This window comes from Muscardinus avellanarius (assembly GCF_963383645.1).
Source record: "Muscardinus avellanarius genome assembly, chromosome: 5".
Taxonomy (NCBI): Eukaryota; Metazoa; Chordata; class Mammalia; order Rodentia; family Gliridae; genus Muscardinus; species Muscardinus avellanarius.
Genome location: NC_137790.1, coordinates 9,246,131 through 9,318,219, shown reverse-complemented (window position 1 = coordinate 9,318,219; position 72,089 = coordinate 9,246,131). Strand labels below are relative to the sequence as shown.

The 72,089-nt window shown below is 44.7% G+C and overlaps 2 protein-coding genes across 2 annotated transcripts; one reads left to right on the top strand and one right to left on the bottom strand.

The window, feature by feature from the left end:
* Window positions 1–32,495: 32,495 nt before the first annotated feature.
* Window positions 32,496–50,611, bottom strand: SETD4 (SET domain containing 4; the record flags this gene model as incomplete). Its single annotated transcript, XM_080696453.1, has 10 exons — window positions 50,515–50,611; window positions 47,902–47,997; window positions 45,819–45,856; window positions 42,932–43,020; window positions 40,849–41,278; window positions 39,166–39,340; window positions 38,222–38,303; window positions 37,314–37,394; window positions 34,081–34,204; window positions 32,496–32,639 (listed from the first exon to the last, which is right to left on the bottom strand). The coding sequence occupies exons 1-10, from the start codon at window positions 50,585–50,587 to the stop codon at window positions 32,496–32,498; spliced, it is 1,332 nt and encodes a 443-aa protein (XP_080552579.1). The 5' UTR covers window positions 50,588–50,611.
* A 7,442-nt stretch (window positions 50,612–58,053) lies between these two features.
* On the top strand, window positions 58,054–60,861 carry LOC308263306 (carbonyl reductase [NADPH] 1; the record flags this gene model as incomplete). The annotated part of the gene is made up of 3 exons (XM_080696260.1): window positions 58,054–58,342; window positions 59,096–59,207; window positions 60,429–60,861. 3 exons carry the CDS (start codon window positions 58,054–58,056, stop codon window positions 60,859–60,861), a joined length of 834 nt encoding a protein of 277 aa, XP_080552386.1.
* Between the last annotated feature and the right edge of the window lie 11,228 nt (window positions 60,862–72,089).

Below are 72,089 nucleotides of genomic sequence, written 5' to 3'. Positions count from 1 at the left end.
CCAGCCTCAGCAATGTAATGAGATGCTCAGCAACTCAGTGAGACCCTGTTTCAAAACAAAAATAAAATAGAGCTGGAGGTGTAGCTCAGAGGTAGAATTCCCCTGGCTTCAATCCCCAGAATGACAAAAAAAAATCCCTTTATAAAAATAGTTTAATAATATATAGAGAAGACATGATCTTAGTGCCACACCTAACAGCTACGAATTCCGTCCAAACTGGTTATAAGACAGGTAGATCTACCTGAAAACTGGATCTGCCTGAACACTTTTTTACTGAGTATTGAGGTTTCAAGAAATAGCTGTAGGACTTCCGGGAAGATGGCGACCGAGAAAAGCGGGGCTTAAGAGCCCCGCTAACAACAAATCTCCATTACCACAAAATCAGCGCCTTTCATAGCCAGAAAACACCATCACCAGTGAAACAAAAAATCACCAGGCTCCAGAGAGAAAGTGGACTGAGAACAGAGCCACAGAGGAGATACACCGGCCTCACGCCCGAGGATGCGGCAGACGCGGCAGCAGCAGCGCCATACTGCCGGCGGCACCAGCGAATTTACAGGATGGCTACAGCAAGCCGAGGTGAGCCACTGCTGAACAGCCAGGCGGGATTTCTCCACTCTGAGAGCATCTAAAGCTCCCAGTGGCCGAACTCAGCACACGCTGCAGGGATTCAGAGTGGAAATCAAAACCAAGAGAAAAACTCCAGCCCCACAGCCGAGGGCGTAGCAGCGGCGCCATATTGCCACCGGCGGCAGCAGCAGAGAATTCACCGAATCCAGTACAGCTACATCTGCGTACTCAAGAACAGTGAGTCAAATTGTGGGCCAGAGAAGAGAAATCCCAGTACTGTACTCCCTGGATCTAAACCCAGTGGGGGAGGAGCGGTGGCAGAGATATCACACCATAGGAGAACGTGCAACCTGGTACCCCCCACAGTCTAAAGCAGCCTCTATCAACTCTCTGGGTCGGAGACTCTGATACAACCCAGTAAAGGAGTAGTGGGGTCACAGATACTACAGACTCGAGATCCAGAGCACCTTAAGTGAAGTCATAGTGACCCAAGGGAAGAACCCAGAGAAGGCACAAACTTCCGAAATCATGGGAAAGAGGAATAATACTGGAGCAATGAATGCTCACAACCCCACAACATCAGAACCCGATAAAAAAGAAAATCAGAGATTTCTAGAAGATCAAATCAGGAAAATAACTGTAGAAATAATAGAGGTGCTTCAAAAAGAACTCAGAGAGAGCCAAAAAGAGATAAAGGATGCAATTAATGAAGTAAAGGCCTCAATTCAAAGCACAAACAACCGATTAGAACACATGGAGAACAGAAACTCGCTCTTAGAAGATGATCATTCCAAAAATGAACGCATATTTTCTAATCTAGGAAAAAATATCCGACAGCAGGCATCTGATATTGAAGAAATATGGGCCCATTTTAAGAGAGCTAACCTAAGAATAATTGGAATAGAGGAGGGAAAAGAAAGTGAAACCAAAAGGATCAACAATCTCTTCAAGGAAGTAATAGCAGAAAATTTTCCAAACATAGAGCAAGAGGTCGATACACAGGTCCAGAAAACTTATAGAACTCCCTTTAGACAGGATCGGAGAAGAGGATCCCCACGCCACATAATTGTCAAAATGACCAATGTGGAAGCCAAGCAGAGAATCTTAAAGGCAACAAAAACAAAGGGCCAAGTGACATTCAGAGGCAAAACAATTAGAATCACTCCAGACTTCCCAAACCAAGTCATGAGAGCCAGAAGGGCTTGGAGTAACATATTCCCAATTCTGAAAGAAAACAACTTCCAGCCAAAAATTTCCTACCCAGCAAAACTTTCTATCAAATTAGATGGAGAAATAAGAAGCTTCCATGACAAACAGAAACTGAAGGAATTTATGTCTTCAAAACCAGCACTAGAGAAAATACTCAAAGAGATTAACTATAAAGAAGAAATAGGTAACACACTCCAGAACTAGAGAAACAAGATTTTCCATCCAACAGACAACTAAGATTGGTTATCTGTGGAGATTCATTACTTATGTTAGTCTTTTACCTATCTCTAAAGGGTATTGTTTGCCTTTATTGTTGTTAATTTTTAGGATTTCTAGTTGGAATATTAATATACCTACAGATATAGCAATTGGAAATATTTTATCCCATTCTATTAGTAACTGTTAACTCTGTTTACATTGTCTTTGGATATACAATATTTTTTTTATTTTTTAGGGAGTTTGTATACTCTTCTGTTGCCTGTGCCATTGAAATCATAACCAAGAAATCACTGCCAATTTCAATGTTGTGAGGTTTAATGACCCAGATTTTCTCCTAAAAGTTTATAGTCTTAAGATTTATATTTAGGTCTATTATCTATTTTGAGTTAATATTTGTATATGGGATTAGGTAAGGGTCCAATTTTATTCTTTTCCATGTAATTATTATTTTTCAACAATATTTAGTTAAAAGATTATTATTTCCTCCACCAAATGTTCATGGAAACCTTGTCAAAAATAACTTGACAATATAGGGAAGAATTTAGCTCTAGGCTTTTATTTAACTCCAATGGTTTATATATCTGCCTTTAGAATAGTACTACACTGTTTCAATTATTGTAGCTTTATATGGTTTGAAATCAGAAAATATATATCTTCTAGCTTTGTTCTTTTTCAAGATCGTTTTGGGTACCTAGAGTCCATATTCCATATTAGGATAGATTTTTTTCTGAAAAATAAATATATAAATATATGATAGTTTCACCTAAGAAATAGAAAAAAATATTCTCTGGTAAGAAAGAAAGCAAAAAGAAATGTTGAAATGTTATCTTTAAGTCATCAAAAGCTTGGTATCAGACAAATGAAACTGTTATGTGAGATTATCATTTTTAATTTTAGATAAATTGCCATAATACTAGATGTCAACTACTAAGCCAAGCATGGGAGGGAGGGATAGGGAGAGAATGGGGTGGGGATTGGGTGGGGGCTGACTGGGAAAAGTGTGCATGTATGTCTACAAAAGTATGTATCCTACTATGATGTATGAATACAGTGCACAAATAAATAAATAAATAAATAAATAAATAAATAGCAAAACGTCAATGAAAAAAAAGAAAATAGTATAAATTCTATTTATACTAGATTGTATAAATTGTATAAATTGAAATTGTGAGATACACAGTTTAAAATAAATTCTTTTGCAATCTTTCATTGTTTAAACATAATGTCTGAAATTAATGTTTATTGTCTAATAAAAGAAAAAGTAAAAAAAAAGAAAGAAATAGCTGTAACTCATGCCATAGAAGTAAAATAATTCAACCAGATATGGATTTTTAAGGCAATATCACCGAGTGCCATGGTATTCCTTAACTTGCATGCTCTTGCCTGAATTAGGTTTTTTTTTCTCAACAGAAGAATCCCAGAATCCATATAAGCCAGGGATGATTGTGGGGACAGAATGAGGGACCATGGCAGGTGCAATGGTCTCTCCAGGGCCAAATGCATGTACCCAACTATCTGAAAAAAGATAGAAACACCTTCCTCAACTCTCACCAACCCGGCCTGAAGTCCCTGGGGTCCCATTAGAACTGTCAGAGTTTAGCTGGAGCCATACATCTACAATTACAATTACTCAGGAGGCTGAAGTGGGAGAATCGCAAATTCAAGACCAGCCTGGGAAACTTTGTGAGACCCTGTCTCAAAATAAACCTTAAAAACAAAAAGGGCTGGGTGTGTAGATCGGCAGTGAAGCCCTTCCCTAGCATGTGCAAGGCCCGGAGTGTGGTTCTGGGATTGTAAAAAAGTTTTGTCAAAGTTTGATGGGGAAAAAAGAAAAGGCAATTTTCAGGGGTATTTGATCTAAGTCACATCCTGAGTCTTCAATCAGAACTTTTCACAATTTATTTGTTGATCATTAAAATATTTTTCAAATATAAAAAACAATATTTGAAATGATACTGTATTAATTTTCTATTGTTTTGTAAAATTGCCAGAGACCCTAGTAGATTAAGCAACACTCATCTATTCTCTCCCAGTTTCTGTAGACCAGGAGTCCAGCATATTTTTTTTTTTTTTTTGGTGGTACTGGAGTTCCTGGAAGCCCTTCTACCTCCGGGCTACACTCCCAGACCCATTTTTATATTTTTATTTGGAAACAGGGTCTCTTAAGCCAGTGTGGCTGGCTTCGAACCTGCGCGATCCTCCTGTCTCCGCCTCCCAAGCACGGGGATTACAAGCGTGTGCCACCACGGCGAGTCCAGCACATTTTAACTGGGCTCATGATTCAAAGTCTCATACATCTGAGAGCAACATGTTACCCAGATAGCTCTTCATCTGGAGGCTCCGCCAGGAAAAGACCCACTTCCAAGATCCCTCTGGTTGTTAGCAAATTTATTTCCCTGTGGCCATATAACTCAGATCCCCATTGAATTGCCAGCCTCAGACATTTGTGATCCAGGGACCATGCTCAGCTCCTGGGAGCTTCTCTCAAGCCATTGACACATAGTCCCCTCAGCAGGCCCCCTTGAACTTCTAATCTATCCGCAGGAAGGATCCAGTCCCTGTTAAGGGCTCCCCTGTTTAGGCCGGGATTGTGCAGGATCATCTTTTCCTTGATTAACTCAGAGTCAAGTGACTTGGGACCTTATTACATCTACAAGACCCTTTTACCTTTGCACTCCACTATTCTGTTCACAGTTCCATCCACACTTAACATGGGAAGGAAATTATATAGTGGGCCCTTGGTATCTGTGGGTTCCATTTACAAGGATCCAATAAGCCATGCATTGAACTATTTGAAAAGCAATTGTATCTGTACTGAATATGTACGGACCTTTTTTCTTATCATTATTTCCTAAACAATACACATTTTACACAGCATTTATATTACATTAGATATTATAATCTAGAGAAGTTTTAAAGTATGCAGGAGGATGTGCATAGATTATGTTCAAATATCATACTATTTTATCTAAGGGACTCAAGCATCTACAGATTTCAGTTTCCGCAGGTAGACCTGGAGCCAATCTCCTGCACAGAGCAAGGGACCGCCATGGAGTACCTGAACACAGGGGCAGGGATCAGAGGCCATTTCAGAAGTCTGTTGGTTCTGCCCCTCTGGAGAACCTGACAATCCAGAAAGCTACTGTGTTGGTTACATGTCAGGCCCACTGTACATCTCTCCAAACCCAATCTGGACTTCATTTCAACCACCTTCAGACAAGGGGGCAAAAATGTCAACCCCTGGGGGGTGCTCAATGCTGGGGATAGGCTGCCGCGCTGCAACAAGTTGTGTTGCATGTAGCCTTGAGGTGATGTTTAATTTGCTGTCTAGTCCCCTGAAGGGTGCTTTTCTGTATTGACAACTGGTGATCTCTTAGCCTGATGCCACAGAGAGGGGAACAGTAATGGCAGCAGGAGTTTTTCTGCTGCAAAAGACAAAATCACAACCATCAGACAGATGCTTCCAGCTGCAAATAGCTGAAAGCCTAAGCAAAGAGCGTTTAAACAATAAAGGTGTGGGTGAAGTCTGGAAACAGAAAGGCTGCAGGACTAATTATGCAATGGCTCATAGAGAACATGGGGTCTCTCTTTATTTGCCATCCCTGTGTTGTTGACTGAGGATGGCTGCCCCCAAGGGCCCAAGGAGGCTTCCAAAGATCTAGGCATCATGCAGCACAGATGAGAAAAAGGCTGCTCTTTCCCATTTGTATTTTCTGTTGTGTTGTTGTTGTTGTTGTTGTTGTTGTTGTTGTTGTATTGTGGAACAGAGATAAATTATGCGACAAAAGATGGTAAAAAAGGACATACTTCCAAATTCAGGCTATGAGGTCAGTAATGCCCTGACAGAAAAAAAGATATTACAAGAAAACATTAAACCAATATCTCTTGTGAATACAGGTACAAAAGCCTTCAACAAAACACCTGCAAACTGAATCCAGTAGCATAAAAGAAAAATTATGTATTATAACCAAGGGGATTTCCCTCCAGGAATACAAGGTTAGTTAGAAAAATCAGTCCATGTGAAGGACCTTATTAATAGCATAAAGTATAAAAATGACATGATCAGAGACAAAATTATTTTTAAAATCCGACATTTTTCATGATAAAAAACTGAGCAGGATGGTGACCGAGAAAAGCGGGGCTTAAGAGCCCCGCTAACAACCAATCTCCATTACCACAAAATCAGCGCCTTTCATAGCCAGAAAACACCATCACCAGAGAAACAAAAAAATCACCAGGCTCCAGAGAGAAAGCGGACTGAGAACAGAGCTCAGAGCCACAGAGTAGATAACTGGCCTCACGCCCGAGGACGCAGCAGCAGCGCCAAACTGCCGACGGTAGCGGCAAATTCACCGGACAGCTACAGCAAGCCGAGGTGAGCCGCTGCGGAACAGCCAGGCGGGATTTCTCGCCGCAGGTAAAATCTAAAGCTCCCAGTGGCTGAGCTCAGCATACACCGCAGGGATTCAGAGTGGAAATCAAAACCAAGAAGAAATACGCCAGCCTCACGGCCGAGGGCGTAGCAGCGGCGCCATATTGCCACCGGCGGCAGCAGCAGAGAATTCACCGAATCCAGTACAGCTACATCTGCATACTCAAGAACAGTGAGTCAAATTGCGGGCCACAGAGGAGAAATCCCAGTACTGTACTCCCTGGGACTTGACCCAGTGGGGGAGGGGCGGTGGCAGAGATATCACACCATAGGAGAACGTGCAACCTGGCACCCCCCACAGTCTAAAGCAGCCTCTATCGACTCCCTAGGTCGGAGACTCTGTGATACAATCCAGTAAAGGAGTAGTGGGGTCTGAGATACTACTGACTCGAGATCCAGAACACCTTAAGTGAAGTCATAGTGACCCAAGGGAAGAACCCAGAGAAGGCACAAACTTCCTAAATCATGGGAAAGAGGAATAATACTGGAGCAATGAATGCCCACAACCCCACAACATCAGAACCCGATAAAAAAGAAAATCAGAGATTTCTAGAAGATCAAATCAGGAAAATAACTTTAGAAATAATAGAGGTGCTTCGAAAAGAACTCAGAGAGAACCAAAAAGAGATAAAGGATGCAATTAATGAAGTAAAGGCCTCAATTCAAAGCACAAACAACCGATTAGACCACATGGAGAACAGAATCTCGCTCTTAGAATATGATCATTCAAAAAATGAACGCATATTTTCTAATCTAGGAAAAAATATCCGACAGCAGGAATCTGACATTGAAGAAATATGGGCCCATTTTAAGAGAGCTAAGCTAAGAATAATTGGAATAGAGGAGGGAAAAGAAAGTGAAACCAAAGGGATCAACAATCTCTTCAAGGAAGTAATAGCAGAAAATTTTCCAAACATAGAGCAAGAGGTCGATACACAGGTCCAGAAAACTTATAGAACTCCCTTTAGACAGGATCGGAGAAGAGGATCCCCACGCCACATAATTGTCAAAATGACCAATGTGGAAGCCAAGCAGAGAATCTTAAAGGCAACAAAAACAAAGGGCCAAGTGACATTCAGAGGCAAAACGATTAGAATCACTCCAGACTTCCCAAACCAAGTCATGAGAGCCAGAAGGGCTTGGAGTAACATATTCCAAACTCTGAAAGAAAACAACTTACAGCCAAAAATTTTCTACCCAGCAAAACTTTCTATCAAATTAGATGGAGAAATAAGAAGCTTCCATGACAAACAGAAACTGAAGGAATTTATGTCTTCAAAACCAGCACTAGAGAAAATACTCAAAGAGATTAACTACAAAGAAGAAATAGGTAACACTCACCAGAACCAGAGAAACAAGATTTTCCATCCAACAGACAACTAAGATTGGTTATCTGTGTAGATTCATTACTTATGTTAGTCTTTTACCTATCTCTAAATGGTATTGTTTGCTTTTATTGTTGTTAATTTTTAGGATTTCTAGTTGAAATATTAATATACCTTCAGATATAGCATTTGGAAATATTTTATCCCATTCTATTAGTAACTGTTAACTCTGTTTACATTGTCTTTGGATATACAATATTTTTTTTTATTTTTTAGGGAGTTTGTATACTCTTCTGTTGCCTGTGCCATTGAAATCATATCCAAGAAATCACTGCCAATTTCAGTGTTGTGAGGTTTTATGACCCAGATTTTCTCCTAAAAGTTTATAGTCTTAAGATTTATATTTAGGTCTATTATCTATTTTGAGTTAATATTTGTATATGGGATTAGGTAAGGCTCCAACTTTATTCTTTTCCATGTAATTATTATGTTTCAACACTATTTAAAATATTATTATTTCTACCACCAAATGTTTGTGGAAACCTTGTCAAAAATAACTTGACAATATAGGGAAGAATTTAGCTCTAGGCTTTTATTTAACTCCAATGGTTTATATATCTGCCTTTAGAATAGTACTACACTGTTTCAATTATTGTAGCTTTATATGGTTTGAAATCAGAAAATATATATCTTCTAGCTTTGTTCTTTTTCAAGATCATTTTGGGTATCTAGAATCCATATTCCATATTAGGATAGAGGTTTTTTCTGAAAAATAAATATATAAATATATGATAGTTTCACCTAAAAAATAGAAAAAAAATATTCTCTGGTAAGAAAGAAAGCAAAAAGAAATATTGAAATGTTATTTTTAAGTCATCAAAAGCTTGGTATCAGACAAATGAAACTGTTATGTGAGATTATCATTTTTAATTTTGGATAAATTGCTATAATACTAGATGTCAACCACTAAGCCAAGCATGGGTGGGAGGGATGGGGAGAGAATGGGGTGGGGATCGGGTGGGGGCTGACTGGGTGATGTGTGCATGTATGTCTACAAAAGTTTGTATCCCACTATGATGTATGAATACAGTGCACCAATTAAAAAAAATGAGCAAAGTAGAATATAAAGGGGACTTTCTTCATCTAATAAAGTTCATCTACAAAAATTCATAGCTCACATATTTTATTGTAAAATAAAAATTATAAGCGTATTTACTTATGAGATACAAAGTGATATACGTATAAAGTATACAATGATGAAATCAATCTAATTAATATATCCAGCACCTCGAGTACTTATTTTTATGGTGAGAATATTTGAAACTGAATCTACATACACTATCTCTTTGCTATTAACTATAAAAGCCATGTTGTACAATTGATCTCCAAAAACTTACTTCTCCTGTATAATGAAAATTTTGTACCCTCTCACCAAAAACTCCCCATTCACCTCAGACTCCAGTTAACTACCGTTCTACTCTCTGCTTCAATAAATTCAAATGCTTTCCATTCTACATATACGAGAGAACCTGGATTGGTCTTTTATGGCTGGCTTCTTTCACTTAGCATAACGTCCTTCTCGTTTGCAGATGACAGAATTTTCCTCTTTTGTAAGGCGACATAGCATTTCACTGTGACTACCTACCACCTACTTTTTATCCACTCAGACACTGGTAGACACTTAGGTTAATTCCATAACTTGCCTACTATGAATAATGCTGCAGTGAACATGGGAGTACAAATGTCTCTTACATACTGTCATGGTTTAGACATAGAAGGTCCTCTGAAAAGCTCATGTATTCATGTTCAGAGTTGATACAATTAAGTCACCAGTGGGTTCCCCCATTATAATGGAGTTACATGGTTGTAACCTAGACAGATAGGGTGTGGCTAGAGGAAGAGGATGGTATCTTTGGATCCCCTTGCTTTATCTCTATCAGCCTTGATGATGTGAGAGCAGATCTCTGCTCTTTCCCCCGTCTCCCACCACCATGCCCTGAGCTCCCCATATACACCTGGCCCGGCGTGACCTGAACCCCTGATATCTCCAGAACTGTGAGCTAATAAGTCTTCCTTCCTCTGTGTTGTGTGGTCAGTTATTTTGGATTACAGCAGTGAGAACCCTGACTGAAACACATACTTATTTCAAATCCTCTGAATATATACCTAAAAATGTTTTGGGGGTCATATGTTAGTTGTATTTTAGTTTTTGAGAAACCTCAAATCAGTTTGCGATCATGGCTATTCTAATTTACATTCCCACCACAGAGTACAGAATTCTCTTCTCTCCCCATTTGCCTCAGTACTTTTTATCTTTCATCTTTTTTATTATAGCCACTCTGAAAGATGTGAGGTTGATATTACATTGTGGTTTGAATTTGTATTTCCCTAGTGATTATAGATGCTGAGCATTTTTTAATCTATCTGTTGGCCACTTTTACGTCTTCTTTTAAGAAGTCTATTCAAAGTCAGGCACAGTAGTACATTCCCTAGTACTTGGGAAGCTGAGACAGGATCACAGGTTCAAGAACAGGCTCAGCAACTAAGTGAGACTCTCAACAACTTATCAAGATCTTTCTTCAAAAACAAAATTGGGTGGGTGGGAGGTGCAGAGGGTATAGCTTGGAGGTAGAATGCCCCTGGATTCAATATCCAGTACCACCACCACCACCACAAAAAAAGGAGAAGCTTTTTAGTTTGATGTAGTACCATTTGTCTATTTTTGCTATTATTGCCTGAGCTTTGGGATCAAATCCAAAAAAATCACTGCTGAGACCAATGTCATAGAATTGGTCCATTACCTCACACCATATTCAAAATTAATTCAAATGGATGAAAGTCCTAAATGTAAACACTAACTCTTAAAGGAAAATATAGGTGTAAACTTTTGTGGTCTTCTACTGAGCAATGGTTTCTTTGATATGACACTAAAAGCACAAATCAATAAAAAAAAATAGATAAACTGGACTTCACCAAAATCAAAACCTCTTGTGCTTCAAAGGACACAATCACGAAAGTAGAGAAGTAACCCACAGAAGAGGGGATGATATTTGCAAATCTATACGTCCTGAGTGTCTGAGGTCCAGAATATAAATAGAACTCTTACGACACAACAATAAAAAGACAATCTAATTTGTAAAATAAGCAAATGACTTGAATAGACATTTCCCCAAGGAAGATACACAGACAGCCAATAAGCAATGAAAATATGCTCATTATTATTGTCATCAAGGAAATGAAAATCAAAACCACAGTGAAATCTACTTCACACCCTCAAGGACAGCCATAATCAAGAAGAGAGGTGAAATAAGAAAGTGTTAGGGAGGATGTGGAGAAAATGGAGCCCCCCAAACATTGCTGGCTGGAGAGAATTAATAAAAATTCAGCTTTTTTTTTTAAATGAACAGTTTGGCAGTTCTCAAAATCCTACTCCTAGCTATGTACTCAAGAGAACCAAAAATATATGTTCACACAAAACCTTGCACAAAATGTTCCTAGCAGCAGTATTCATAACCACCAAGAAGTAGAAACAACCCAAGTGCCCCTTATGAATTAATAAAGTATGGCATCTTCCATGGACTAGAATACTGCTCCACATAAAACTTAATGATGTACTGACAAATGCTACAGCCTGGATGAACTTGGAAAACATTACGCTAAGTGAAAAGAAACCCAGTCACAAGAGGCCACATGGTGTGTGACTGCATTCTTGTGAAATGTCCACAATCAGAAACTCCAGAGAGACACAAAGTAGATTAGTGCTTGCCAGGGGCAGAGGGTGGGCACAGTGGATTGTGACTGCATGGGTAAGATTATTTCTCTAGGGATGATAAAAATGCTCTAGTATAAGACCGTAGAGATAGTCCAAAAAACTTTGTGAAGAGACAACTGAATTGTACACTATTCCAATAGATGTTGATTATATCCCAATATCTGAAACCCTAGTGAGAAATTTGACTCCCCAAGAAAGTTTTAAAGAGGATATGGTAGGAGTGAAAAAGGGTAAGATGGTGAGAAGCAGGTACATTGTCTACAAACTGAAAAGACTTGAACACAGAGCTAAGGTACAGCTTTAGTGGGTATCACACATGTAAAAGGGGTCCCCTCCAATCCGCATCCTGAGACTGAGGACACACCAGGCTCAGAGAGCAGCAGGGAGCCTTTGGTGATGAAACCTATAGAGTTCTGACTCGTCAGGTAAAGCATGTCAGGTTGACGCTGCCAAGGTCTTAGTCTCCTGGGCTGGTGGGATTCTGTGGAGGGGTCACAGAATGATGGCTCACCCCTCTGTTTCTCTATCACCAGCATACATAGGAAATTCTTTCCAACTCAACCATGGCCTATTGTTCATTGGGATGCCGTTACGCTGCACATGACTATAGATTATTGGGTCTATTTAACATTGTCCAAAAAGTCTAGGGCTAGGGATATAGCTCAGTTGTACAGTGCCTGCCTAGTATACACAAGGCCCTAGGTTCCATCCCCTGCACATGTAAAGGGCTCAAAACAAATGCTAGTAAAAATTGAAACTCCTATGGGGCTCTGCTTTATTAACTAGCAGGCTGCCCCCAAATGACCCACATAGCCTCTGAGATGTGAGAACATAACTCCTTATGAATATTAAATCACTCGTTACAAAATCGACTTTGCTTCCTAGATGTGTGAGGTGGGCAAAATTACACAAAAATAAATGCAGGTGAAATGAGTTCCTCACAGGCCTGAATGGAAACGGATCCTTTACTTCTCAAGACTCAATGCATCTTTGTCTGAATTCACTATTTTGTTAAAATTGGTGAAAAAAAAAATGTTGGATATGGGTCTTAGGCATCACCAAATTCTCAAAGTCCTGCATTTTCAAACCAATTTAAAGAAGATACAAGCCAGGCATGGTGGCACATGCTTGTAATCCCAATACTTGTAGGCTGAGGCAGAAGAATTGCAGGTTCTTGGCCAGCCTCAATTACTTAGGCCCTCCAAAACTTAGTGAAACCCTGTTTCAAACTAAAGAATAAAAAATAAGGCTGGGGATGTAGCTTGGAGGTAGAAGGCCCCTGGGTCCCATCCCCAGTACTGCAAAAAAATAAGTAAACAAAAATAAGTATAAAGAAGATTCAAGACGTTGAGCTTTGGGGTTTTGTTTTGTTTTGTATAGTCAAAATACAGTGCTGTGCTACATGGAAAAAATGTGATGCTATTTTATGGTCATGGAATCAATAATGGGAATTAACAACTCTGTGTACAGGACCTCTCCATATTTGACAAATGATATCATGATTGTGTGTTAATGACTTTGCTTTTCACAGACATTACAAACATTGGAAACATCCATTAGTCAGTATTTACCAACATTGTAGGGACAAAGTGAACTAGCGTTTGGAGAACACAGAGGAACTACTTGTGTGGTGATCTCAGTAGTGAAGACATGCAGTAGATTCTTGGGGGGGGAAAGCAATAGGTGAGAGTCTCAAGTGTGTATTTAATGCCATATATTTTTGGCACATTTTCCAGTTATCACTTCACTTCTCCTTAGAAGTACCTCAAAAAGAAAAAAAAATACATCAAGGTATGGTGGGCAGGGACATAATTAAAATCTAATGTTAGAATGCAAGGTCCTCACTTAGACTGTGTCCATAGTTCTTCTTCACTCTGAGTTTCAAATTTAACTTTTTTAATGGGGTCAGCAAACTTTTCCATTGTCTTTTTCAGGGGATCAATTCTTTTCATCAAAGCATCTTTTGCTTTTCTGTCGTTGTTTTTCTTTTGTTTTTTGTGACACTAGGGATTGAACTCAGGGACATCTACCTCCAAGCTACACCCCCAGTCTGTGTGTGTGTGTGTGTGTGTGTGTGTGTGTGTGTGTGTGTGTGTGTGTTACTGAAGATGAAACCCAGGGACATTCTACCTCCAAGTTACACCCCCGTCCTATTTTTTATTCTTTATTTTGAAACAGCTCTCGCTAAGTTGTAGAGGGCCTAAGTAGCTGAGGCTGGCCATACACCTATGATTCTCCAGCTTTAGCCTCCCAAGTATTGTATTACAGGTATGTGCCACTTACACCCAACTAAAGCATTTTTAAATAGGCAAAGGAAAAATAGTCACCAATAATGAGTGTGAAGACACCCCTAAGGATGACTGAATTTCCCAGTGAATGTTTTAGCTTGTGATCCACTACTGTTGGTCATCAGAAAACTTTTTCTATTTATTCATAGTAAATATTTCTGGCTTTGCAGGCCATTCGGTCTCTGTTGCAACTACTCAGCTCGGCCTTTGCAAAAACGAAGCAGCCATAAACAACATGCAATGAAGGTACGTGGCTGTGTTCCCATAAAACCTTATTTACAAGAAACCTAGCCAGGTCTGGTCCAAGAGTGTAGTTCCCCTGGTTTTTGCTAGCCTAGAACCAACAGAGCCATGATGTAGTCCTTACAACTTAGAGCTGTTGTCACGAATGATTATATCCCATATTCATCATTTATTCTTTTTCATTCTACGTTGCCAAGTTAGTGACGTATGCCACAAGTCTGAAAATGCCATTTCCTTTTTTTTTTTCTTTTTTTCAGTACTGAGGATGGAACCCGGGGCATTCTACCTCTGAGCTACACTACCAGCCCTAGTTTTCATTCTTTATATTGAAACAGGGCCTCACTAAGTTGCAAAAGTCCTCACTAAATAGCTGAGGCTGGCCGAAAACCTGCGACCCTCCTGTCTCAGCCTCCCAAGTACTGAGATTACAAGCGTGCACCACCACACCTGGCTAACATGCCATGTTTTAATGAAGGATGAACGTGCCCCACCCTGACTCTCCCAGGACCAGGCTATGGCCTCCAGGGCTGAGCTCCATGAAAACTAAATGACTGGGAAATATCAGAGCATAAACTTTTGGGTGAATTATAAAATGGCACTAAACCCCTCTGCTCCCTGCCCACACTCCTCCGCTTCTTTCTTCTCCTTTCGAAGTGTCTTTGTTCAGTGAGATTTGGGAGGGGAGTTTTAAAATTGGGTGTGCTATTGGTGTGGAGGCAGGAGAGGGCCTGGGACTCCGGGGAGGTGACGGGTCACGGCCCCTCCCTGTCTGAGGATGACCTCGGCTGTATTCCCACCCTCCCCTCCACAATGATAATCAATGCCAGAGAAGCTCCTTGTTTCCACGAAGGCTTCCTATCCTAATTCTAGCTCATGCTCCGTTTCTCAATGGACCGCTCCAGAAGTCCTCAAAGGACAGGTGGGTGCATGCTGCCTTACCGGCTTCTGCCTGCAGGACGCTGGAGGACCCAAGAGCTGGCGCGTGCACTCCAGTCCCTCACATCAAAGATGCTCTCTGCTCTGTCTGCTTCCCTGACATCTTTATCCAGAAAGTGAAGCTGTGGCCCCATTTCAGCCGCTGTGCATCACTTCCAGTCCTGGCGGTGGAAGGCCCTAATTGTTCAATATGGAAACAAATCCATGTGCTGAGATCCACCATGACATCTTCTCAGGCATCTATGAGATACGCACAAATACTCTGTCACAATAAAAATTTAACAACCCTGATACGAAATTAAGTAACTCCTTCAATAATGTATAGTGGATTAAATATTATAATATTATCCCCCAAACGTCACTTCTTATGTGCTGTCCTGAGTTAGAAAAAGAATTGGGTTAGAATGAAGACACAGAAACATCTCTCCTTCCTCCTCCTCCCAGCCCCAGAACCCTTGATACGCATACACCAGATGTGGGAACTAAAGCTGTTCACTGGTCATGAGGTGTGCTTTCTTAGCTTGTGGTCTTTTCTTTTTTTTTTTTTTTTTTTTTTTTTTTTTTTTTTTGCCATACTGGGGATGGAACCTAGGGGCATTCTACCTCTGACCTATACCCCAGTCCTTGTCTTTTATTCTTTATTTTGAAAAAGGGTCTCACTAAATTGCAGAGGGCCTCCCTAAGTAGCGGAGGCTGGCCACGAACTGTGATCCTCCTGTCTCAGGCTCCCGAATGCTGGGATGCCAAGTCTGGACCATCACACCCAGCTTAATCAGTCCGCGTCCTGCTGGAGAACCACAGTGGCAGGGTCCAGGGAATGGAGGCAGGAAGCAGGCGGGAGGGGGAGGGGCAAAGGCCCAATAGGGGCCCCGCCCAGCCACCCACCTCCAGCCTTTCCCCGCCTCCAAACCTGGACGCCCAGCGTCACGCAAATAAATACAAGCCAGCGCTGACTCAAGGTTCCAGGTTCCAGTCCACTGTTGCTGGGCTAATTACTTTGGGGCAGGTGGCGAGGCAGGACCTCATGGTGGAGAGTAGGTGGTGGAACGAACTGGTCCACCCTTGGCCGGGACCCAAAAGAACAGAGCTGAGCAGCCTGGTATCCTGCCTTCCTCTTGGCCAGCGCAGTCCCCAAAACCGAAAGGCCTCCCTAGGCCCTACCTTTAGCTTCCACCACCTCCCAGCAGTGCCAAGCCAGGGCCCAAACTTAGCTCATGTGCCCTTGGGGAATGGAGAATCCACACCCAAACTACAGCAGCATGCTGAAAAATTTCTCTGTATTAATTCTTTATTTTTCCAGTATTACTACTTAGATTTACTTAAATCGCCTTGAATGAACCTACATTCCTAGTTAGCAAGGACTTCCACCTACAGCACTTGAGAATAAAGACTGTCTTACCAGATCTTTTTAAACTAATAATACTCAAAAATCTATGAATTTTATGCATTGTAAAATTTTAGTGAAAACGGTATGTGGTTGTTTATTACAGTACATGCTTACTTATCTGTTGGCTATAGAACTATCCCAATCTAGCACATTCTCCATCCCAATACCTTTGCAAAAAATGCTCTTATTAAAAATAATCAATACTCTAAAACCCCCTCTTTAAATATTTTAAAAATAATTTTCAACAATGGCATTAGCAATATTAGTTTTTTGCCTATATAATGATGAGTATGTATATATATATATATATATATTTTTTTTTTTTTGCAGTACTGGGGATGGAATCCAGGAGCATTCTGCCTCCAAGCTACACCCACAGCCCTATTTTTTATTTTGAAACAGGATCTCATTAAGTTACAAAGGGCCTCTCTAAGTAACTGAGGCTGTCTATCCTCCTGTTTCAGCCTCCCAAATGCTAGGATTATAAGCATGTGCTACCACGCCCGGCAACGAGCTTTTATATCTTTACATGACTGCTCTACTCAACATATGGGTAAATGTATTTATGAATGTATTTACTAAATAAAAGCAGTGTCATTCCCCTTATTTCTCTACAAGAATTTTTACATTTCTCAAAATCCAAGTGCATGCGGGATTTATCACTTTATAAGATATACATGAAAAATCTATCCAGTTTGTCTGCAGATATCACCCAATATATGTTATAGTATATTGAATTGTATCCCCTTTCCTTCTCCTCCCTGGAAAAAGATACGTCAAAGTCCAACGCTGTGAATATGACCTTATTTGGAGAAAGGGTCTTTGTAATCTTGTGAAGGACCTCAAAATGTGATCACCCTAGATTACCTATGTGAACCCCAAATCCAGTGACAAGTCATTACAAGACAAAAAGAGGAGAAACAGAGAGAGAGACACAGGAGGTGATGTGACCACGGAAGTAGAAACTGGAGCCATGCGTTCACCAGCCAGAAAACACTAAGGACTAAAGGACGGCCGACGCAGCCAGACGCTAGGAGAACGGTAGGAACAGACTCTCCCATAAAGCTCGCAGAGGGAGCACAGACCTGCCCACATCCCCGTTCCAGACTTCTGGCCTCCAGGGCTGTGAGAGATTCAAAGTCTACTGTTTCCAGCCACCAAGTTTGTGTTGGCTTCCTAGAAAACTAATATACACTGAATATAGCCCTAGGGAGCTAATATAGATATACTGAAGCAGGAGTAAGAAGGCTTCCATATATTCGGTTTTAAGAGAGCAAAGGGTCAGGCTGTCATGAGTGCCAGCCATGCACATATGTGTATAGGGTTGAACACGCCTTGTGGGCACCGAGTGCCAGGTAAAGACAAATCAAACACAATGACCAAGAAAAATCTCCAATGGACCCATGGAAGAGAGTGCATATCACACTAGCTAGTGGACATCAACAACCTTGTTCTCTAAAAGACCAAAGTCTAAGTATTTATTTATTTATTTATTTATTTATTTATTTATTTATTTTGCAGGTTTGGGGATAGAACCCAGGGGCATTCGACCTCCAAGCTATACCCCCTGCCCTATTTTTTATTCTTTATTCTGAAACAGGGTCTCACTGAGTTGCAGAGGGCCTCACTAAGTAGCTGAGGCTGTCCGCGAACCACGATCCTCTGGTCTCAGCCTCCCAAATGCTAGGATTACCAGCGTGCGCCACCACACCTGGCTTCTAAGAATTTTCAGCTTTGAAAACTGTTTAATCCCTACCACAAACATTCAATTCTGTCATAAGGTGAAAGCAGCTACGGACAACTGGCAAACAGACATGTAAGACTTCATTTATGCACCCCTGGGCATGTGCCCAGATCACTTTAAAACAGGGGCTCGGATACTTAACACCCATGTCCACTGCAGCATTACCACAGTAGCCCAGGGTCTGCCAATGGATGAATGGATAAGCAAAATATATACATCTACACAATGGAATATTAGCTTAGCACAGGAATAGAATTCTGGCACATAGCTGAATCTGTGTGTTTGTGTGTGTGTGTGTGTGTGTGTGTGTGTGTGTGTGTGTGTGTGTGTGTTACTGGGAATTGAAATCAGGAGCATTCAATCTCCAAGCTACACCCCATTTCTTTTTATATTTTGAAAGAATCGAAGTTGCAGAGTACCTCACTAAATTCCTGAGGCCAGCCATAAGCCTGCAATTCTCTTGTCTCAGCCTCCCAAGTACTTGGATTACAAGCATGTGCCACCATGCCCCACTCACATGAGTGAATCTTAAAAACATTTGCTAATGTCTTAGCATAAGGACAAAGATAGTGTGATTACACTCCCAGGCCGTACTGAGGACGGGTGGATCATGGAGTTAGAAAGTAGACTAGTGGTAACCAGCCATAATCCCAGTACTTGTGAGGCTGAGACAGGAGGATCGCAGGTTTGCAGCCAGCCTCAGCTACTTCGTGAAGCCCTCAGCAACTTAGAGACCCTGTTTCAGAATAAAGAATAAAATAGGACTGGGGGTGTAGCTCAAAGGTAGAATGCCCCTGGGTTCAATCCCCAGTACTGAAAACATTTTTTAAAAAGTGGTAAAGATGGTGAATTTTATATTAGGTATATTTTGCCACAATAAAAAAAAGTCTGCCTTTAGGGGAAAAATACTTTATTTACAAAAATAGGGACTGGCCTAGCTCTGGTCTAGTTTTCTACAGTGTCCAAGTGGCTGTGGTGTAATGACTCCAGAACTCTCCCGGCACAGGAGGTACAAGGAGGGGAGGGCTTCCCAGGCTCACCATCCTTGGCTGTTGGGTTGCTTCAGCCTGTGGGTAAACACACACACGGGGGAATGTGGGAGAAGACATAATTTTACTGGCTTGTGTGCACGTACGCCTCAGAACCGTGCGTTCTGTTCCATGCTCTGGACCTGAGGAGAGGTGCAGTCCAGTAGAGCGTGAGGAGAACCGGTTCAGGAGGCACGGCCTCCACTCCCCGCACAGCCTCAGTCACCTCCTGCTGCTCTCTGGGCCTCAGTTTAATCAGATGAGTCTCATTTGCTGGCTATCGGTGCCGTGCACCAGAAAAGCATGTAGCTTACAAATGAGATGGCAGGAGGGCCAGCATGCCACCCCATGGACATTTCCCACAGTCTTCAGGCATCCTCTTCATCCAGAAGAATAAGCATCTTTGTAGAAATGCACATGAAATGTGAAGCTTATAGTCATAGTTCAGAATGTGACAACCTACAAACCCATGCAGGTTTATTAGATAGCTAATAAAAATAAATCACGGTCATGTTTCTCAAACAACTCTTCGTGTGTTGTGGGTACTTGCAGGACTACTTCCTGCAGCAGTCTGCCCCCCTCCCAGATAGACGGGGGTTAGAAGGCTAAAGAATGCAGACACGCATCATGTCTGCAGAAATCATTTTGTAAAGAGATCAAATGTAATATTTTCTTTCAACAAGGACAACTGCTTTGAGATTTTCCATTCAAGCTGTGTTGGACACAGCCTCCAGCGCTGGCCAATTACTCCTGACAGATACCATTTGGGCGTGAGTGATGTTGTAAGTGAAATAAAACAGTGGGAGGAAAAAAGCCAGAGCATGATAAAAGGGATTTCTTTCGGTCTGCTGAGAACTTACTGTAAGTCACACATGGGCGAGGTAAGGCCAGGCCTCCTGACAGTGACGGCCCCCATGTGATCTGGAGTTCTAGGATGACTTTTGTTTGACAGAAATGAGAAGGAAAGACAAAACTCAGTCTTCACGTCCCTTAAAAGGAGTCACAAAGAAAAAAATCTATAAACAAAAGAATAGACACCAAGCCCTGCCCCCCCCCCGTCATTCTGCACAATATGAGCTCAAGGGTCAAAACAGCACCTTGAGATGGGCCCGGCCAGCTCACCCACGGCTGCCAGCGGCTCCTCCTGCCTGGATGTGAGCTGCAGGCATGTCAGAACCTGCCGTGGAAGCCAAAGCCGAGGGGGCTGGAGACATGCCCGGCCGGCCTTCCACGTGCGATTGTCTTGTCCGCCCCACTCCTCGTCCCTCCCGAGTCCCCTCCTTTCTGAGGTCCTCTGCTCCAGACACCACAAAGTAAAGGTGGGTGGGCTCCCACCACCACTGCCTCAGCAGCCTTCCCTACCCCTGCACCTTAACACTCCAGTGGAACTCGCCCCGAAACTTACTTCAGTGCCTTGGGGAATGGAGCCACTGGTGGGAATGTGTGGGTGAGTATAAAGAGCCCAGGTGGGACCCCCAGTCCAGGACTCCAATCAAGTCCGGCTCCTTCCAGCCAGTGCGCGGTGAAGGGAATCTACCTCTGACCAAGTGAGCTGTACCTTTCTCACCTATCAGCAGAGGTGGTGCACCCTGAGGATGGAGCTGATTCCCAGATGGTATAGCCATCTGAGACCGTGCTTGGCTTTGCAGTTACCCAGTCCCTGGCATTGCTAAGGAAACACCACGCTGGTCTGAAAGCGCCTGGAGCCTTCCATCCACAGTGCGGCGGTGCTGAGGCCCCTACAGAAGCTCCGGGTCCTCAGAACCGCACTGATGCATCGGGATCTGTCTTTCCACAGTGTGTGTGAAATTCATAAACATGTCTTAGCAGACTGGGGTTCTACAGCCCAGCTCCCCAGAGGCCCCCAGCATGCACTGGGGGCCCACCTGCCAAACCATAATCATCACTCTGATAACTGGGCCTCGTCCCCCAACAGGACACAGCACACTGCTCATGGTCTCACTGCCTAGCCCACGAGACTGGTATTCTCATCCCTGAGTAACGGCTAGGTATGGTTTCAGGATCATCTATGGATACCAAAATCCACAGATTTGCAAGTCCCTGCTATAAAATGGCATAGTATTTACATATAACCTACACCTGTGCACTTTAAATCATTTCTATTATTTAAAATACCAAATGCGCCGGGCGTGGTGGCGCACGCTTGTAATCCCCGTGCTTGGGAGGCAGAGACAGGAGGATTGCGCAGGTTCGAAGCCAGCCGCGTGCGCTGGCTTAGGAGACCCTGTTTCCAAACAAAAATGTAAAAGTAGGTCTGGGAGTGTAGCCCGGAGGTAGAAGGGCTTCCAGGAACCCCAGTACCACCAAAAAAAAAAACAAAAAACAAATGCAATATAAATGCTATATAAGTAGTTATTATGTCATATTGTTTAGGGGATAATTATAAGCAAAAAGTTTGGAGATATTCAGTACAGGCACAATTTTCTCTTGAATATTTTCCATCTGTAGTTGGTTGAATCCACGGATGGGGAATTCACAGATATAGAGGGCTGAGTGTCTGGCGTATATAACCGCACCCCTAAGGCCCAGCTCTTCTGACTTCTGTGTATGCACAGATGATCCCAGTGTGGATTCTGACTTGGTGGCCCAGAGGTCTGAGATCCTGCATCCCAACAGGCTGTGTGCTTCACACAACTCCAACGAAAGACACTGGAAACAGGTATTTTGCTTCCTGAGGACATTTTTAGTGGCAGGGCCTTTCATCTACAGACCTCTGCCCTGGTAAACTACAATAGAGAGAAGATAGGACCTAGAAGTTACCCACTGCCCGTATTGTGCTCCTAGCGGTATCAGAGACACTGCCTTCTAAACAGATCATTTCCTCTCTCGAAAATCCCTGCCATGGCTCTTTCCAGGTGAGCCTCGGCTCCAACCCAGGATACATGACGGCTTCCTGCTCGGAATGTTAGATGACAGCCATCAAAACTCACTTGTTATTCCAAAACCAAAAGCTCTCAAGCACTACCTGAATCCCAAACACACACACACGGGCAACTCTAATCAGAGAAGCAGTGACTGACGCTTTTCTAACTCTGAGAGTTAAAACGCAGAGCTTCAGTGCTGTGTGAGGCCCACCCAGAGCCCCGCTGGCCTCTCCAGGCCCACGTGTAAAGGGAACACAAACTTCGCTCCACTGGAGACACCAGCAAGGCGTGTGAACAGGCGTGGGCCGGGAGGGGAAACCCTCGGCGAGGCTTCCTTGTCTATAAATTAAATTCTCCCAGACCTAACAGATCCTCGAGGCACTGAGAAAATCCAGCAGACCAAAGAAATGATTTCACTCGAGACCACCCGCGTGAAGTCGCAGGGTGGTGCAGTGGCAGGTCAGCCCGCCGCCGGTGGCCACCATGCAGAGGAGCCTGGGACGGGCTGGGGATCGTTTGTTCCACCTTGAAGCTCCGTGTCAACTCAGACACACAACTCTAACAAACGCGGGTCGGGCCTCCCATCTATTAGCAGAAATGGGCCTCCCAGCTCTCCACAAATGGCCGCTTCCTATTCTGGAAACACCCAGCAGGTGAGGCGCTGAGTTGCAGGTAGGCCCCCAGCCTCTGCCAAGGCTCTTCCCTATAGCTGTCACTTAAAGTATTTATCTGCCTGTCTCTCAGTCAAGGGACCCAACTTCCCAAAAGAAAACATGAAGGGCTGCATTTGGTTGTAGCAGCGGTGAGTGGCTCTTGCCTTGCTGGGATCCTGCTAATGTTTGGGACATTCTGCTGCCTAACTCCACCAAGCCCAGCTCAAGGCCTCAGATCTCAGTGTCCGCGGAGCAGCGGTCCTCGGGTGCCATCTGGTGTCCAAAGACGGAAGTGGCTCGGGATTCAGACACACCTGTTGCCTTTCAGGCATCAACCCACTCGGAGGTGTGGCCCAATTTTAAAGGAGACTCATAAAAGAACTAAAATTTGCTGATCATCTCTTGTGGGATGGACACTTATATTTAACTGCATTTACTGAACTAAATGAGAAAGCACTGGATCTCTGGATTTGTCTGCACACATCAACTGGTACTATTTAAAATAGCTATGCACCATAAACTGCACAGGACAGGAATGGACACTTTTCCAAACTACTCTAACTGAAGGCCTTTAAATCCAGAATGTTCCCGCTGGGAAAAGTTAGAGCTGTTTGCTCCTGTGTCCCACAGGTTCAGAGACCGAACTCTGGCAAACAGCAGTCACCGGCAGCTTTAAGAGCCCCCAGTTCCCCGGCGCACTACAGACCGTCTCCCTCTGAGGGAGGACTCCAGCCTTGAATTTTTCAAAGTTCCTCGTGGGATCCAACGCACAGCTAAGTCTGTGACCCACTCCCTACAGCTTGAAGGGCAAAGATACTCCATCAGTTAAATAGGTCTTGGGGCCGGGCACAGTTGGGCTGGCTTGTAAACCCCAGTACTTGGAAGGTTGAGACAGGAGGGTCGCAGGTTCGAGAACAGCCTCAGCTACTTAGTGAGGCTCTCTGAAACTTAGACCCTGTTTCAAAGTAAAGTCAAAAATAGGTCTGGGGGTGTAGCTTGGAGGTAGAGCACCCCTGAGTTCCATCCCCAGTACCACAATAAATAAATCAGCCAGTCTTGGGCCCTAGCAGGAGAAGCAGAGGTCTGTGTCCCCATTTCAAACTCGTCCCCATTTCAAACTCTCCCTGAGGCTTGACCCGCTAAAACTCAGAGTCTCCTTTTGCAATAAGGGCAAAGTTAGAACCAGAGTTACTTACGACCCCCATAACCGCGGCCCTGGTCTTTGCTTTGTCTTCTGGGTGGGGTCCAGCAGCCTCCCTGGCACCAGGAGGAAGCTCAGCACTGACCGCCAGAGCCTCAGCAGTGGGGACTCGGGCCCACAGCGCAGCCTCCCCCAGGAGCTCCTCAGACAGGGGTAAAGGACTGCCTTGGGGACGTTCACCCCTCTCCACCACTGGTAACAGCCATTGCCCTTTGTGAGGTGAGGTGACTGAGGGGCTACAAACAGGCAAGACTGCTCAAGGGGCCTTTGGGGTAAGCCTGGCCCACACTCCCGAGCAGGATTTTCACCCTGGAACTCGGTTCTCTACCGGAGAGATCCCTTCACACCAGTGCGCAGAGGTCGGGAAAGCTGGTCATTATATTGCAAACACAAGACAAAGCCAGGTGGTGCACATTTGTAATACCAGTAGTTGGGAGGCTGAGATAGGAAGATCATAGGTTTAAGGTCAGCCTCAGCAATTTAGTGAAACCCTGTTTCAAAATATAAAATAAAATAGAGATGGGGGTGTGGCTCCGAAGTAGAAAGGCCCTGGGTTCAATCTCCAACCAGAAAAAAACAAGCAAACTACGTTAAGGTGGTGGTGCTGGTCCGGTGCCCTAGGCTGCACCTGGAAAAAAGAACCAGGTGTCGCTGCCCAGTTTTAATGCACAGCAGACACTCCGGGGTTCTAATTCCAGCTGCAGGGTGTGGGGCAGCCGCTGACCCCTCAGCACCTGAGTGTCTTCACGTCTAATAAAAAGACTTAATAGAGGCAGGCATGGTGGTACACACTTGTGATCCCAGTACTTGGGAGGCTGAGACAGGAGAATCTCAGGTTTGCAGCCAGCCTTAGCTACTTAGCGAGGCTCTCAGCAACTTAGTGAGACCCAGTTTCCAAATAAAATATAAAATAGGTCGGGGGTGTAGCCCAGAGGTCAAAGGCCCCTGGGTTCCATCCCGAGTACCACAAAAAATAAATAACAAATAAAAGACCTAACACCTACTCGGAGCCCTCAGGAAAGCCAGGTGAGAAAGTGAACACAGGTGCACAGTACCTGAGGACTCGGTCGCTGCTGGCGCCCCCTCTGCTTCTCGGGTGCATCCTGCCACCCTCTCCCCACCACGGCCCTGTTCCAACTTTCTGGTTCTTCCACAGAGGAATAGCCTTGGGGAGGGCGTCTGGATCTGTAAGTCTGGGAGTTGGCAGGAGGGGAACGTCCACTGGAATTGGCCAAAGAAAGAGAAAAAAGTTCTGATCCGTAATCTATGGCCATGCTTGTCCATCTCTGGAGACTTCTGCCACAAAATGAAGGGTTCAGGGTAGATAACCACAAGGACCCCTCTTTCCCCAATCCTTGGCACCAAACCTTGCGAGGACTGGCCTCAGATTCAGGGCTCTCAGGTCAAAAGCCCACAAAAGCACTAGCTAAAACCCTGGGCATCCTCCTTGGAAATCTCCCCAGCAGTGGCTTGCCAACTCAGCATGAATTGACTTCACCTGGGGGCATTTTTAAACCCACCCATGTTCCTGGATCCTCCCTCAGAAAGCCACTCAGCCAGCCTATGTCAACCCTAACGCTGCAACCTGGCCGCCTGATGTCAGGACTTGGTCACGGTGCAGATCCACTGCCTCTTGGGGGCCTCCACCCTCACCCCACAGGGCTCTTCAGTTGCCTCTGCGGCCCCGGACTCCCCCACTGGGTCTGCTTCCTCTTCTAAAATATGTGACCCATAAGGCTCTCTCAGAGAAGGCTATTTTTAAAAGACAACCACTTATATGTTGGTAAGTCTCTTTGCTCATCAAAAGCCGGCCATGACTCTGCAGGTGAAAGCACTTTAAAAACCAGGACTGAAGCCGGGCGTGGTGGGGCATGCTTGTAATCCCCGTGCTTGGGAGGCGGAGACAGGAGGATCACGCAGGTTCGAAGCCAGCTGCGCTGGCTTAAGAGACCCTGTTTCCAAACAAAAAAGTATAAAAATAGGTGTGGGAGTGTAGCCCGGAGGTAGAAGGGCTTCCAGGAACCCCAGTACCACCACCAAAAAAAGAAATAAATAAATAAATAAATAATAAAAACCAGGACTGAGTCCGCCCTCCCAATTTTCCCAAGTCAGCCAATTGGCTACACATTGAGAAACACAGTGTGTGTGTGTGTGTGTGTGTGTGTGTGTGTGTGTGTGTGTGTGTGTGTGTGAGAGAGAGAGAGAGAGAGAGAGAGAGAGAGAGAGAGAGAGATATGAGATTTAGCCCAGTAGGGTTCTACCCATAAGCTACACACCCAGCCCTATTTTATTATTTCGCCTTTGAAACAGGATCTCACTAAGTTGCTGAGGCTGGCTTTGAACCTGTGATCTTCCCGTCTCGGGCTCCCAAGTACTGGGAATACAGGCGTGCGCCACTGCACCTGGGCAATGTGTTCACCCCTCTGGATTCTTGTTTCCACATTTACGGATCAAGACATTACCTCATGTGCCACTGTAAGGAGTAAAAGAGGTGATACATGGATGTGTGGGTCTTGGGCCCAATACAGCCAGCGCCTCGGCATCCTCCTTCAAGCTGACGAACTCTGAATCTTCTGTGAAAAACCTCGAACCTTCCCAAAAGTGAGAAAAGGATCTAATTTCTCACAATGGGCACTTTCTCTCTTTTGAAGTTTTTAATATAACTCACGCACCATAAAATTCATCCTTACTGTGTACAATTGGGTGAGTTTTAGTAGTTTCACAGAGTCATCATTGCCAATTTCCCAACATTTTCAGAACCCCAGGCTCCATCGCCATCACCCCCAAGCTGCTGCAGCGCGCACCCCCACCAGTCCTAGGCCGCTGGCAACACGCTGTCTCGAGAGCTGCGCCTCACAGAGCTGCAGTTACATGCTGGGCACAGTGGCACACACCGGTAATTCCAGCACTGGACGAGCTGAGACAGGACTGCAAACCTGAGACCAGCCTCAGCAACTGAGCAAGACTCTGGTTCAGAATAAAAAATAAAAAGGGCTGGAGATGTAGCTCAGTAGAATTGTGCTCTTGAGTTCAGAACTAAATCAATGAACTTACCTGAGGTCTTCCACTCGGCACCGTGTCTTTAAGGTTCATCTCTGTTGCAGCGTGCCTCAGTCCTTTGTTTTGGGGGGTAAACTAGGGATCAAAACCACCACTTCATTCCTTTCTATGGCTGAGTAACGGTCCACTTTATGGACATGCCCCTTTGGCTTTTGATTTTTATGAATAGAGGTGCAATGAACATTCATGAACACATCTTTTTACCTAGAATGCTTTCAGTTCCCTTGGGTATATCTACATCCCAAGAAATAAACATCCAGTGGCACTGCTGAGCCACGAGTTTACAAGTTCACACTTCTGAGGAGCCACCACAATGTTTTCCAAAGCAGTTGCGCCCCTTTATATTCCAACCAGCACTGGATGAGGGCTGACATTTCTCTACACCTATCTTGGAAAACTCTTCTTATTATCTACTATTTGTTTTTTTGTTTTGTTTTTGTTTTTGTATGTGGTGCTAGAGATTGAACCCAGGGGCATTCTACCCCTGAGCTATACCCCCCAACCCCATTTTTATCTTTTATTTTTAAAACAGGGTCTCACTAGATTGCTGAGGACCTCACTAAGCATCTGAGGCTGGCCTTGAAACTGTGATCCTCCTGTCTCAGCCTCCCTAGTACTGGCATTACAGACATGGTCACCTCACCCAGCTTGTCTACTGTTTTGACTGAAACGATTTGTCCTAGTTATGACGTGGTAAGTTACATGTAAATAAATCCTATTTTCTGTGATTTTCTAAAAATTTACAGCTTAATGTTAAAACTGTATGGAAACACAGAAAAAGGGAAACTATGTTTATAACAAATGCTGAAGACAGAGAAACACCCTTCAAAGGATGAGAAGGACCAGCACAGAAGAAAGCAGATGGCTTGTAGAGATATACAGGTACTCTGGGGAGAAAATCATTCCCACTGAACTGTCCCTGCAATCCATTAAAATGGCACTATCAGCTTCTCCCTTCAGTCAGAAGCACTGACAGCCCCCAGTCTGAGGGGACCTCGGCCACTTTGGGCCTGAAGTCTCACTAGAAGTACACCTCAAATCAGCCTTAGCTTCTTGGCGCCCGTGCCCTGTGGTCAAGACAGCACTGGGAGGTCTATCACCACCAACACAGGACCAGACATCAGCAAGGGCTGTAGTGCTTGGGAACCTCCGGCCTAGGACGGCCCCAAAGAGAACCCTAAAAGGAAGAAAAAGAGCGCTGGGGGCAGGTCCTCCCCTGAAGGAAACACGTTTGTAGCCCTGATCATGCTTTTAGAAGAACATGTCCAGGACAGGGGCAGCCTGGAAATCGTGGGCTTACCCTGTGGGCCAAAGACTACCCCAACAGAAGCCAGGTAAGTCTTCAGTTCATATATGTGTAAATAAATACACATATGTTTATGTACATACATATAACAAGCAGAGGACTTGCTTCACATATATAAATATGCATATTTCTATATAACATATATGTAGTAAGCACTGGAAGTCTTACCTTACCACTCCTCAGTTGTAGATAATGAAATCTCATTTGTAAATGTGAGCAGTTAGTTACTTTGGTCATTGTGTATTCTAATCATTAGACAAGTACAACGACTATCACGCATTGTCTGGGAAGTTTTTCATGTTCAAGGGAATTTTCATTTTTAAAGGTATCAAGGCATTACTATATTAGGTAAAGTCCCCAGTAGGTACAGGAAGGAATCGTGGAATAGCAAACTGAACTGGTAGCGCATACCCCTAACCCAGTACTTGGGAGGCGGGACAGGAGGATCCAAGGTTCTCAGCCAGTTCAGGATTTCTTTTTTTTTTTTTTTTTTTTTTTTTTCTATGTTGTACTAGGGATGGAACCCAAGGGCATTCTACTTCCAAGCTATACCCTCAGCCTTATTATTTTTATTTTATTGTTTTTGCAATACTGGGATGGAACCCAGGGGGCATTCTACCTCCAAGCTACACCCCCTCAGCCTGATTTTTCATTCTTTATTTTGAAACAGGGTCTCACTGAGTTGCAAAGGGCCTAAGTAGCTGAGACTGTACACAAACCACAATCCTCCTGTCTCAGCCTCCCAAATACTGGGATTACAAGTGTGCACTACCACACCCGGCTTTTTTTTTATTATTGGTGCACTATAGTCTTACATCAAAATGTAGATCATGTTGACAATGGCATATATTCACAGAGGACTTGGTGATCCCCGCACCCCCATCCCCTTCCCTCCCGATACTGAATGTCCACGTTAACAGTGTTATAATCACATCACATATTGAGGCCTTCCACAACTTAGTGAGATTCTATTTCAAAATACAAGAACAAAATCCATCTGTAAGTGTTCTCAGATAAAATGCTTCTGGGTTCCATCCCCAGACACACACAAAACAAAACAAAAAAACAGAATAGCATAGTGATCAGCAAACTATTGCCCACCACCTGTTTATTAAATAAAGTTTTATTGGAACACGCCATGCAATTTGTTTACATATGGTCTTATGGCTACTTTGCAGTATAGTTGAGACAAGGGCCATATAGATCCAAAAAGCTCGAAATATTTGCTCTTTGGTCCTCTAAAGGCGCTTGCAGACCTCCCATAGAGCATTTCATGAAAGACACCACAGCTGTTAAAAAAAAATTTTTTTTAAAACACAACAGAAACTATACACACAGAGAGGAAAGGTGTCCCAGACACAATGCTACAAATGTCTGCTTAACTCTGCTGCCCCTCACTGCGTGAAACGGGCGCCAGAGGGAAAGAGCAGGACTCTGGTGTCTGCTGGCCATCCCCGGCACACGCCACCCAAACTGCTGTGAGTCCTGGCTCCATTACCGACATCAGGAGCCCCAAAGGCCGAAGACTAAAAATCCTAGAGGGTATGCCCCCTTCCTCCCACCCTGCATCTGAGTGAGAGAAGAGAGAGGTCAAAGTACTGTGGCTTTAGGCCAGTCATCCCACTGAAACCCAGAACTGGGCAGACATACCCACTGAGGCACGGTTATGCGGAAGGGGCCCAACTCCCCACGTGAAAAGGTGTCAAACAGAGCAGAGAGAACTGTATGGTGAGCCAGTTTCTCCCCAGACTAATCACTGATAGCCCTGCCTCAGCTGCGAGGCCAGGGGAAGTTGGGGGGGGGGGGTCTATGTTCCTGGGGACCCAAGTGCCCTTCGTTTCAGAAGCTTCCTCAATACCCACCGCCTCCGTGTCTCCACACAGAGCAACCTGGCTGGGGCCCACAGCTGCCTTGCGCTCCCGCCACCTCAGCCACCACTGCCAACTTGCCCCTTAACCTGATGGTATCAGGGGTCTCAGGAGCACAGACCGTGCCCTCCTCTTCCAGCTGCTGAATCGGATAAGAAGCAGGCGCAGTGACAGACCACACGGGCTCCCAGCTCCAGCCCAGCCTCTCCTCACCAGCAACTCAGCACTTCCCTCCCCAGCACTGCTGTTCATCTTGTAGAGTATCAGAAGTGCACTGGGTGTCCTCACCCACAGTTCCTGATTTGCAGATCCTCTTCTGCACCCTACATACATCTTCCCATGTCCAAGGAACAGCCACCAATCCGTCCCATGAAGATGCTCTTAAAAGTTCAGTATTTGCAGAAAAAGCAAAAGGAAAAGGATTAAGTACACGTGTTTGTTTTTTATATTTTATTTATTTATTGGTGGTACTGGGGTTCCTGGAAACCCTTCTACCTCCGGGCTATGCTCCCAGACCTATTTTTTTACATTTTTATTTGGAAACAGGGTCTCTTAAGCCAGCGAGGCTGGCTTCAATCCTGCGCGATCCTCCTGTCTCGGCCTCCCAAGCGCAGGGATTACAAGCGTGCGCCACCACGCCTGGCATACACAAGTGTTTAATACAAAGCATTCAGCGACTGTAAGTGATTCTATAAGGAACCATTTTTTAATTTTTTTTATTGGTGCACTGTAGTCAGACATCTTAATGGAGTACCAAATGGTAGAGGCATTCATACACACATCACTCACTTAGCCCTTCCCCAATTCCCACCCCGTTCCCTCCCTTCTCCCTCCTTCTCACGTTTGGCTTAGTGTTTGACTTTGATATGTTTATGAACGTACATCATGTACTTTAGGGAATTTCCCTCTTCCCCTCCCCCACCCACCCAGGCCACCTTATTTGCTTATCTATGGCTTCTCCTTTGTCTAGAGTTTCTCCTATGACCCATTTTCTCCCTAGCTTCTGCATATTAGTGAGAACATCTTATTTCTTATTTTTTTGTGACCGACTAATCTCACTTAGCATAATGTTCTCCAGTTCCATCTATTTCCCTGTAAATGACATAGTTGTGTTCTTCTTTATGGCTGAGAAAAATTCCACTGTGTATATATCTCATAGTTTTGTAATCCATTCATCTGTTGATGAACATCTTGGCTGGTTCCATAGTTTGGCAATGGTGAATTGTGTGGCTACCAACATAGATGTGCAAGCATCAGTTCGGTATTTTGATTTCCAGTCTTTTGGGTAGATACCCAGAAGTGGAATGGCTGGATTATACAGGAGGTTCGTTCTCATTCTTCTGAGGCTCCTCCATACTATTTCCCAAAGTGGCTGCATTAATTTTCAATCCCACCAACAATGTATTAGAGTTCCCACTTCTCCACATCCTCGCCAGCATTTGTTGTTTGTATTTTGAATGATTGGCATTCTAGTTGAAGTGAAATCTCAAGGTAATTTTGATTTGCATCTAATTGCTAATGATGTTGAGCAATTTTTCATACACTTATTGGCCATTTGAATTTCTTCTTTTTTGAAGTATCTATTTAGTTCACTTACCCATTTTTATTGGGTTATTTATTTTCATAGTGGTGAGTTTCTTGAATTCTCTGTATATTCTAGATTTTAGTCCTCTATCAGAGGAATAGTTGGCAAAATTTTCTCCCATTCTGTCAGCTCTCTGTTGAGGTTCCTGATAGTTTCTTTTGCTGTACAGAAGCTCTTCAGTTTCATGCAATCCCATGTATTAACCCACCTTTTAGTTTCTTGTGCCTTTGGGGTCTTGTTGAGAAAGTTTTTACCTGTGCCTATGTGCTGCAGTGTTGGACCTATGTCCACTTCAAGAAACTGCAAGGTCTCCAGTCTGATTTCCAAGTCTTTGATCCATCTTGAATTGACTCTTGTGCAGGATGAGAAAATACGGTTTATTTCCATTTTTCTGCATATGGTTAATCAGTTTTGCCAGTACCATTTATTGAAGAGGCTATCTTTATTTACAGTGTATATTTTTGGCCATAAGTGTGTGGATATGTTCTAAGTCTTCTATTCTTTCCCATTGGTCTATGTGTCTATTTTTGTGCCAATACCATGCTGTTTTTATTACTATGGCTTTGTAGTATAAGTTGAAGGTATTGCAATTCCTCCTGCATGGTTTTTGTTGCTGAGAACTACTTTGGCTATTCTAGGGTTTTTTGTTGTTCCAAATGAATTTAAGGACTGATTTTTCTATGCCTGTGAGGAATGAACTCGGTAATTTAGTGGATATCAACTTAGGCCAGCCCTAGTTTAAGATATGTAAGCCGCAGGCACCACAGGAGGTGGTCAGAGGCACTTAGGAGACGTCAGTAAGATGGCTCTGCAACCTGCTCAGGATCTCAGTGGAGGCCCTGAGAATCCTGAGCTCCTCCATCCACAGTGTTTCCACCAAAGCCAGCTGCTTTAGCAAAGACGCTTTTTCTTCCTTCATGTGAGAAACCTGGAAGTTATTTTTTAATTATTTTTACTGTGATAAGATATAAATGTATCATAAAATTTACCAGCTTAAGCATTTTTAGGGGTGCAGTTCAATGGCATGAAGTACATTCCCACTGTTGTATAATCGTCACTACTAAGATCCAAAGGTTTTTATCACCCCAAACACAAATTCTCTAACCGTTAACAACCCAATTCCTCCCTCTCCGAAGTCCCTGGCAAGCTGTACTTACTGTCTCCCTGCATCGCCCACTCTGGGTGCCTTATGCAAGTGGAGCCACAAAGTATTTGTCCCTGTTTCATTCCACATAATGTCTTCAAGGTTCACGAAGCTTCCTTTTAATCCCCATCATGCTTTCATATAAATGAGCTGATTTCTCATTTAATTAAAATATTTAATAAAGTGAAACATAAAAAAGGTATCTGAAAACCTATTACTATGGGATCATACAATGAGTTTTTATCTGTTTAAAGGTACTGGCATACATGCAGAATCAACCTAACTGTCCATCAGCGTATGAGTGGGTAAGGAAAATGTGGTATTATACACAAAAGAATACTATTCCACTTATTAAAAATGCATAGGTTTTCTGTCATTTGTGACAACGGGTATGAACCCAGAAGATACTGTGTTAAATGAAACAGGCCAGGCGTAGAAAGAGAAAAACTGCATATTTTCATTTATATATAGAATGTAAAAACAATGAACCCATAGAAAAAAGAACAGAATGGTAATTACCAGATACTGGGGTGGGGGAGAGGGACTTGGGAGACATTAATCAAGAGTACCAAATTTCAGATAGATAGGAAGAAAAAGTCCATGAGCCCTACTGTACAACATGATAACCAGCGCTAAGAGTAGTGTGTATATTAGATATGTGAAAAGCGCTAAGGTGGACTTTTAAGGGTTCTCACCACCAGCAAAAACTAAGTGTTTTAAGCCATTCTGACATGTGTGTGTCAAACGTATTGTACTTTATAAATCCAGGCAATTTTTACTTGATTAAAAAGAAAAAAATTTGCAAGGTGTGGTGGCGCACGCTTGTAATCCCCATGCTTGGGAGGCTGAGACAGGAGGATTGCGCAGGTTTGAAGTCAGCCTCAGCTGGCTTAAAAGACCCTGTTTCCAAATAAAATATAAAATAGGTCTGGGAGTGTAACCCAGAGTTGAAGGCCCCTGGGTTCCATCCCTAGTATCACAAAAAGAAAAAAGAAAGAAAGGAAGGAAGGAAGGAAGAAGGAAGGAAGGAAGGAAGGAAGGAAGGAAGGAAGGAAGGAAGGAAGGAAGGAAGGAATTAAAGTATAGGTGGTATAATGTCAAAAGTAAAAAAACAGAAATTACAATAATATTCAGGACACTAAACACTGCTCTTATAAAATCTACAATCCCTAATAACATATATAAAACAAGTAACTCAGTCAAAATACTTCTTTAAGAAAGATACCTTTTGAAGCATAGCAGAAGTCTCCTCTATGAAATAACAGCATATTTTCTGGGCTACATCCAAACTTGTCTTCTCATTTATATCTGAAACTACTTCTCCAAGAAGTATCTTCTTCCAGCATGGACTATAACAAAAATGTCCAATAAGATCATTTCAGCAGGTTCTCCAAAACTAAAGATAACTTTCACACTGCAACACAGCCCACACTTTTTCTCCTATTCTTCCAGAAGTACAATATACTGTGTAATTGTATAAGTTCACTGTATAAGCAGATGCCCTAAAATTTCCACTCAACTTGCAGTTCTTGTGCAGAGCAATAAGATACATTAAGAAGGGAGTGACCAAGCCAGGCATGGTGGCGCACGCTTGTAATCCCAGTACTTGGGAGGCTGAGACAGGGGGATCGAAGGTTCCTGGGCAGCCTCAGCTACTTAGTGAGGCCCTCTGCAACTTAGTGAGACCGTGTTTCAAAATAAAGAATAAAAAATAGGGATGGGATATTGCGTGGAGATAGAATGCCCCTGGTTTTAATCCCCAGTATGAAAGAAAGAGGGGGGGGGGAGGGAGGGAGGAAGGGAAGGGGGAAGGGGAGGGGAGGGGAGGGGAATCGGGTGCTCTCTGCTGACAGGGACTTTACGACCTTGTGTCTGACACACAAGCAAGTGGCGTCACACCCTACCCCACCCCAGAGGTAAAGCAGAGACCAAAAAGGATGGCGGGGACAGGATGGGGCAGCTTGGGGGCCACAGCAGCAAGGACAGACACTGGGAGCTGAGGCACTGGCAGCTCTTGCAGTGACAGATCAACCTGGGACACACTTCAGAAGGCAAAAGCCCTCTGTATGGAGGAGGATCTGGAGCCAAGCCTTTGTCCACATGCAGGGCACTCCACTTTTGCACCGTGCGGGTTTGTAGGAAGCAAGGCTCACTGTGCCGGTGGGGCCAATATTCTGCTGGCGGAAGAAGGCCGGTGTGTCAGGACAGGCACCATGAGAAAGCAGGCTGCCGGCCAGAGGGCGCAAAGCTACACAGCACACCGGGAAGAAGGGGTGGAGTGCAGAACCCGGGGACAGAGGGGCTCAGAATGGAGGGAGACGGCCGCTGCAACCCACGGTCAGGTGCACACAGCCGAAGGTACAGAGGAGCAGCAGACAGGACAGGAAATCAGCTTCAGACGGCTGGGACCTCAAGAGCAGATGAGCGCGCATGGAAGATAACAAAACTTACTGTGCCTAGAAGGGCATTTCATGTGTGACCATTATGTTATTTATTCTTCACAACTACCCAGCAAAGAAAGCACAGTTATTCCATTAGACTCCAAGAAACTGAGACATGGGAAGGCTGGAGACCTCACCCTGGAAACTCACAGGAGGCAGACAGGCATGCACCGTCTGCCAGGCAGAATCCCAGCCATACACTTGTCCTGGGACAGAAGGGACTGCAAGGGAAGAACAGGGGCCCAAGGAGGACCTCTGCTTGGGGGACACCCAGGTGCTTCATTTAAGTTGAAGGGCCCAAAAAGGACTTACGCGTGCCATGTTCAAAGAACCCACACATACATGGACAGACAAGAGACAAAGTAAGACATAAAATGAAGGAGCTGGGAGAACAAGACAAAGAGGAAAGAAAAGAGGCAGCCAGGACCATCCCTGACTCATGGGTGCCAGGATGCCTGGGCACCAGGTGCACCTGGGTGGGCCACAGATTCACCCAGAGTCCTGAACAATAAAAGGAAGGAAACATATCGTTTCCAGAATTCATCATATCTGAAAGATAAAAACCACTTTACCTGCTGAGAGTAAAGGCATCTGTGGCTGACCCTTGAACACTCAGGGGTGAGGGCACTGATACACCGCCTCCACGCAGGTATACATAACCTTTTTTTTTATTGTGGTACTGGGATTGAACCCAGAAGCACTCAACCTCCAAGCTATATCCCCAGCCCAATTTTATTTCTTATTTGGAAACAGGGTCTTAGTAAGTTGCTGAGAGCCTCACTAAGTTGCTGAGGCTGGCCTTGAACTGTGATCCTCCTGTCTCAGCCTTCCAAGTACTGGGATTAACAAACGGCATGTGCCACCATGCCTGGCATAAAGTAATTTTTAAAATAGGTCTCTATGTATTTTATGGTGGTGAATATAAAATAGGCTATTGCCTACATCTCCATGACATCCTTAACATCATCTTAATTTTTTCCACATTTCTAGGCTACACAGTTCATCTGCAAGGCTTTTCAAACTGCCACACCTGTCCAACAAAAGTCCACACATAGATGGACACACGCAGCTCAAGCACATGTTGCTCAAGGGCCCGCTCTACTTCTGGTGCAAAACTAAGGAGAACTTTTACTTTCCAAGTCCTCACTGGAAAGAAGAAAGCAAGGGCACGGGCAGCAAGGACAGGCAGGCCTGCTGAGCACCAGGACCTAGCCTTGGTCCTGAGCAGACTCCTTCACTCCTCCTAGCCACCAGAGGACGGGCCTCACCATCTCCAGGAAGTCCTCCCTCCACGACCAGCCCATGGCCGATGGGCCTGCCAGCCAGCAGACACTGCCAGCGGGGCTGCCAGCCTTGCAGGAGCACTCAGGAGCCCTGTGAGGAGGCACAGCCATGCCAGGGCTTACCCCGCCTCCCCCAGGGGACTGCAGGCTCTCCAGCACAGCCTCCAGATCTGCCCTAGCAGGGCTAGGGCCAGGGTAGGAGCTCTGCCAGGTCCCAGGGAAAACCCACCTACTGGGACTTGCCTCTGTCAGTGTTCACAGTTCTTAAGTATTTACCCTGAACAACTTCTCAGAGCCATGTACTGATTATGATTCTGAAGTCAGAATTCCAGAAATAGTCAATACAAAAAAATAAAACATGAGCCAAGTGTGGTGGTGCACGCCTGTAATCCTAGTACTTGGGAGGTTGAGACAGGAAGATCACGGGTTTGAGGACAGCCTCAGCTACTTAGTGAGACTCATCAACCTAGCAAGGTCATGTTTCCAAATAAGAAGTAAAATCAGGCTGGGAGTGTGGCTCAAAGGTAGAATGCCTCTGCATTCAATCCTCAGTAGCACAAAAATAAATAAATGATAAAATAAAAAATAAAACACACCCTTACATGAAGAAGTTACACAAAAAGAACCAACTCCAACATAAGGTAAGTCCTTTTTCTCTCCACTCAGGTATTTGAATGCAAGCCAAAAACACCCCCAAACTTAGGTCCGGCCTACAGCAACAGTTTATGACTTACAATTTTTCAGCTTCCAGACATAACAACTTAAGAGCCGTGAGTAGCCTCCAAGATGGTCCATCCCATCCAAATGTCAAGTTTCTAAAGTGGAAAAACAAATAACATGTGCATCACTTCATTAGTTCATGACAACAGGACAAAATGGGTGAAGAACCAAACTTTTTTTAAAGGGGTCACAAAACATTATGTTACCCATGAACTTCATAAAAAAGACAAGAGAAAAATAGGTCAGCAGATACGTAAGGATAAAGCCTAAGAAACAGTCCTCTTTTTGAAGTTTTTTTTTTTTTTTTTAAGAATAATAAGCTATTTCCAGTCAATTTTAGTAAGACTGAACTTGGCTGAGCCAGAGCAAGAGGGCACAGCACAAGGTTCACAGCATGTGACCCTGGGGTCACAGCAATGACAGCCACTCAAGCCAGCCTGCTCTCAGGCTCCTGCAGGACCCTTTCAAACTTAATCTTATGCACAAAAGAGCCCTATCCACCTGGCTGGTGTGGGATCGCCCAGCCACCCACTGACCCCAAGAGCCCCAAGATGCTAGGTGACTGGTTCTCCTAAGGCCAAGATACCCTTCAAGAGCCAGTGCCATCCCACCTGACCACAAGCTAAAGGCAAACTCAGGCTCGGCCACCGATCTACACACAGGGGGCTCTACTGTGATACAGTAATATTTCAAACATGCCTCTTATATCCCCAAATGAGCTTCTTTAAAGTGTCTTATACTCCTGTGCCCCCACAACATGGAGCACAATTTTACTGAACCTAGTAAGTCCTTAGTGAATACCTATGTGTCAGCTGATGCAGGGTCTGGAGGTGTCTCATGACTATGGAAACCCTAACACCCTAAATTTTTTCATGAAAACTTTCCAAAGGAATCATTTCAAGAAAGAAAGAAAAATACTTACTCTATAAAGCCATGGTCTTTTAAAATGGAAATCTTTTTATTCATCTGTTTATCTGTTGATGGAAGGTATTTAACAAGCATTTCTACATTAAAAAAAAAAAACAAATTCAGACAGAGACTGAGGGGATAATTCAGACAAAAGTCCCTTCCCTTCTCAACTCATTTGCCTTCCCATAAGCAACCAAGACAAGTATAAACAGTTCTTCCTAATTCACACAAGTCTACTCTTCAAATGCAATTCAATGAGATCAATGTTTAGCTCCCGAAAAGCTGTAAGAAATCCCAAGGCCACAAGACAGAACACCTCAAAGCTCAGTTCACGCTCCAAAACAATCAAAACCAGATTATCAGACCGGGCGCAGTGACACACGCTTGTCATCCCAGCATTCGGGAGGTGGAGACCAGAGGATCCCGGTTCGCAGACAGCCTCAGCTACTTAGCGAGGCTCTTCGCAAGTTGATGAGACCCTGTTTCAAAAATAAAAGACTAAAAAATAGAGCTGCGGGTGTAGCTTGGAGGTAGAAGGCCTCTTGGTCCCATTCCCAGTACCACAAAAAAATTCATTTACTGTTCTCTAATCCTATTCTGCATTCAGGGACAAGGACAATGTTGAAGCACAGATATTTCCATTTCCTTCCATCGATTAGTATAATACTTATTTCCTTAGCAGAATTCCTTTCTTCCAGTCTATCCTCTGACCCAGTGCAATAAAATACTGAGTTCTTCTTACCCTGACCATCAACCAGAGCTTTGCTGTTTTTGTTCAATATTAAAATTATACAGTTACTAAGTGTAAGGCTAGCTCTAACCAAGATAAAAATCAACGATGTGTAAGCATGTTTTCAGGTTTTGTTGTTTTAAAACTCAAAATAACCACACCTCCAAATGATAATAAAACGTCGCTGTTTTAGCAAGATAAATAACGAGAGCCAAGCTGATTCCAACCTCTTGAGACAGACACGCAGGCGTGAGGGTTGTGGGGAGCGACAAAGCCATACTCCAGGAGCAGCCGCTGGTTATCGTGAGGGCCGTAGCAGATGAACACCTCCTCGTGTTTTCTCAAACTCGAAGCTGTTCTAATTTCATAACAGCGAGTCTCCTCATTAAATGCTGCTTCTACCTAAACAGAAAATCGTTAGAGACTATTTTAAGTATAAACTCAAAAGCTGATTAAATTATTGCATTAATTTACATCAGACGCAGCTTCCAAATGCTCATCAATGAACTTAACTGCGTGAGGGAAACGGCCCTTCTCCACATCAGCCTGTTTAATTCACCTCCACCTCATCCACTGGTAGGAGGGAGCCCCCAGGACCTGGGCTCCACACATGACACCCACCATTCACCACCGACACACGACACTGACAGGAGCTGACCTGTGGCGGATCTTCCCAGTTTGGGGGAGAGGACATGGCGGTGCCAACAGTCTTAGCTGTAAAGCCCCATCGTAAATACGTGCAGCTTCCCCAGCCCTGCGTGGTCTCTGCCACAGTGGTTTCTTTCACAATCCTTTGAAACAGCACAAACCATTCCTCGCTCAGGGCCCTGAGGCCACACACCTCAGGCTGCCGCTGTGGCCTTCCGACAGTAGTCTACAAAATCACTTGCTTTGAAGCCTAAATGCACCAAAAGCCCCAAAAGAGAAAAGTCTCACTGATGGGGACTGAGTCACTGTATCTCACATCCCATCGCACTACACATCCCCGACTACTCGCCGACATCAACCACAAAAACATTTGCTCGTCTAGCCTCAGGCTCCTGTGTGTCCAGTGTGAAAAACAAGGCTTTCTAGAAAAGTCACAACTGGACGGGCCATTGTCCCGGGCCTAAGAAAGCACGCAGGACCTCCCTAAGGTCTCCACTCACTGGTACACAGGTCAGCAAGGCACCATCAATATTTTCATGGTGGCTAGTCACGTGAGAGGAGCAGCAGGTGCCTCCACTGTGTATCCTGCGGGGTACTCAGTGCTGTGCCTCCACTGTGTGCCCTGCGGGTACGCACTGCTGTGCCTCCACTGTGTGCCCTGCAGGGTACTCAGTGCTGTGCCTCACAGGTGAGCCAGGGCGCCCTCCTCCTTCCCCCACACCAGGCTTTCACCGCAGCACACCTGCACATACACACCACAGAGGCGAGGGCTGGGGAGGCCTGGGACTGTCTCCCCACTACTGCCCCATTCGTGCACACTTACTGAACACCTGCAGTGCCAGGCCCCGCAGAGCTCTCTGGTTATAAAGAGGAACAGACAAGTCCCCACCCCCAAGGTTCTGGGAAAGGAGCATGAGTGAGGAAGCAAGGCGAGTGTTCTACGCGGGCCTCAAAGTGCAAAGGGAGGAAGGGAGATAAGCAAGGCCTTGGCCTGAGTCTGGAAGGAGCCAGAAGGAAGGACTCTGGCCACAGGCAGGGAGAAGGGCAGCAAGGGACACGGCCGGGCTGCAGGCCTGGAAGGCAGAGTGGAGAAAAGACAGGGGAAGCATGCTAGGATGACGAGGGGGTCAGCAGGAAAGGCCGGGCAAGCCTGAAGACAGGTCGGTCTAGCACACTGACTAGAAGCCAGCTATTCAACGTCCCAGGCTCTACACGCTGGGATCTTCCTATGGAAACAGAGGGTGTCCCTGCCAGCTTCTCACCTGGACGTGCGGGCTGTGGTTCAGCAGATCCAGGTAGGGAGCGAGCGCACAGGTGTCTGGCTCAGCAGAGAGGCACTCCCGCCTCCTGGGCCTCAGGTACACGGCCCTGGTGTTGACAGTGCACCAGGCCCACAGGAGGGCGCTGTGGCTGAAGATGCTGTCGACGGCCTCCGCAAACAGAGGCTGCAGGGAGGAGAAGAAGCCTCTGGAGGAGGCAAAGAGCTCCTGCAGGCTGGCTCTCTGCTCCTCAGCCTTTGCTCTTAAAGGCCTGGGAAGAAGATTCAGCACTTCGGGCTCCCAGCACACAGGACAGGTGTAGGTCTTAGGTAAAATCTCCAGGTAGGGCTTCCAGAGAGACCAGTTCCCAGCATGTTTTTCTGAAACTAAGAAGGTACACAGCACGAGCAGAGGAGACGGACGCGGCTTCCACCTTTTAATTAAAGACAGGTTGAAGAAATTACTTTTAGTTGCAACATGGAATGCGCTAAGTGGCTTGGTCTGCCGCCAGAGGGGCTGTGCTCCATCGTCAAGGCACACTAGGTTGACGGAGAGCGGCCAGAGCTACCACCTTGCTTAAGGCTCTTCCCACCCAAGTGAAGCCCAGCCAAGGGCGACTGCAAGCCACACTGATGTGTCAGGAGCGCGCGCTCAACACAGACTCCACCACGGTTTACAAAACACCTTTATAAAAAAGCCCATTTCATTCCAACTTGGTTCTCCTGTTTGAAGGTTTTGTCTTAAGCCCATTTGTTTCACTTGGGTTAAAATGTAAACTACAGTGGGGAAACACTGGTGAACAGAACCTAGACCTACACCATCTAATACAGTGACCACTGGGTACACAAAGATACCTAGACTACTCAGAATTAAGTTGGTGTTTAAAATTCACTTCCTTAGTAAGACAAGTCACATGTCAGGTACTCAAAAGCCACTTCTGATGACTGGCCATCATATGAAACAGTCAAAACAATCAGCTCTGTCACTGTACAAAGTTCTACAGGACCGCACCAACTCGGCTGGAAACTGAGAGCTCGTAACGTACCTGGGGCCAGCAACGTGCTCTATCAGACTGTATAATACTGCTTTGCATAGTTACCAATAAGGTATCACATGTGGCATAAATAAATTTGGAAAAGGTTGTCTTTAATCTTTCAGTGTCTAGATATGTTCTACTCAAGACAAAAATGATTCAGAAAAGGTGAATCCTAAGAGCACCCTGTAAAGACACAAGGGAGGGAAAGTCCAGAGCTGACCTGGGGTAAGAAACAGCTCATTCAAGCCAGGTGTGGTGGCGCACACCTGTAATCCCAATACTTGGAGGCTGAGACAGGAGGATCACAGGTTCTCAGCCAGCCTCACAGCTACTTAGTGAGGCCTTCCACAACTTAGTGAGACCCTGTTTCAAAATAAAGAATAAAAAATGGGCTGGGGGTATAGCTCAGAGGTAGAACATCCCTGGGTTCAAGCCCCAGTACCACATTAAAAAAAAAAGAAAAAAAAGAAACAGCTCCCTCTCCCAACACTCCTGATTTAGAAACCCCTCTGCTGGGGCTCTCACTCATCCTGCCCTCAGCAGGCCCAGCACCAAGGCCACCAGAAGGCGCACTGGAAAACAGTCCTCAGCCTTCCCAGCTCCACGTCACCTCCTCTCTTCTGTGCCTAAAGAAAATGAATTCTTTCATGATGGCAAGACTCCTCAGAGTGGAGAAAAAATTTCAAGAAAATACAATAGGATTCGGCTAAAGAAAGAGTTAAGTAACATCTGTCAATACCTACTACAATTGGAAAGACCAACTTCTGGGAGTCAGGGCATTCCATGTGTATTTACAGATTCTGTCCCAGTTAACCTTCATCTCCTAGTTACGTGGGGTCAGGACTCACCCATATCCCAGACAGCCAACTCCAGACCTCACAGATGCCGTTTACAGTGCATGAAGAGCAGCCTCCTATTTGATTTAAAGTATTTATTAGCTGGACACGGGTCTGGGTCCTACGGAACTGTCACTTAGACATGACATTTGCCAGCGCCAGAGGCTTCTGAGGAGAAGCGCGGGTGCCAGGTGAGCATGATGTGGTCACTTACTTAGCAATGTACGTCCCTAAGTAGCTTCCGATCACCGTGTCCGTGGTGAGCAGGCAGCTCTCAGGCAGTGAAATAATCATTTGTCCCTCCTTGACAAAAAGAAAGGAAAGTTTAGGACACCCTTGCTTTGAAGGGCCCATGACTGTGAGCTTTGTAAAGTCTCTGCTGCCACAGTCATCTACCAAGAAGCCCCTTTAACCCAACCACTAGCCGGGAGCCCCCAGCGGCCGCTCCTGACCCCTGAGCCAGCAGATTCAGGCAGGGCTGCTCCACCGCAAGGCTCCAGGACCCCCACAGCAAGGCCCCAGGACCCCCACCACAAGGCAGGACAGGACTGAGTCCCACCAGTCCACCACGCAGTGGAAGGGAACATTGGAACACCTGACAACTCAATCATACTGTTCTTTCACAACTGTGCTATCGGAGGAACAGGCAGAAACTACTCAAAAAAGTTCCATCCAGTGAAGCCCTGTACCGTGGCACACAGTTGCAGTTCCAACTGTTCAGGAGACTGAGACAGGAGGGTCACCTGAGCTGCGCAGCCCAGACGACATTGTGAGGCCTGTCTCTTAAAAAAAAATCGTGCGGTGAAATCCTAGTGGCCACGCCTCCTCTCTACATGGCAAGACGTGTGGCAGCTGGCTAAAGAAGGGCGGCCCAGCCTGCCCAGCAGGATCTACATGCCACTTGCAAACGTTTTCAGCTTCTCTTACTCATGGAAGCACAGGGGGGAAATGAAAATAGAAGGCAGCAGACACCAGTAAGAGACACCAACGAGAACTCTGAGAAGCAAGCAGATCCACCTGCATTTTGACTGGCATCTGAGTTGGCTAAAAATCAGCCCAAGGTCTCTGGGGCTCAAATTCCGCTTTCTGAAGCCATAAAGTAAGATTGATCTGGATGACTGTGGTAGAATCCGCTAGCTCTGATATTCTATGACTTGCTGATTTTAAAAAGCATTTAATAAAACACCCTGTATCTAACTGTATATCTTCTTATCAAATACTTCAAACTGTACCGTTAAGACCTGCGCATTTCACCACACTTAAAAAATGTCTCTACTTTCAAAAAGTTTAATTAAAAAGCTATATTCTGCCGGGCGTGGTGGCCACGCTTGTAATCCCCACTCTTGGGAGGCAGAAACAAGAGGATCGCGCAGGTTCGTAGCCAGGCTCGCTGGCTTAGGAGACCCTGTTTCCAAATAAAAATATAAAAAAAATAGGTGTGGGAGTGTAGCCCGGAGGTAGAAGGACTTCCAGGAACCCCAGTACCACCAAAAAATAAAAAATTAAAAAAAAAACTATATTTGAAAGTCCATATGGGACAAATGCCAATTATTTCATGATCTCAAAAAAACATACTTTTTCCCAAATTCTGCCTCAAAATAGGTCAATTATACCCTTCTGAAAATATAAAAATATTGCACAATGTAATGGGAATACTATTAAAATATATGCATAAACATCATTAAAGTGGTTAACTGACTTTAAAACAAATTAAATTATGAAATTAGAAATAAATTTAGGGCTGGGAGTGGTGGCTCACACTTGTAATCCCAGCATTTGGGCTTAGAAAGGAGGACCTCAGTTTCGCGGACAGCCTCAGCTACTTAGTGAGGCCCTTTGCAACTCAGTCAGACGCTGTTTCAAAATAAAGCATAAAAAATAGTGCTGAGTGTAGCTCGGAGGTAGAGTACCCCTGGATTCCATCCCCAGTACCACAAAAAAGAAAGGGCCTGGAGCTATAGCCCAATGGCAGAGCATAAGCTTAGCATGCACAAGGCCCTAGCTTAAATATCTGACACCAAAGATGTTAATAAAATAAATAATTTTTAGTAACTTTAGATAAAGAATCAATTTCTAGCTTTACCAAAACATGTGTATTAGATAATGCTTTAAAATGTCATGGAAGCCGGGCATAGTGGTACACACTTATAATCCCAGCATTTAGGAAGCTGAGAAGGAGGGGCACAGTTCATGGACAGCCTCAGCTACTAGTTGCAGAGTGAGGTACTCTGCAACTCAATGAGACCCTGTTTCAAAATAAAGAATAAAAAATAAATAAGTAAAAGTAAAATGCCATGGAAAATACTAAAAGGGCCCTTGAAGATCATCTATCTGGCTGACCTCCTCATTTTCTAGGTGAGGAGACAGAAGCCAAAAGGTCTGGAGTCTTCTTCCGGGCCCTATAGTTGGAACAACTCTGGCTGGACTCCCAGACCTTCCCCGCAGCTCAGGCCCTGCTTCCCATACTGTGGAGGGCTCCCTTGGCACCCTGACCATGTGATCTGAGTCCTACAGCTTGATACCGCAGAGCATGGCCTACTCCAACATGCCTTTCCTCCTTCTCTCCTCCTCCATCTCCTCCTCCTCCTCCTCCTCCTCTTCCTCCTCCTCCTCCTCCTCCTCTTCCTCCTCCTCTTCCTCCTGAGTGACATTTCAGGGCAAAGGGCCAGGGAACGGATGGCACACCTTCCCCTCCTAGGCAGCTACTGGGTGAGTAGCCTAGGAGGCAAGGCTAGGGGGCCCTGGAAGGGAGGGCCCTGCACTTCCTCTCCCTTTCTCCCAGTGACTGCTCATACGAGAGCCTCCAACAGGCTTAGGGGGACAGAGAGCTGGAAGGAGTCAGCATCTCCAAGGGCAGGGGATCAGCTCCCTCCAGGCTTATTTATTTAAATGACAGCAAAATAAACTTCCTGCTATTTAAGCACCAAGACTTCTTGGTTTGTCTTTTATGTGCAGCAAACTTAATCCTACTTGACAGAACTGTCATCAAACACATCCATTAGGTAAGTAAGAGAAAGAGCTGCAGGTCTAAAGTATTTCTAATTCATTTGATTTGAGGCAAAGTCTATACTGGGTTTCAAGGATAAAAGAGAAGTCCTCACCCTCAGACATGTTTTGCTCATCAGCCCTCTTCCCGTACCTAGAAAAGCAAAGACAGAAAAAGGGTAAATCCAATTGCACCTTCAAGGTCTTAGAGATCCCAACTGAACGAAAAATGCGGATGAGCTTCAGAGTTACACACAGCTAAAGCTGGGCCTCTCAGTCTTTGACTCCTAGGCTTACCCGGTGGTCAGGAAGCTCTTCTAGAAAGCGTCCTGATCTCCTGGTGGGAGTATAGTCCTTTAGGGCAGGCCAAGGCTCAAGGTTGAGGCCTAACTGGGCAAAGCATACCCCCGACAGGATTTTCTCTTGGTCACAGGCTGAAGAACTTCACATGGTTTCACCTGAGTGTGTGGCTTTTCCTGACTGTTCTTTGTCTCAGGTAAACATTCTACTGGACGTTGGGAACAATGGTTCACAATACTTGGAAAGGCCCTAACTGAAAACAGCTATGTGACAGCTGTCAGAACCAAAATGAAGTCACTGGCGTCAATCCCATGAAAGAGAGCCAGAGAAGGCCATGTCAGGATGTCCCCACACCAGACTGCCTGATAATAAAGCTATCACGAAAGATTCCATCAAGCCAACCTCACTGGAAAATACTTCTGCTAGGATAACTGCTCAGCAATTGTCTGCTCAGCCTTGGAATGACTCCACCCTCCTTACTGATCCTTGCAGCCAGTGATAACTGTTTCAAAACAGCTTGCCAACTCTCCTCATTTACCTTTAAAAACTCTTGTTTCCCACACCTACAGTTCAGGACGGCATGGCTAGGACATACTACAATGCCCCCGGTCCTGACTGGACTCTGCCTTGGAGAGCCACTCTCTCTTGTCATTTCAACAGAGGGCTGAAATGAAGTATCTTAGCCAAAGTCACCACATGTAACAGACTCTTGTGGAACAATGTATACACGTTACCTCATTGGCTAGGGACACACATAAGAAATTATTTATCTCGGGAAATATAAGAGGACGTTAATTTGCTCGAAGTTCAATTACCTACTAGATGCCTGAATGATGCTAAAGGCCGGAGGGAGCGCTCCATGGCATAAGTTTAAGTTTCCCATAAGGTAAAGTATCTGCAGCCCGCCCAGTCAAGTAGAGTTTGAGAGCCCTGTCACACAATCCTCCATGTGGCAGCAGACCCCGGGCTCCTTGGAGAGCACTCTATGGTTGTCTCCAGCCACGCGTGGGCACAGTGGGCTGACCTTGTATGCAGGAACACGCCAAAAGCAAGCTGCCCAACTTCTGTGAGCAACTTACAGAAAAGAAATGTGGATCTCACCTCTGTAGTAGCTCTTCAGTGTCCAGAAAATAAGTCAAACCACCTGGGCTTGGCTACGTTTAGGATATAAAGTTCTGTGACTACCTGGCACCCACCGCGCTCCTCCTCCAACACCTGGGGAGCAGGACTGTCCCTCAGGTGAGGGGCACCATTTGCTGAGACCCCCAAGGGCTCCTCTCCTGGAACCATACCACCCGAAGGGGAACAAGCACTCAACTGGCTGGCTGGAGCCTCTCTCTCCCTTAGAAAACTACTCGTGCTCACTGGGGCCTGGGACAATCCCAACAGCCTGCAAGGAGTGGAAACTCCATGAACCTTCCTCAGGGATGGGACCAGCACACCTGCAGCCGTGTTCCTCAGATGGCTGTCCTGCGAGGACCCAGCAAAGGTTCCAAGACGCCTGCACTTCTGCTGAGCAGACCACTTAGCTTAGTGCCCAGACACTCGCATCCAGGGCACTGACCCCACCAACTGCGTGGGCTGCTGGAGACAGGACTCAAGTGCGCAGCTCCTGCCAGCAAGTGCAGGTGTTATAACACCTTCTTGGTACCCTAACTCATGGCATCATCCTCTTTTTTAATTTTTCATTTCCTGTCATCATCATCTCATTTCTCTTCACAGGCCACTTTCATATACTTCACACAAGGTGAACTACAAACATTTATCACAGCTACAAGACAGAGATCCCAGCGAGCACACAGGCTGAAAGTGCACCCAGAGAGAGCAGGGCTAGAGAGAACGCTCAAGCTTTCCACAGCTGCGCTCCAGAAAGGGCAGGCGAGCCGATGCACCGCTTACCTGGGAAACGGGCAGGTACTAAGTTCCTGTCTTCAAAGGCCCTATCTTTCAACCATTTCTTCAGCTCTATAAATTCAGATTTGTAGCTCTCATTCACTAATCAGGAGAGGAGAAAACAACTGCGCATTAAATCACTGTATAATCAGTCTATCATCTTAAAAGAGTATCTTTGATAAACTCTATTAAATGGACAGATCACAAAAAGAAATAAACTTTAATTTAAAAAAAAAAACCACTGATGAGCCGGGTGCTGTGATGTAACACTTGTAATATCAGTACTTGGGAGGCTGAGACAGGAGGACCGTAAGCTCGCAGCCAGCCTCAGCTGCTTAGTAATGCCCTCCATAACTTAGTGAGACCGTTTCAAAATGAAGAATAAAAACAAAAATAGGGCTAGAAGTGTGGCTTGGAGGGAGAATGCCCCTGGGTTCAACCCCTAGTAAAAAACTGTTAAGGTAAGTTGAAACAGCAAAACCAGCCAGACATGGTAGCGCACCCTTGTAATAACAGCATTTGAGAGACTGAGACAGGAGGATCGTGATTCAAGGACTATTCAGTTACTTAGTGAAGCCCTGTGCAGCTCAGTGAGACCCTGTTTCAAAACTAAGAATAAAAAATAGGGCTGGAGGTGCAGACTGGAGGTAGAATGCCCCTGGGTTCAAACCTCAGTACCACAAAAATAAATAAATAAATAAGCACACAGCTGCACTGTTGAGCATTTTAAAAGATGAAAAAAAGTTTTTCAGGAAATTCAACATCCATCCTGATGAAAATTCTAAGCTGATTAACACAGAAGGAAACTTCTCAACCCAGGAAATAAAACCTAACAAAAGACATTCAGCTAATATATTTCATGATTAAAAGGTGAATGCTTTCCTTTAAGATAAAAATAAGAGATAGTCTCCCCATTTTAATTTCATACCATACTATGGCAAGAAAAAAAATCAATAAAACAAATCAAATGGAGAAAGGGGTAAAACTGTCCTTATTCTCAGGAGCCACGAGCACCTATGTAGAAAACTCAACGGGAGTCTACAAAACAGCAGCCGAAAACCAAGTGCAAAAGCACATGCCAGCAACCCCAGCAGGAGAAATGGTGGTTAAGCCATCCTGGGCAACAGAAAGAACCCATCTCAAAGAAAATAAAAAATAAACTACCAAAATAACTTGTTCAATATCAATATATAAAAATCAATGGTATTTCTATACATGAACAATAGCCCAAAATTTACATTTAAAAAACTATAATTCACCGGGCTTGGTGGCGCACGCTTGTAATCCCAGCATTCGGGAGGCTGAAACCTGAGGATCGCGGTTCACGGACAGCCTCGGCTACTTAGTGAGGCCCTCCGCAACTTACTGAGACCCAGTTTAAAAAATAAAGAATAAAAAATAGGGCAGGGGGTGTAGCTCGGAGGTCGAATGCCCCTGGGTTCCGTCCCCAGACCCACAAAAAAAAAACAAAACTATAATTCATAAATAGCACCAAAAACACAAAATTCTAAACAGATAAACCTAATAAAATGCTGGTGAGGATGTGGAGAAGTGGAAACTCTAAAACACTGTTGGTAGCCGGGCATGGTGGCACATGCTTGTAATCCCTGTGCTTGGGAGGCGGAGACAGGAGGATAACGCTGGTTCGGAGCCAGCCGCGCTGGCTTAAGAGACCCTGTTTCCAAATAAAAAGTGTAAAATAGGTCTGGGAGTGAGGACCATCGGTAGAAGGGCTTCCAGGAACCCCAGTACCACCAAAAAATAAAAAAATAAAAAATAAAATAAAAGCCGGGCGTGGTGGCGCACGCTTGTAATCCCCGCGCTTGGGAGGCAGAGACAGGAGGATCGCACTGGTTCGAAGCCAGCTGCGCGCGCTGGCTTAGGAGACCCTGTTTCCAAATAAAAATGTAAAAAGAGGTCTGGGAGTGTAGCCCGGAGGTAGAAGGGCTTCCAGGAACCCCAGTACCACCAAAAAATAAAAATAAAAATAAAAAAATAAAATAAAATAAAACAAAACATTGTTGGTAGGACTACAAATTAGTGCGACCACTTTGGAAAACGTATGGAGGATCCTCAGAAGAATGAGAACAAACTTACCACAAAAAACTTACCACAAAAAATAAGAAATCAGATGCTCTCCCTAATATGAGAAAGCTAGGGAAAAATGGGTTGTAGGAGGAACTCTAGACAAAGGAGAAGATTCTACAGATGAGCAAATAAGGCAAACTAACTGAGGGGATGGGAGGAGGAAGAGGGAAATTCTCTAATGCACATGATGTACATTAACATACATATCAATGCCAATCACTGAGCCAAGCATGAGAAGGAAGGAGGAGAGGGAAAGGGGCGGGAATCAGGTAATTGGGTGATGTGTGCATGTATGCCTCCACCATCTTGTGCCCATTAAGATGTATGACTACCATGCACCAATAAAAAAACTAAAAAATAAATAAATAAAAGATATGTAGCACCTAAACAACATGAAACCCTGGAAAAGTATTCCTTTAAGAAATACTCATTTTGAACATTGTTTGCGACCCTTTGAGAAGAGTTATGCCATTCAACAAAAGAATTCTTTTTTAATCACTGCCATGAAAAAAAAACAAAACAAAACTGTACCTCCTCTTGATTCAGACCTTCGGAAGAGTTTTCGCCTCCTGATCCGGCCTGTTCTCCCTCTTCCCTTGCGCATGCTAAAACTGTAGTTTCTGTGTAGATGCCCAGCCTAAAATAAAAAACATTTCTTTGCCTTATTTTCCAGTTTGTGTGATATATTTGTCCTTCGTACCTTTGAATATACAAATGTGTATTTTGCAAACTTCCTCTAAAGTGTTCTTGTATGTGAACTGTCTATTCCATGAGCTAATCAGGATTCCTACAATAATGGCAAGCCTCCTCTATGAGTCTTCCAAAACAGTTTTATCTGGATGACCTACTGAATGCTGATTACGCACAGAAATTCTTAGTCACAAAAGTATGCTGAGGTGACTTACATGTCTCAATCCTAATCAACTTTTACTAAAGCATCAATTTATATTAACTATACCAAAAATAAATGGTAGCTATTAAACCCCCATTCCATAAGAAGTTATAGGCAAATAAACATGTATATGTTATATATATATGTATATATTGTGTGTATATATACATACACCTATATATGTATATATACATATGTGTGTATACATGTGTGTGTATACACACACACACACACACACATATACCTATATCCCCTTTCAATGTAGACAGTGTTTTGTTCTCAGATACCAGGACTTTGAAATATAATCCAGTGGGTGCTTGCAACAGATGAAAGAATGGAAGCGCCAAGAAAGAAAACCAAAGATAAGATCTAAAATGACACTGGAGCTTCTCCATGGTACTTCCATAAAAGAATAGGAGAGAAATCCATTAAACACATTAGCATGATACAGGAGAGAGCGTGCAGCCATTCATAGGAATTAACAGCAACTAATATAGCCATTTTTAGGAAGATATCCTAATATGCTAAAACATCCAAACATATTAAGTAAAAAGAGTGAAGTTGTAAGGCATTATAACTTACAGTATGCTTTTTGGATTTGGCTTTGAGCACATTATGTTTATATTATTTATCCTCAGGCTTAATAAGAGGACTTAGGATGGTTATTTGAAAGTGTGCTAAAGGGGGCATGGTGTCCCATGCTTCTAATCCCAGCATTTGGAAGGCTGAGACAGGAGGATCACGGTTCAGTTCCGGACAGCCTCGGCTACTACTTAGTGAGGCCCTTTGCAACTCATTGAGACCCTGTCTCAAAATAAAGAATCAAAATTAGGGCTGGGGGTGTCTCTCGGAGGTAGAATGCCCCTGGGTTCCATCCCCAGTACTGCCAAAAAAAAAAAAGAAATGTGCCAAAGGGAGAGTTATTGCACTATTATTTTTAATGACTCCTGTTCTGTGATTTATATATGTATGAGTACATACGGGAAACCTTACTTACATGTTGTGTATTTTAACGATATGTCTGGTATTCAGATCTACATCCTAAAATCTTTAATCCTAAAAACTTAGCTGGACACAAATAACCAGACAAGAACTAGACTCGGGGCGGTGCTAACACTCCACGCTGGAAGGTTCCCTGTGGGAGCCATCAAAAGGTGGCGACTGGACCGCGGCTCCACGCTCCCGGTGCTCTATGCCCGGTGCCCGCTCCAGACTCGCCGAGCTTCCCGCCAGCGCCGGAGACGGCCAGCAGGGCAGGTGACGCCCGGCGGGTCCCCGCTGCGCCCCGCGGACGCCACCTGCTGTCCCCGCCCGGCTCCCTCCGCCCCCGAGGCTCCGGCCGGGGCGTCTGAGCCCGGCCTGCGGCTCCGGCGCATCAACCAGCGCCTGGGCAACATTCGCTAACTGGATGCCTCCCAATCCACGAGAGGTCACGGTGGTGCCCAAGGTACCGCCAAGCCTGGTGGGGGTCGGCCATCGAGCCCACTTCTTTTCTTTTTTTATTTTTGTTTGTTTGTTTTGCGGGTCTGGGGATAGAACCCAGGGGCATCCGGCCTCCAAGCTACACCCTCTGCCCTATTTTTTGTTCTTTATTTCGAAACAGGGTCTCTAAGTTGCGGAGGCCCTCGCTAAGTAGCGGAGACTGTCCCCGAACCATGACCCTCCAGTCTCTGCTCCCCGAATGCTGGGATTACAAGCATGCGCCACCACGCCAGGCTGAGCCCGCTTTTTACACAGAACTCAGAACTCCAGAGCCCTCCAACACGCCTCCTCCCGTTACCCGGGCAACGGAAGGCCCCGACCCGGAAGTCCTTCGGCGCACCTGGACGTGGCCACGGCCGCCAAGATGGCGGCGGCAGCGGGCCGGACGGACGGATGGGGACTCAACACATGCCACAGGAACGCAGGTTTCCGACGCGGGGCGCAGCCGCAGAGAGAGCGAGAACAGGGCGGCTGGTCGAGGACACAGCAGCCTGGAGTCCTGGACAACCCGTGACCTCGGTCACCCGGCAGACCCCGCCCCTTCCTTCCGGGACCGCCTACGTCCCCAAACCCGGACGCATGCGCAGTTTCCTCAGAATCTTTCCACCAGGCGCATGCGCAGTTTTCTTGAACTAATTCCGCCAAGCGCATGCGCCGTTTGCCGTTTCCCTGCATTTATCGCGCCTGCGCCGTTTCCTCGCCCGTACCTGCCAGGCGCATGCGCAGTTTTCATGAACGCGTCCTGCTCTCATCTCCGTTAGGGATGAAATATATCCAACAGATATATCCATCCTTAACCTCAACTTTGAGCCGGAGTAAAAAAAAGCCCAGTGTCCCGCGGGCAGACAGTTTGTGTTTTTATGAATCCACCTGTGATGAGTCTACCTGCGGATCTTCCCCAGGCATGTGCTCTGACAAAACACCGCGGGCTCTGCCAGCCACACCTGCCCAACCCAGGGGCCGGTCCCCTCCGGTCACATCTCCACCCTACCCTCCCTCCGCCTGCCTGGACCTCGTCTCCTCTCTGCCCCCCCCCCCATTCATTTCCCCTTGTCCATCAGGTTCCAGCAGGGGGAGGAGTTCAATTCTGTCCCGCCCGCCTTGGTTACAGGCTACATTTGGTGACTTGATTCAAAAAGGTTCCGTATGTGATGGGGGAGCTCGGTGGGAACTAACTTTGCGGCAGAGAAACCTGGCAAATACCACCGTGACCAGGTGGTCGAGGTTGACATCATCAGGGAAAAGTCCTGTTGAGAGCATGTTCCTGCAGTAGCCTTCGCCAAAAGCCATAACCCCTGTTCCTCCAAGAAAGAAAAATCAGACCAGCCCCAAAACATCCAAGCACCACGGTGAAACTTGTTTTACTTCCTTCTGTCATGAAGGGAAAACTCTGACAAGTGATTATACACCAGAGGAAACTAGAAACAGCTAAACTTATTATGGAGTCCTGGAGGAGATCCTGGAATAGAAAACAGTATTCGAAGAAACTAGTAAAATCCAAGGAGGCACGGGGCTTAGTTATTACAGCTGTTTCAGTGTTGGCTTCTTGTGACACATACATCATAGTAGGGGAAAGAGAAACGAAATAAATGGCCTATGGGAACTCTGTACTACACGTTAGAGTAAATCAAACTATTCTAAAGTTTAAAAAAAAAAAAAGTATGTGTGTGGCTGATCACCTGGTGTGGTGAGGCATGTTGTAAGTCCAGGTTTGAGGACAGCCTTAGCAATTTAGCAAGAGTCTCAGAAACCTAGTGAGATTCTGTTTCAAAATAAGAAATAGCCAGGCGTGGTGGTGCACGCTTATGATCCCAGCATTCGGGAGGCTGAGACAGGAGGATCATGGTTTGTGGACGGACAGCCTTAGCTACTTAGTGAGGCCCTTTGCAACTCAGTGAGGCCGTTTCAAAATAAAGAATAAAAAATGGGACTGGGGGTGTAGCTCGGAGGCAGAATGCCCCTGGGTTCCATCCCAGTACCACCAAAAAAGAAAGAGGAGGAGGAGAAGGAGGAGGCAGGGGCAGGGGATGTAACTCAGAGGTAGAATGCCCTAGGGTTCAAGCTCTGGTACCAAAAAAAGAAGAAGGAGGGGAGGAGGAGAAGCAGAAACAGAAGCAGCAGCAGCAGGGGGTGTAACTCAGAGGCAGAATGCCCTTGGATTCAAACTCGGGTACCAAAAATGAAAAAGAAATGTGTGCAATGGAATTAGGTGTTTCCAGATTTTAAACTGTTAAGTAATACACTTTTGCAGCTGCTGGCATATGCCTGTAATTCCAGTATTTAGGAGGCTGAGAGACAGGAGGATGACAGTTTTGGGGCAAGCGTCAGCAACTTAATGAGGTCCTCAGCAACTTAGTGAGAGCCTGTTTCAAAATAAAATAATAGAGCAAGCTGGGCATGATGGCACACGCTTGTAATCTCAGCATTCAGGAGACTGAGACCGGAGGATTGCGATTCACAGACAGCCTCAACTACATAGTGAGGCCCTCTGCAACTTAGTGAGACCCTGTTTCAAAATAAAGAATACAAAAAAGGGTAGGAAGTGTAGTTCAGAGGTCCAATGCCCCTGGGTTCCATCCCCAGACACGCAACATAAATAAATAAATAAATAAATAAATAAATAAATAAATAAATAAAATAGGGTTGGGGTGATGCTCAGAGGTAGAATACCTCTGGATTTAATCCCCAGTACCACCAAAAATAAATAAATAAATACTTCTCACCCACACATGGGGGGAGGAGGGAGCAGGGTGGGTTTCAGAGGGTAGAGACTACACCATATGATTTGAGCTTGTACAAATGTATCGCTGTGCTATTTGTACCAAAGCACCAATAAAAGTATTTTTTAAACTTCAATACATTAAACTTTTAAGAGTTAATTAAGCAGAGATTCATGAATGGGAACATTTCAAACCAGAGTCCTTCTGATCTCTACCCAGAAAGTACACCGGGGAAGGCTCTCCGAGGATAAACATGACAGCAAAGTAATGAAATTATTTTTGAACAAAAATTGCCTTATTTGAACTATTTCCACCAGAAGTTCAAGGAAACAGAACTAATGCCCAGTTGGTCACCTGTCAGTTTCATTTTCTTTAACAGATGTGAGTGTAAGGACAGTCCTGGCACTCTCTCCTGGGCACATGGTCTACCCTACTCCTCATTTTCTTTTCAATCTGAGTTATTTGCTTTACTTACTTACCTAGAACCCAGGGTGTCAGAGCTTCCTTAGTGCAATGCCCTTTTATACAGTCTTTTTATTTGCAGTACCTATCTTTTTGTTTTTTTTAATTGTTCCTGTGTTTGAGGTCCTCCTATCTAATTACTGAATTTTAACAGATCTAAGATTAAGTGATGTCACCAAACCTCGACCCTCTTTCTGCCTTTCCACATTACCATCCTTGAGGAGGCTGGCTCTTCAGGACACCTTTATGTCTGTTGCCTCATGGCCTCAAGATACTTGCCTCAGTCCCAGGCATCTCCTACCAAGAAAAGCAAGAGTTGGAATAAAGACTTCCCTTTTAGGATGAAAGATGGAAAGGTGACTTGCAAAGGCATTGCAAAGACCAGAATCTATGGAGAGCAGCTCTGTGCAGGGCAGGCTGCTGTAACAGTACAGGTGCCCTCTGTCCGCACTGCCCAGGACAGAGCCCACTGACGCCTGGTTTATCGAGCACTGCCTGTGTCGCTCATGTGACTAAAACCTGAATTTTTACATTGCATTAATTGTGATGTATTTAAACTTTGGTTTAAATGGCCACGCAGAGTTCATAGCTAGCCATGGGTAGGCCCGAAGTCAAACGTGATGCTGATGTCCGCTATTCCACTGTTGTAAGTAGTAAGCAGCGGGGGCAATTTGTTTCCCACCACAAATCCAATTTATGAATTTCCCAAGCACGCTTTAATTATTTTGTTTTACAGTGGAAATAGCAGGTGCACTCTGACTTGTTGAGTGTGAAAAGGGCTGAGGCAGCCCCACCACCTGTACACTGCAGTCTTCGGATCCAGGTTCATGATGGTCTTCATTGTGCCCAGAGAGGTGACTCTGATGGTATAGTTACGGTTTCCCACCATTCCTGGGAAATTTGGCAAGGAGAAGCCAGGAGCTTTGCTTTCAGATACTTAGGGGTCAAATCAACAGGAATTTGATGCCCGGCCATTGGCTTCCAACTCCTCCTACAACTAATCCCAAAGACTTTAATTGCAGTGATATTTTTTTAAATACCAGAAAAAAATAATCTTTACAAAGGTCCCATTTCTTCAAGGACAAATGTGATAGCTGTGGAACTATGAATTAAACGTAGAGAACCGGGGCTGCAGGAAGTACCTATATAGTCGCACAGGAAATCCCAGCGGCTTCTGCTGCTCCATGGGAAGCAGCCAGCACCCCAGCCTTGGACTGACCCCTTGGCAAGGTTCTGACTGCTACTCCACCCCCAAGAAAATCCTCCAGGAGAAAGTTTAAGCCCTGAGCCTGGTTCCTAGGGAAGTCCATAATCTGACCTGCCTACCGCACTGTGCATTTTAAAACCCAACAACAGCCTCCATCCTCAGTGTATAACAAAATATTCTATTTCTTTCACAGTAAACTGCTCTCACACCCCCAAGTCATGTGATAACAGGTAAACCACACGTTAAACACACACCACTAAAGACAAGCTTTCTTTGCAAAGACTGAAATGTGTGAATGAATGATGGAAAAAAAAAAGAATGGAATGGTGTCATGTAGAGTAAAACGGATGGGACCGGAGAGCGCTGTGTTGAGTAAAACAAGCCAGGCTCAGAAAGTCAAGCTCTTATGCTTCAGATGTGGAACCTGGACATAAAAAAGAACGCGAGGAGCCCATCGTGGGGGCACACGCTTGTAATCCCAGCACTCGGGAGGCTGAGACAGGAGGATCGCGGTTCGCGGACAGCCTCAGCTACCTAGTGAGGCCCTCTGTAACTCAGTGAGACTCTGTTTCAAAATAAAGAATAAAAAAATAGGGCTGGAGTTGTAGCTCAGAGGTAAAATGTCCCTGGGTTCCATCCCCAGTACCAAAAAAGAAAAGGGAAAAAAAGAGAAAAGAGAGACTAGTAGAAAGGAAGTTACCTATTCCATTGTTGTAAGTAGTAGGCAGTGAAGGCAATGACCAGGGAAGGAAGCAGGAGAGGGAACGGAGGTGTACTGGAAAATGAAATTGACCAAATTATGTACTCAGAGTTCATGTAACAACGAACAAGGAGTGCTGGTGCACGCCTGTAATCCCAATATTTAAGAAACATGAGACCAGAGGATCGCAGATTCGCAGCTGGACTCAATAATATAGCGAGACTTTGTTTCAAAATAAAACAGGGCTGGGGATGTAGCTCAGCAGCAGATCCCCCATACTACAAAAAACAAAAAAACAAAAAACAAAAAACAAAAAAAACAGGGTATCAAGCAATTATGAGTAATCATAATGCACCAGTAAATAATGAATAAAAAATAAATATAAAAATTAAACGTGTGGCCGAGAGCTGGCACAGAACTCAGACAGTTCAATCTCAATGCTGCAGCCCTTAGGTCTCTCAAACCCCAAAGTTCATCCCCAGGCCGGCTCCAGAGCAGGTGGGAAGGGGCAGGGGCGGGGCTTGTGCCTGCGCATGCTCACTTGGCAAGGCAGGAGACCCCGCCCAGCCTGTGTTTCCGGTGCGAGCTGCTTCGCTGCCCGCCGGCCATGGCGTCCTGCAGCAGAGTGGCGCTGGTCACCGGCGCCAACAAGGGCATCGGCTTGGCCATCGCGCGCGCCCTGTGCCTGCAGTTCTCCGGGGACGTGGTGCTGACCGCGCGGGACGAGGCGCGGGGCCGGGCGGCCGTGCAGCAGCTGCAGGCCGAGGGCCTGAGCCCGCGCTTCCACCCGCTGGACATCGACGACCTGCGGAGCATCCGCGCGCTGCGCGATTTCCTGCGCCGGGAGTATGGCGGGCTGGACGTGCTGGTCAACAACGCGGGCATCGCCTTCAAGAGTAAGAGGCCGGCCCCTGAGAGGAGGGGAGGTGGCCGCCCAGAGCCAGGTCAGGGCGGACAGCGCTGGGGAGACAGCCTCTGGCCTGCAGGGTCCTGAATGGCCTCCCCGGGGAGGAGCAGCAGGGGCTGGGGGCTGCAGGAGAGCGACACCCCCGGGACTGCGAAGGTTTGGGCCAAATTCACACTGGGTTTGCCTGCCTCAGACTCATGGAGATCTTTTCCAGGTTTTCACACAAGCATTACAAAAATTGGGTGAACTTTTAGCAGGTTTTAAATTAAACATTAATTGGGCCGGGCGTGTCGGCGCACGCTTGTAATCCCCGCGCTTGGGAGGCAGAGACAGGAGGATCGCGCAGGTTCGAAGCCAGCCGCGCATGCTGGCTTAGGAGACCCTGTTTCCAAAGAAAAAAAAACGTAAAAATAGGTCTGGGAGTGTAGCCCGGAGGTAGAAGGGCTTCCAGGAACCCCAGTACTACCAAAATAATAATAATAATAATAATAATAATAATAATAATAATAATAAATTAAACATTAATTGCAGATTTTTTTTTAAGTGCTACATCAAGATCCTGCCTATGCTCAGACTCCCACAATGCTGGGACGTCACAAAAGTAGAAAACATACAAGCCAGGACACTGACCGTGGTACCCAGTGCTGTAAATAGATGCGGACGTTACTTAAAAGCCAGTTTTATATCTGAGAATGTCTATACTGTGGCTACTGCTTCACTCCTTCCCTTCTTCCCTTAAAAGATGCTGACCCCACGCCCTTTCACATTCAAGCGGAAGTAACAATGAAAACAAACTTCTTTGGTACCCTAAACGTCTGCAGGGAGCTGCTCCCGCTCATAAGACCCCAAGGTGAGTGTGGCTGGGCGCCCCGCTGCCTGGGCCTGTGTCCTCTCCTGCACCGCTGCACAGGCCTCCCTGCTGGGCCTCCACCTGCCTGGCTCAGCCCAGCTGCCTCCTCTGCCCTGGTCCAGCCCCATGTGCTCCCTGTCCTGTGGCACTTTCATTCAAGTCTTGCTTCAAAGTTCTCATGGTAGTTCTTTCTTCTGTGCCCACTCCACATTGGAAGCTCTGAGGATTCCATCCTCTGCCCCCTCTCTGCCCTCTGATTGTACTTATTCAGGCTGAAGAAACCTTCACTAATGTCAGTCAATTCAGTAGAACCATTCCCACTAACGCTGTCACCTACCTAAACACTCCTAGAGTTCCCCACACACATTCCTCTTCCTGCCTCTCCATCTCCTCCTGATACCCCCAGTCAAAAGCACATTTCCAGAGGAATTCATTCTTCTCCCCTAAATCATCCTGGCTACGCACCAGCATCCTGGGGCGTCACCATGCCCAGTGCCCTCATAACCACACCCCTCAGCCTAAGATTGTACCTGCTGCGTGCCTCCTGAGCCCTCATCCCACCTCCAACAAGCCCTCAGCTGTCACTCCACAATGGCAAAGCCACCCTCTTCCCCAGGGTTCTGCATAGGGTTGCCAGTCCCAAAAATCCATCAAGAGAAAATCCAGTTGTTTAATGGAGTACATAGAGATGTCTGTGGTCTGATCCTGCTGACCGCCAAGCTCGTTTCACCTCCCCGTCAACATGCCCCACGTTCCCCACAGCCAGCTCTCCCAGTTCTCCTGTCATTGTAAATTAACTGCTCTAATAGCCCAGGTAATGTGAGTAGTGGGCGAGCCGTCGCTCATAACACACACCAGGAGGAAAGCAGCACTGGCACAGTGGGGACGAGTGTGGCTCAGAGTTGATACTTGCATGTACAGCTTTCTCTTAACCTCTTTCCTCTTTCTGTTCTGTGTTTCCGGAAGGTTTTTCTAAGGCTTTGTTCTAGCAACTCACATGGCAGCTCTTTCCAATGTCATTGACTCCTCTGCTCAGCCAAAACTAGCAGGCAGGAAAGGAGTTACTTACATAACTATCCTGCCGTCCTTGTGTCTTTCTCTTAGAACTCATGCTGGGAGCTGTCTCTCAACTGGAATTTATTGGCTATACAATCTCAGCAAATTTGTTATTCACCATTCTCGGGTACACTCCTCTAACTAATGACTTCTGATATATTTTAGGCAGAGTGGTGAACGTGTCAAGTTCATTGAGTCAGAGGAACCTAAAACGCTGCAGCCCAGAACTGCAGCAGAAGTTTCGAAGCGAGACCATCACCGAGGAGGAGCTGGTGGGGCTCATGAACAAGTTCGTGGAGGACACCAAGAACGGGGTGCACCAGCAGGAAGGCTGGCCCAACTCTGCCTATGGCGTGACCAAGATCGGCGTCACCGTTCTGTCCAGGATCCAGGCCAGGAGCCTGAGCCAGCAGAGGGGAGGGGACAGGATCCTCCTGAACGCCTGCTGTCCCGGGTGGGTGAGGACCGACATGGCGGGGCCCTCGGCCACCAAGAGCCCAGAGGAAGGAGCAGAGACCCCTGTGTACTTGGCCCTTTTGCCCCCGGATGCTGAGGGGCCTCACGGACAGTTTGTCCAGGATAAAAAGGTGGATGAATGGTGAGCTCCGCTCACACCTCCATCCCTGGTCCCCATTTACACCTCTTCTGTTCTGACCTAGAAAACATTTACATAGTAAAAACAGTCCTTATCCCGGTAGGCAGAGAGGCACATGCCTACAATCCCAGCTACTCAGGACACTGAGACAGGAGGATCACAAGTTTAAGGTCAGCCTTGGCAAGTTAATGAGACCCAATCTTATAATTTATAAAAGAATAATAAGCCAGGATGTTGGGCCACACTGGTAATCCCAGTACTTAGAAGGCTGAGACTGAAGGACCACAGCATCACGACCAGTCTCAGCAACTTGGGCCCTCATCGACTTAATGAGACCCTGTTTCAAAATAAAAAATAAAATAGAGCTGGGGATGTGGCTCAGTGGCAGAGTGCCCCTGACTGCACATCCCATTAAGCAAAGAGAAAACAGAAATCCCTATGCAAAACAACACCTATGAAATCTCCATCATCACTCAGGACGACTGCACGACTAATGGAGCAGGCCGCTCACTCCCTTAGTGGACTACTGAGAATGACCATGTAAATTCATCCACGAATAAAGTCTCCTAGAAATGTCCATTTTGTAGATCATTTTCATGCTCCGTCTCAGAAGTATAGTGAGTCTGAAATTTCACCAGGAACACAGGACCACGCAGGAACTGCCAACGTGGAAGGAAGGACACTGAATCATCTCCTACTCTCTGTCTTGCGGACTCTGCTATTTATGACCAGAAAAGAAACACTCTAGAAACCAGGGAACAGGCTGATGTGGGCGGGACTAGTGTGTACCAGCCCCTGGAACAACATAGACACCGTGTGGCTAAGGCCGCTGGGCTGGTTTCTCTATCAACCCTGTGTCAGAGCTGAGAGAAGTGGTCCACACCTGTGAATCCAGCTTCTCGAGAGCCTAGTAAGGAGGATCCTTCTCGGGATGAACTGAATATCCAGCCCTTTTATTTGTTTATTTATTTACTTTTGTGGTACTGGGCAGTGAACCCAGGGACATTCTACACCTGAACTATATCCCCAGCACTATTTTATTTTTTATTCTGAAACAGGGTCTCACTAAGTCGCTGAGGCTGGCCTCAAACCTACAATCCTCATCTCAGCTTCCCAAGTACTGGGATTATGGGTGTGCACCATCACACCCAGCTTATTATTTATTTATGTTTGTGTTGTTTGGGATGGAACCCGGGGGCATTCTACCTCGAATACCCTCTCAGACCTATTTTATTTTTTATTCAGAAGTTTTTATTTTTTACTCAGGGTCTTGCTAAGTTGCTGAGAGCCTCACTAAATTGCCAAGGCTCTCTTAAAACCTGCGATCCTCCTGTCTCAGCCTCCCAAGTACTGAGATAACAAGTGTGCATTAGCACATGAGAGTTTGTGCCAAGTTTTAAAAGCTTTCAACAAATAGAAAAGTTCATCTATCAATGCTCTACAATTAAGAGTATTTTGTTAAGCTGGTTGTGCTGGCACACACTTGTAACCCCAGCACTTGGGAGGCTGAGACAGGAGGATTGCACAGGTTCGAAGCCAGCCTCAGCTACTTAGTGAGGCTCTCAGCAACTCAGTGAGACCCTGTTTCCAAATAAAGTTTAAATATGTCTAGGAGTGGATCCTGGAGGTAAAAATGCCCCTGGGTTCTGCCTCCAGTATCACCAAAAAAATAAATAATATTTTGTTATACTGTTTATGTATTTTGTTAAAAAAGGAATGTTGCAGGGGCATAACATGCTATCCCTACATAAATAACATCCACACCGAGTGTAGTGGTGGCCCCTGCAATCCCAGTACTTGGGAGGCTGAGACAGGAGGATTGCAGGTTTGTGGCCAGCCTCAGCTACTTAGGCCTTCTGCAGCTTGGTGAGAACTTGTTTCAAAATAAATAATAGAAAATCCGGCTGAGGGCTTAGTTTGGAGGTAGAATGTCCCTGAATACCTTTTCTAGTATCGGAAAAAAAAAGACAAAGTGCTGGGGTTGTCGCTCAGGGGTAGAGCAGGTGCCTAGTATCAGTGTGCCCCTGGCTTCCACCCCTAGTACCACAGAAACACAAAATATGTAAGCCATAATGAAAAGCAGCCAGTGGCAATGTGTAACATGTGAATGGGTGCTTTTATGAAACATTTATAACTCAGAAATAAGAATTGGAGATGGCCATGGTGGCGCATGCTCATAATCCCAGTACTTAAGAGTCTGAGACAGGAGGATCCAGATTCACAGGCGGACTTAACTACCTAGTGAGGCCCTCCGCAACTTAGACCCTGTTTCCAAATAAAGAACCAAAAATTGGGCTGAGGGTATAGCTAGAGGTAGATGTCCCTGGGTTCAATCACCAGCACCACACACACACACAAGTGTTATCTGTGGGAATCTTCAGTGTAGATACGATTTTGTTTTGCTTTATGAACTGGGGATTGAAACCAGGGGCATTCGATCTTGAACTACACTTCTATCGCATCATCAGCATCATTATTATTATTATTACTTTTTATTTTAACATAAGGTCTCAGTGAGTTGCTGAGGACCTCACTAAATTGCAGATCCTCTTTTCTCAGCTTCTCAAGTACTAGGATTGCAGGGGTCACCACCACACCAGCTGTGGATGTTATTTATGTAGGAATAACACATTATGCTATCTGCAATATTCCTTTTTTTAACAAAATATATACAAATAGTATAACAAAATATTCATTATTGCAGAGCATTGATGGATGGACTTTTCTATTTGTTGAAAGACTTCAAAACTTGGCTTGAAGCCGGGTGTGGTTGCACACGCTTTTTAATCCCAGCGTTTGGGAGGCTGAGACGAGCATCCAGGTTTGTGGCCAGCCTCAGCTACCTAAGTTTAGTGAGGCCCTTTGCATCTCAGTGAGACCTTATATCAAAATAAAGAAAAGAGAAAAAAAAAAAAACAAAACAGGGCTGGAGGTGTAGCTCAGAAATAGAATGCCCCTGGGGTTCATCTCCAGTACCGCCCGCAAAACAATCACCCCCCCAAAAAAAAGAAAACTTGGCACAAAACCAGATGTGCTGATGCACACTTGCTATCCCAGTACTTGGAAGGCTGAGACAGGAGGATTGCAGGTTTGAAGCCAGCCTCAGCAACTTAGTGAAGCTCTCAGCAACTAAGCAAGACCCTGTTTCTGGGTAAAAAAAAAAAAAAAAATCAGGGAGGATAGCCCAGAGGTAGAAGGCCCCCGGGTTCCATCCTCAGTACCACAATAATTAATTAATTAGTTTTAAAAAGCTGAGCATGATGGTACACACCCATAATCTCAGTACTTGGGAAGCTGAGACAATAATTGCAGCTTCGGCCTCGGCAACTTAGCAAGACTGGCTTTCAAAATAAAATATAAAATAGGGCAGGACATGGTGCATACTCATAATCCGTTACTTGGAGGATCACAGGTTCAAAGCCAGCCTCAGCTACTTAGGCCCTCCACAACTCAGTGAGACCCTATTTCCAAATAAAGAATTAAAAATAGGGCTGGGGATGTATCTCCGAGGTAGAATGCCCCTGGGTTCAACTCCCAGTACCACACAAAAAATAAAATCAAATAGGGCTGGGGCGTGGCTCACAGGTAGAGTCACCCTGGTTTCAAGCCTCTGTACCAAAACACCCACAAATCTTGGCAAGGGCCTGAGGTTCTATCTTGGTGAGGCCCTGGGTTCTATCCCTAGGAGCACAGACAATAAATGGATTTTTTTTGGGGGGGTGGTACTGGAGTTCCTGGAAGCCCTTCTACCTCCGGGCTACACTCCTGGACCTAATTTTTATATTTTTATTTGGAAACAGGGTCTCTTAAGCCAGCAGAGCTGGCTTCGAACCTGCGCGATCCTCCTGTCTCCGCCTCCCAAGCGCGGGGATGACAAGCGTGCCCACCGCGCCCAGCTTAAATAGATCATTTTAAATGGGGAGGACCCTAAACCTGTCACCACTGTGCATGAGCCCAGGCGGAACGGCCATATTTACAGTGTCAGTTTCCTTAACTGTCACAGGATCACATGGCCTGATGATGGAAAATGTGGAACCAGGGCCCAGCAAGTGGACATGCAAGGGGTGCGCCATCACCAGTACCCGTTCCAGGGTGACCGCCATCCCCAGTGGTAAAGAGCAGAACCTGTTCACTGCCCCACCCAGCTGGCTCCAGTGGGCTTCAGGAAGCCCCGCTCCATCCCCTCCCCCAGAAGCCTGAACATCCCCGCGACTGTGGTCAGACTTCTCTCTGCACAGGTGAGTTCCAGGCTTGGACACATGGGAAGTGATCCCCTGAATACAAGGACAGGGCCCTGACTTTGAGGTGAGGTATATTTTATAATTTTCACCCTTTAACAGGGTTTTTTTTTGTCCTCCTCATTGTTATGTTTTGGTAAACAAAAACCAGAGGACCAACAGTGTCTAGGTTAAGACTATAGTATTTCAAGTGCTAGTTTGGGAGTGGATGTTTGTATTACAACATATTCTTCCTTAATACCATAATGATAGCTTTTTTTTTTAAAGGATCAAATAAAACATGATTCCAAATTTAAGTACCTGATTTCCTGTGGGTGGAGGGAACACAAGAAATTCCATCATCTTGCCAAAGATCTATTTCTTAACCTGGAGAATAAGGTAGATGGTGTTAAAATACTGTTTTTCAGAAAAAAGTAAAATTGTGACTCATAAAAAATAAACATAAAAGTAACCTCATGAAATGCAGATAGTGTCAGACGCCTTAGGCTCAGGCAGGAGGATCATTTATTGAGCACAGGAGTTTGAAACCAGCCTGGTCAATAGAGTGAGACCCCTCTTCAAAAAATAAGAATAAAGGGGGAAAAGGTTCATGTTGAACATGAGATATGAAAGTTCACAGCCTTTGAGGGATCCAGGTAGAGGTTATAACCAGCTCAGAGGAAAAGCTGAGTGAGTTCACATTTATAGGGGATAAAGGCCACTGATGAAAATGGAAGAAAACAGGTGTTTACACAGTGAGGAGACGGCAGTGGATCTAACAGAACAGCGTTTACATGTCTACCAATTACCTACCATCTAGAAACAGATGCAGAATATCTCAGAAGGAGCAGCACCACGGCCTGAGACTATGGCTCTTCTGCCGGGGTCCAGCCCTAGCAAGAGTCGAGGTTTGTGTGTTGGTGAGAGGAGAGGAGAGGTCTCGAGAGAAGACGCTGTCACACGAGACCAGCTGCAAGCTTCTCCAACTTTATTCAGGATTTGTTACAATCTTTATACTTTCTTTTTTGGCAGAAAAGGCAAAGCCATAGCCATGCAAGCAGGAACTTCAAGGACAGGAAAAGTTTCTTACAGACTTCAGGTCAGGGTGCCAGACATTTAAATAATCATAGTGTGCTTTGTCTCACTTCACAAGGCGGACTCAGACTTAATCTTACACATTGGCCCAAACTAAGGCCAGTTTGAACTTAATCTTTGGCCCAAACTTTATGCTTGGGGAAAAAATCTTTGCTGCCTGAGTCTCTCACAAGCCGCTGCCCATCAGTTTTAGTTATAATGCTTATACATAAAATTCCAATTATACATATTGATTTAAATAATCCTAAAGTAATTTTTTGAAGAAGAAGGAAATGCTAGACATACTTCATGGGGGATTTACACCTTTGTGAGTCCCCTGACCGAACTTTCTCAAGGACTGCATGAGATGCTGTAGCATTTTCCCCTTTTTTATTTTTTAATTTGAGAATTTCCACTTCAGTTGTCAAGGCTTTTATTGTTAGGTGGCGAGGCGGATGAGGACTGAAAGACATAAGCAAAGAAGGATGATTACTGTGCAAAACATCCCCAGGGAAGCTGCATAACTCTACCAAAAATGCACATTCAAAATTGACTGGAATTTAGATACAAACTGAGAAGCCAGACCAGCAGTTGAACTAAGATCTAAATGGGCTTTACTTAGTGTTCCAATCTTTCCTTGTAACGTCTTTAAATCAGGGGCCAATTGTGTTTTATTCCATATTCCTAAGAGATGTGCTTGAGCTTGTTCCCAGGTATATTTCAAATGATTAAAGGGTAATGGAGTAACAAATCCATTTATATTGAGCATGGCATTCAACTTGCAGTCTACGTTTTATATTTTTTATTTGATTACCTAAATAAAGAACAGTTTCTTCCATCACTGACAATCTAGTTTCTAACTTTCTATCTATGATTTCTTGAGTAGCTAATGCAAAAGAAACATTATGAGACAAGGAATTAACATGATGAGCAGTTTGTATATTAGTAACTAAAGCCGTGGAAGAAAAGGCTAAGGAAGTAATTATTGAAATTAATGCTGTTATTCCCCAAACTAAAGATACAACAAAATGCTTAGGTCTCATTAATTCAATCATTCCCTTAATAACTTCTACTCCAGGATCACCATACCATGACTCTGCAACAGTTACAGGTAACATTACATATGATGGTTGATGAACAATGATTAAAACATTAAATTCATTAATCAAAGACTCATATATACAATTGGTAAGTAGACAAACCCTACATTCTATCTTATAAGACTGATTATATTTCTTAATGTATGCATTTTCTAATTTACTTAATAATAATGCGTGAGGAGCAGCAACACATGCCCGAAGGAAATATTCAACACAGGGTGCGTGAGGAGTGGTTAAAACCAAGGCACGCATTGCACCAATTAATCTAAATAAATCAGGAAAAACCCCAGCTGTATGTTGATTTGAATATGATACCCAACTGGGTGTTACCCAGCCAGGAGTAAACCATCGATGTTCCTCAGTGAATCCTTCAAAATTAATATCTGCATGTTTAGTTTTTCTAGATTTTTTCACATATGTTAGATAATTATAACGAGGTGAGGAAACAGACCAATCATAAATGACCGTGGAGGAGTTTATAGGATAATACTTTACAGCATATTGTAAGAATTGACAATCGAACCAGTGAGACATTTCTTTGGGTCTAGGGTAATTCCAATATATATCTGTATTATTTGTACATTTTTCACATGGAGGAAGCCCTCCAGGGGGACTCTTTTGATCATAGGATTGGCTTCACTTAGTCCCCCTAAAGAATTTATTTGTAATAACCATAAAGATCTTTGACTGTTTTCTGCAGGGGAGTCAGTAAACATGGATCTATAATTAACTTGTAAACACCCTTCAGGAACCTCATCTGCAATAGAAAAACAGAGTGGAGTATAATCTGAAAATGCTATATGATTAATAGATCTGGTTATTTTATGAGGTAGGAAGGAGTCTTCAACTCCCCCTAGCACACCTGTTAAATTAGTATACACTTTAATATTGTCACTAAACCAATCAGAGACTACAAACAGTGGAAGATCAGGAAAATATGCCCAATAAGCATGTTCAGCAGAAGCTACCTGGCAGGTAAGCAGAGCCGAGATTGCCAAAAACACCTTTTCAGGAGGTGGGTTTGGTGTTTTGACAGGAAGCGATCTGACAGGCTTGGGTGGTTAATTTCTTGATTTGTCCCCAAGTGGGGAAACTGGCTTCCAAGTGTTCTGTGTTAGAGGAGCTGATTGAAGAGACAAGAAGGACATGTCCGCAGTCAATTGCTCATCCGGTGTCCAGGAGATCTGTGGGTGTGGAGGAAGGTTTGGGTTCTGTCCTCTGCGGGACATGTCTGATAAGCCTGTCTGGTATCCACAAGGGGGCGTCTGAATCCAGTGGAAACACACAAGCAAATCCTCGCCTGGATGTCAGTAATATGTCTGGTCTTTTCCATTGGCTAGTGAGCAGATCTTTCTATTATACCCATTGCTTCGGTGGTGAGGCTATATCAGCATGTCTTTCCATAGCCGAAAATCCCTCTGATGATTTGTTAACATGATTAATGACAAAAAGGGCATGTGATAAAATGGCGTGGGGATAAGCATATTTAAAATCTCCCCTATTCAGGTTAGGCTGATGCCGGGGCCAGCGGTCAGCATCGGAGCCTGCCGTGAGGCAAGGCCGGTGCTGGGGCCTCCGAGGCCGGGATCGGAGCCAGCTGAGGGGTTAGGCTGCTGTCGGGGCCAGCGAGACCAGAATCGGGGCCTCCCATGAGGCAAGGCCACTGCTTGAGCCAGCGAGGTCTGGAGTCCACTGGTTAGCCAGGCCACTACTGGGGCTGTCAAGAGTGGGATCGGTACTTGAAACACAACATGCATAGAGAAATATCACAGAAAATATAAATCAGATGCTTCCTCTAATCAGCAATAACTAGGAGGAAAGGGGCAACAGGAAGAGGTCGAGCTATAGAAAGGGCCCTATAGTGAAGCAACTAAGGTGACCAATCAGAGGGTATGGAATAGGGGAGGATGGAGCCTCTTTAAAACGCAGGAGGTACATAAACAAATGTATCAAAGTTAATCACCAAACAAGCATGGGATGGAGGGAGGGGGAGGGAATGGGATGGGGGCTGGATGAGGGCTAATTGGATGATGTGTGCTTGTATATCCTCTCAAGTCTTATATTCCAATGTGATTGATATATGACTACAATGCACCAATTAAAAAATAAAAATAATAAAACGCAAAAAAAGTTATAAAAAATTTTTTAAAAATCTCCCCTATTCAATTTTTCAATTTGTGTTTTTAAGGTCTGATGAGCTCTTTCCACTATAGTTTGTCCTTGAGGATTATAGGGGATGCCTGCAGTGTTTTTGATACCTATATGTTGACAAAACTTATTCACAGCAGATGAAGTATAGACAGGAGCATTACCTGTTTTTATTTGTTTCGGCATGCCCATATATGCACATGAAGCTAGAAGATGTTGTGATACATCTTTAAAAGCTTCCCCTGTTCTAGCTGTAGGAAAATCACATGAGAAAAGGTGTCTACAGTAACATGAACAAATGACAATTTCCCAAAACTAGAAACATGTGTCACATCCATTTGCCACAGAGAGTTAGGTTCTAACCCTCCAGGGTTGACTCCCATAGATGGAACAGGTAGGAATGTAAGGCAGCCAGGACACTTTCTTACAATTTGTCTTGCTTGTTCCCTTGTTATATTATATTGTAATTGTAAGGCCTTTGCATTCTGATGATGAATTAAATGACTTTTTTGTGCTAATTGTACACTACCTATCAATCTAGTTCCTAAATCAGCCAAAGCATTCCATTCAGCCAGAGGTCCAGGTAAATTAGTATGTCCTTGAATATGCCCTATGTAATATGGATTGATTCTTTTTCTAACTAAGCTGGAGACCAATGCAAGAAGATTCAGACAGAGTAGAAGTTTCAGTTGCAGGAAACAAGGTTACAATATATTTGGAATCAGTATACAAATTGAATGATTGTTCAAAATGAACAAAGACATAAAGCACTGCCTCTATCTCAGTTCTTTGTGCTGATTTTTCAAAGGTATTTACATAAATCAGAGGCTTATTCTGTTCAATAATATATGCTCTTCCATTAGATAACCCATCAGTAAATAATACACTTGCTTCAAATATGAGCTCTGAGGCTATAATTCTTGGAAAAATGCACTCATGTTGAGATATAAAATGCAACAATGGGTCATTAGGTAAATTATATAATATTTATCCAGTATAAGAATGACAAGCTATTGTCCAAGCTTCAGAAGTATTTTGCAGCCGGGCGTGGTGGCGCACGCTTGTAATCCCCGCGCTTGGGAGGCAGAGACAGGAGGATCGCGCGGTTTCAAAGCCGGCCGTGCTGGTGTAAGAGACCCTGTTTCAAAAATATAAAAATAGGTCTGGGAGTGTAGCCCGGAGGTAGAAGGGCTTCCAGGAACCCCAGTACCACCAAAAAAAAAAAAAAGAAGTATTTTGCAAAAATTCACATTGTTGTTTATTAAATGGAATAATGATCTCCTGAGGTCTTGACCAAATAACTCTTGACTCCTTTTTCTGCCTTTCATAATTAATTCAGCAACCAAAGTAGGGTACACAATATTAATTCTTTTTGGTTGTGAAGGCATATGAATCCACTCTAAAGGTGCCTTTTGCCACAAGCAAGCAGTAGGAGAATATTTTGTATTTAAAATAATCAATGACCAATCATAAAAATAATCAATTCTCCCTATCCAATGAGTATTGATAGCAAACTCTGCCTTTTTAAAAGCTTGTTCAGCCTCAGGGGTCAGATGTCTTTCAGATAATGGATCTGAATCTCCTTTCAAGATATCAAATAAAGGCTTCAAATCGCCAGTTGACAATTTTAATGATCGGATACAATTAATATCTCCTAATAATTTTTGAAAATCATTTAAAATTAATAGTTTATCTTTTCTAATTTGCAATTTTTGTGTGTGTGGTACTGGGGATGGAACCCAGGGGCTTTCTACCTCCGGGCTATACTCCCAGACCTATTTTATATTTTATTTGGAAACAGGGTCTCACTAAGTTGCTGAGAGCCTCACTAAGTAGCTGAGGCTGGCTTCGAACCTGCATGATCCTCCTGTCTCAGCCTTCCAAGTGCGGGGATTACAGGCATGCGCCACCACACCCGGTGTTAATTTGCAATTTTTGATTAGTCACATAATCTGAGTGGATTACTCTTCCTAAATAATTTATAGGTAGATCAATTTGAATTTTTTCAGGAGCCACTACAAGTCCTTGGTTTGCCAATTGTTGTATTAATTCCTGCAAGCATCTATCTATTTTTATTTTACTTTATGAGTAACAAGTATATCATCCATATAATGGATCATATAGACTTCCGGAAATTGAGTTCTTACTGCTAGTAAAGCTTGATCCACATATTTTTGACATAAAGTGGGACTATTTTTCATACCCTGAGGTAACACTTTCCATTGATATCTCTGATAAGGTTGCTGAAAATTCGGGCTTGGCAGACTGAAAGCAAATCTTTTTCTATCAATTGGATTTAAAGGTATCGTAAAGAAACAATCCTGTAAGTCGATAACTATGACATAATTATTTACATCAACAGCTACAGGAAAAGGGAGACCTGGTTGCAAGGCTCCCATAGTCTCCATGGTTTTATTTACTGCTCTTAGATCTTGAAGCAATCTCCATTTGCCTGACTTGTGTTTTAGCACAGATATTGGAGTATTCCAAAGACGATTACTTGGCTCTATATGACTCTTTTCCAACTGTTCTTGTACCAAAATCTCAGCTGCAGAAATTTTTTCATTTGTAAGGGGCCACTGCTCAACCCATACAGGATTATCTGATTTCCAAGGTATGGGTCTGCACATTGCTCGACAGTGGCCCCTGCAAAAAAGGGCAGATATTATCTTCATCTGATATAATGATGGTCATTT